Here is a 55,082-nt window from a genome sequence, read left to right as displayed (position 1 = left end):
ATGTTGGACACCACAACCAGTTGGTCACCATATCCTAGAGGTGGAGAGCTAGCAGTAAAATGTTGGACACCACAACCAGTTGGTCACCATATCCTAGAGGTGGAGAGCTAGCAGTAAAATGTTGGACACCACAACCAGTTGGTCACCATATCCTAGAGGTGGAGAGCTAGCAGTAAAATGTTGGACACCACAACCAGTTGGTCACCATATCCTAGAGGTGGAGAGCTAGCAGTAAAATGTTGGACACCACAACCAGTTGGTCACCATATCCTAGAGGTGGAGAGCTAGCAGTAAAATGTTGGACACCACAACCAGTTGGTCACCATATCCTAGAGGTGGAGAGCTAGCAGTAAAATGTTGGACACCACAACCAGTTGGTCACCATATCCTAGAGGTGGAGAGCTAGCAGTAAAATGTTGGACACCACAACCAGTTGGTCACCATATCCTAGAGGTGGAGAGCTAGCAGTAAAATGTTGGACACCACAACCAGTTGGTCACCATATCCTAGAGGTGGAGAGCTAGCAGTAAAATGTTGGACACCACAACCAGTTGGTCACATATCCTAGAGTGGAGAGCTAGCAGTAAAATGTTGGACACCACAACCAGTTGGTCACCATATCCTAGAGGTGGAGAGCTAGCAGTAAAATGTTGGACACCACAACCAGTTGGTCACCATATCCTAGAGGTGGAGAGCTAGCAGTAAAATGTTGGACACCACAACCAGTTGGTCACCATATCCTAGAGGTGGAGAGCTAGCAGTAAAATGTTGGACACCACAACCAGTTGGTCACCATATCCTAGAGGTGGAGAGCTAGCAGTAAAATGTTGGACACCACAACCAGTTGGTCACCATATCCTAGAGGTGGAGAGCTAGCAGTAAAATGTTGGACACCACAACCAGTTGGTCACCATATCCTAGAGGTGGAGAGCTAGCAGTAAAATGTTGGACACCACAACCAGTTGGTCACCATATCCTAGAGGTGGAGAGCTAGCAGTAAAATGTTGGACACCACAACCAGTTGGTCACCATATCCTAGAGGTGGAGAGCTAGCAGTAAAATGTTGGACACCACAACCAGTTGGTCACCAATCCTAGAGGTGGAGAGCTAGCAGTAAAATGTTGGACACCACAACCAGTTGGTCACCATATCCTAGAGGTGGAGAGCTAGCAGTAAAATGTTGGACACCACAACCAGTTGGTCACCATATCCTAGAGGTGGAGAGCTAGCAGTAAAATGTTGGACACCACAACCAGTTGGTCACCATATCCTAGAGGTGGAGAGCTAGCAGTAAAATGTTGGACACCACAACCAGTTGGTCACCATATCCTAGAGGTGGAGAGCTAGCAGTAAAATGTTGGACACCACAACCAGTTGGTCACCATATCCTAGAGGTGGAGAGCTAGCAGTAAAATGTTGGACACCACAACCAGTTGGTCACCATATCCTAGAGGTGGAGAGCTAGCAGTAAAATGTTGGACACCACAACCAGTTGGTCACCATATCCTAGAGTGGAGAGCTAGCAGTAAAATGTTGGACACCACAACCAGTTGGTCACCATATCCTAGAGGTGGAGAGGCCATAGCAGTAAATGTTGACACCACAACCAGTTGGTCACCATATCCTAGAGGTGGAGAGCTAGCAGTAAAATGTTGCACACACAACCAGTTGGTCACCATATCCTAGAGGTGGAGAGCTAGCAGTAAAATGTTGGACACCACAACCAGTTGGTCACCATATATCCTAGAGGTGGAGAGCTAGCAGTAAAATGTTGGACACCACAACCAGTTGGTCACCATATCCTAGAGGTGGAGAGCTAGCAGTAAAATGTTGGACACCACAACCAGTTGGTCACCATATCCTAGAGGTGGAGAGCAGTAGTGCAGTAAAGAAATGTTGTTGGACACCACAACCAGTTGGTCACCATATCCTAGAGATGGAGAGCTAGCAGTAAAATGTTGGACACCACAACCAGTTGGTCACCATATCCTAGAGGTGGAGAGCTAGCAGTAAAATGTTGGACACCACAACCAGTTGGTCACCATATCCTAGAGGTGGAGAGCTAGCAGTAAAATGTTGGACACCACAACCAGTTGGTCACCATATCCTAGAGGTGGAGAGCTAGCAGTAAAATGTTGGACACCACAACCAGTTGGTCACCATATCCTAGAGGTGGGTAGCTAGCAGTAAAATGTTTGACACCTAAGAACATCTCATCATCACAAAAAAAAACACTCGAGCTATACGCTGTGTGTTAGAATCCCTTCGAGAGACCTTTTGTATGTAAAAATCGCTTCGAGATACATGCACGAAAAAAAATTCGAGATACAGGTTGTATATAAGAGTCGCTTCGGGATACACGTTGTATGCTGGAAACCCTTCGAGATACGCGTATCACGTATGAAAAAACGCTTCGAGATAAACATTGTATACTATGTTAGAATCGTTTCGAAATGCACGTTTTATCATAAGCATTAGGTGTCAAACATGAAGACAAAAACAAGCAGAGAATGGTAAAAATCCTGGTTTATATTATGTTGACTACAAGAGGAGACATTGGGCCGATAACGATCTACAAGATTACCCTGTCAGGCTGCAAGTTGATGCCGATGTATTAGATAAGATTTTCAGTCAAGGTTGCAATACCCGGAGCTTAGCGAGAATTGCATTTTAGACCATAGAGGCCAGTGGTTTGAGATTGATGTTCTTGCAACATTGTTAACCTGTTGACGACAATACTTTGGCATTTTAGAAATGCATCTTAAATTTCCAAACGGTTTGTTTCCATGATTAGGTCCTAGAGTTGAATATGTGTGTTTCCGTGTTGAGGCTTGTATTGGGCTTACATAGAACCACAGGCGTCTGCTTCTGGTTTCGGAAAATATAATAACTACCCCTAATATATAGGGATAGGTTGTTATATTGTATTGTTCAAAAACCAGAAGCGAACACCTGTGAAAGAACATTGGTACCGCGCTGTCCCATACATCATTTATGTGTCCGTGTCTGAATACATGTATACATGTTAAACCTGAAATGAGCTAAAATACTAGTCGAAGAGAACGGATTATGTCCGTACGTATCCTCCTCTCTATATACTACCTTGGAAATTCATTAACTTTCTGTTTAGTTATGTTTTAACACGTGGTTCTATTATAAAGATACATGTCCTATTTTGGTGGACTGTTGGGGAAAAAAGTAAGAGTTTCAGGAGAAAAAATATCCTGCCTCCGTGTTTACCTGACGTCGACTGCCACACAAATAGATTCGAAAACCAATGATGTAGGGCTGCAATTGGTAGAATATCGGTCATCGCCGGAATTCTAGATTTAACATATTTACATGTACTCTATCGTATCAGTAAACTGCTGTAGTTTATTACATCGCTGTAATATAGAATTATACAAAATGACTCCTTCTCTGTATAATATTCACATAAAATCCCGCTCATGTTGCAAAGAATCAGCATATGGTGCTCAGTTCTCAATTAAATCATACCATGTCTGAGAGTTTTACGGTCTAAGTTTATGAATGGACTTATTTTGTGTATTAATGTAATGATATTCACAAGCGCGAGTTCTACATGGCCAGTTTTACGTTCAAAATGTATCGCCGTTTTCCTCAACAATGGAATTCTATATGGTACTTTTTGCTGAGTTATAACCGTCAGGAGTCGACCACTACAGGACAAAATTGATACTTCCTCTAGATTTTTGCAGAACGCTTCGACATTGAAATTATTCGAAATATTGGTTGTAATATTTTAGTTAGTTTTAATGTGGTAAAATGTGTCTTAAATTTTTATTTGTGTTCATTTCATGAGAAATTCGTCTCCAAATCTTAACATTTGCTCGCCATAAATATTCGTTTCACATGATCTCTTTGTTTGTTTGTGTGACTAATTAACGTCCTATTAACCGCTAGGGTCATCGCATGATCTCCTATGAAATGAACGCTGTATACATCGTATCAACAGCTAATATCATGAAATAGTGGTATCCCCTGAGTGTAAGTATGTTTGTGTTGAGGAATACCTCTGTACTGTGTCCTTTTGCGATAGCGGAAACTCTTGTCCAATTATATCGCTGAAGTGTACTGTCGAAGATACCAAGCAGCACACCCCACTCGGTCACCTTACATCTGATCTATCTCATGTATACTGGAACGAAACCAATTTATTATCACAACAAATAAAGTGGACATTAAATTATCAAACAGATGAACTAACTGATAGATGACGAAGTGGCATTATGTTCAGACGTTTTTTCCCCTTTTGAACTGTCTCAGTTGCTACTTATTTTCAAATACGTCCATAGACGTTTCATTAGATGCCTAAAGAGAACTTATTTTTTGATTTTCCAAAAGAGACACGTGTACTGGTCAAATTCCTTTTAAATCAAGATTTAAATTAAATGAGCAATGCAAAATGCTATTAATTCCTAGACGTCTCTTGGTATGTTTCATAACATAATCGATTCCATAATAAACATTTCTGAGACTGGAGTTATTCTTTACTACGGTTGCTATGCAGCCATACATAGCTTTTTCTTCAATTAAATTATTACGTTTTCTTTCTTGTGGGTTCCGAAGAAAGAAATGTATTTGTGCTGTCTATATTAATAACAGACATGTCAGATACTACCCTTCCAAAACATGTGTAAAATTATCACGTTATATGACCTCATGTTTTGATTCCATTTCACAATGTGAAATAGAATCAAAACATGAGGTGCACGTGTGGCGTTCAACCTTAGAAATAATGAAAACGGAATGATTTAGTTATGTGACGACTTTGATATTATGCGCTTTTCTTGTAGGTTATGTGTAAACTCGAGAAAAAAAAAACTCTTTAAGAAGAAATGCAACGATGATAATTATGTTTTAATACTAAATTGCAAATATGCGCAAAGACAATTGCATGAATAAGAATTTGCTTGAAAATCGATTTTTGATTAATTTTACACATTAACAATTACAATATTAATTGAAAAGCGGAATTGGGAAAGAAACCGAATGACATCACAACGGAAAAGGAATTTCCCGAACAACAATTATGAGCAACGATTATTGCGAAACCGACATGTATATAGTAAACTTTTCAACACGAATGTAGTCAAACCCAACAATTCGAATATATTTGAGTCAACAATAAATTAGAATATGAGTTAAGTAAGGGTGTGAATATGAGTTCATCGTTTGCGTCAATTTTACTGTGCAAATAAAATAAACGAATGCCTACATCGGTTCTCTTTACTGCACGCGCATGAAAGAACCTTAAAATGCGAACATACATAAAACTCTCATTGTAAAAAATGGAAAACTATTCAAACAAAATACATTTTATTTCATGAATCCAGTGATCTCATTGTGAATTGGACAATACATGGTCACAAAGAGGTCGATATTTAGCATATTATGGAGATCATGACCTGAGATAGTCTAGGCCTGATTTCCAATCCTATTAACATCTTTTTGTCAATGGAATATTTTGAATATAAATATCAACTAGATGTTTCCATCGCGTTTATGACGTCATATTTTTTAAATATCGAGTTCCTCAGGGTGGTGTCCTAAGGCCTTCACTATTCTCGAATTATGATAATATTGATATTTTGTTAATCAAATTCATATCTAATATAAAAAGTTTGAACCTTTGCTACGGTCAGTATGGTGTGTACAGCGCTGTAGAATTTAAGAAAAGATTTTACCAGGGCGGAAAAAAGCATATTGATAAAAAAAGGTCCAGTGAGTAGGGCGACTGGTTCGCCCGTTGTCAGTATAATGTGACCGGGTGGGGTGTGTTGCTTCGTGTCTTTTACGGCATGTTTCAGTGATATAGCACTATAAAAAGGGCAACAGTTCCACTATACAAGAAGACACAACACGAACATACCACAGTCGCCCAAAACCATCACCTCGCACTTCGAACACGCTACACACTGCATACATGGGAGGCCGTCCTTACATGACCCTTACTGTTAATAGGACGTTAATTGATCAGTCAAACAAACAAACAAACCATAATTGATAAATAAAATATCTTTTAAAATGCTTTAAATGCTATAGCAACGACTACGGTTTCATACAAAAGTCAAGAACATTCAAATACTCAATATAACTAGAATTGAATTCAGCATATAGGCCGCACCTAAACACCTTAATTGTACAGTTAGGCGATTGTAATTGATTTTATCCGGTTTAATCAAGGAAGTGTATTGGCAGGATGAGGAGAGAAAATCAGCTGTGTTTTACAAGTAACCCTTCGTCAGATGTCGTTCAGTAGAATTGCCTTTTATACGACCTGTTTTTCAATTAGAGGATTTCTTTAAATTAATTTCTAAAATACGTGTTGGTGCATATTGTAAAACGATTCCCGGTGTTTCGTGTGCTTCGCTCCTTCCTAATTCGTCATCAGTGTGGAATATCGCCAAATCCACCATAATACCTTAATTACGATTGTCGAGCTCCTTCAAGTAGAAACGTGTGATTATTCATCTGGTAAAATCCGTTTGGTATTGAATGCGAAGTTGGCGTAGAAAAATGTGTTCATGTATCTAGTATAACTAGTGAAATGTTTACTAAATCAGTTATACTTTTACTTCATAAATCCATGTCTTCCTTTTTACAAATTCTTTTTCGTATATCAGGACAATACAATATTTGTTGATGTTTGTATATGTTAATAATTGAAGAATTCGTGGACGTATATATATTTAAGATATATTTGTAAACGTAAATCACATTATGACATAACATTAGTGAAAACTAATCTTTCCTTACACGACATGAATGATTGCGCCCCGCCCACGGACACTTCGTCTAACCCATGCAATATTAGTATCAGTGATCTGGATTGATGTCGGTAATAATATTACAGCGTCCGGAGATTCCAGCTGTTGTTGGACTTTATATTAGATTGACGAACAGAAAAAGTAACTTATGATGTTTACAGCCTAACAAACAACAGCTTGTGTCTGGTTCTGTCCCGTGTTAATATCGCCTGGTCTGTTCTATTGTTGTGTTTGGACATTCTAGACAAAGTAAAATGTATACAATATACACACTATTAGCTCTGAGAGTGTTCGGTACAAGAATCTAATCCCCCTATCGCTTCTTACAATAACAAAGGAGTGGTGGTCTTTAGGAACATCTCCAATGTCAAGATACACAAATACTTAAATGCCATTGCTAGCAACGTCTTTTTATGTGTCGGCGTATACAAGTCAAAAACGAATCCGGGATAAGCTAGTTCCGGATATTTTTAATTGTATGTTTTTAAAAGTCATGGCTAGTAACATATGGTGACACGGATCAATTACTTTTGTGTATTGATAAAGCCGCGGGATCTAGAGATAAGCCGGCAGGATTTATAGAAGATTCCAGTCGGCCCCAGCTGTCAGAGAGGCGATAGAACATTGGGTAGCAACTCTATAACGAAAATAAAAAAAAAGTTTTAGATGTGTATACTAGGTCCGTCATGTCACTGTAAAACATCCGTGTGGGTTATCTAAAAGAAATGTTCAGAAGCGAATCCGTATCTTTAAAGGACATTATCAGCTTCATTGAGCCAGACATTGATGCAAAATCACTAATATCAGAAAAAAATAAACGAAAAGAAGACTATGATCACGTCAAGGTTAATACTTTTGTGTATTAACTTGGCGTTTCTACTTCTTAAAACGTTGAGTAACGTGACGACCAGGTTAACAATACATTTGTGCACATCTTATTTTTCCAGTGTTGAGTTCCACAAAGGGGTTATCTAAGACTATCGTTCTTCTTGTAATAATATTCAACCGATGATGATGTTAATATTTTAAAACCATCTCTAAGAGACATGGCATTAATAACATGTTTAAAAGCGTAACAATCACTTTAAGGTTATCCGAGATTACATTTAAATTACATAGTATTCATATTGTTTATTTCACTTACATACTATTTAGACTTAAGCTATGTGTTTTTATCCTAAAATTGCAGGGCATTTTCTCTATGATCGTATTAGCACTTCAATAACATCTGCAACGCACTTACAGTAAGGTAACAATTACATTTACAGCGCACTTACGTTAAGGTTACAATTACATTTACAGCGCACTTACATTAAGGTTACAATTACATTTACAGCGCACTTACAGTAAGGTTACAATTACATTTACAGCGCACTTACGTTAAGGTTACAATTACATTTACAGCGCACTTACGTTAAGGTTACAATTACATTTACAGCGCACTTACAGTAAGGTTACAATTACATTTACAGCGCACTTACGTTAAGGTTACAATTACATTTACAGCGCACTTACAGTAAGGTTACAATTACATTTACAGCGCACTTACGTTAAGGTTACAATTACATTTACAGCGCACTTACGTTAAGGTTACAATTACATTTACAGCGCACTTACGTTAAGGTTACAACTACATTTACAGCGCACTTACAGTAAGGTTACAATTACATTTACAGCGCACTTACGTTAAGGTTACAACTACATTTACAGAGCACTTACAGTAAGTTTATAATTACATTTACAGCGCACTTACAGTAAGGTTACAATTACATTTACAGCGCACTTACGTTAAGGTTACAATTACATTTACAGCGCACTTACGTTAAGGTTACAATTACATTTACAGCGCACTTACGTTAAGGTTACAATTACATTTACAGCGCACTTACGTTAAGGTTACAATTACATTTACAGCGCACTTACGTTAAGGTTACAATTACATTTACAGCGCACTTACAGTAAGGTTACAATTACATTTACAGCGCACTTACAGTAAGGTTATAACGCAGGTTAATAACGTAACTCACACTACAGTTATACGGTATTCACACACTTTTTAAAAGTCATATTATATTTACATTTCACTACCCATACTTCATTAAATGTCACTCAAACTCTAATTATATCGAATATAAAGTTGAGTTACGCTATATTTACACGTAATTATAACTTTTCTAAACCCTGGTTGCTCGATGTTTTACAATATAGTTACACGGCATTTACACGTGTTGTACATGAGTGATCATTTCATATGAGATTTTATGAAACGAGTCTAAGAAATTTTAATTTTTGTGAGCCTTGACGAGTGAAAATTAAAACTTCGAGACGAGTTCCATAAAACCTCATATGAAATTAACACAAATTTAAGATAAATTTTATCACATAACTACAAACACTTACATAACAAAAATTTTACGTCAAAATATATTCCGAAAATTCAGCAGAGGCCGCCATTTTGTTCCGCCGTCCTCGTAATCCTTACGTCACGTCTTTTTTCCTGACTTAATTTTATTGTTTCTGTCTGACGTCATAATGGATTTCAAGCCAATGAAAACCGCCCCAGGTCATATTACACTAGTGATATATGCAAAAATATTACACGGGCAAAATTACTTCATGCATTAGGCGGATTATGTGATAAACGGTAATTACATATAACTCATCACATCTTAAATACTTGGTATGTGCACAACAGTATTGAATTAAACTGTAGTTATATCGTAATTACACTTAAGCTCGCGATATTCACAAATTAGTTACACGGTTTACTAGTATTTATTTTATATATTAGTTACAATTTATCTAAGTTAGTTATACAATAAAATATTAACCCTTTAAAGATACTCCACCGCTGACAAATGGTATTTTTTCAAAATCAAAAACAGGAGCAGACGATTTTAGTATTTTTCTTCAGTTACAAAAGTTACTTACTTTACACAATTACCTCCATTGAAAATTTTGAGCTTCTAATTTTACTTAAAGTTGTAAATATGAAAAATAATTAATTGCATCCCGAAAAAAAATCAGAGGCACTATATCCTATACTGAATGAAATAATGATTGCGCATATACCAAAGACGAAATAAATTATTTCATGTTCTTTTTTTGTGTTAATTAGGGATATATATACACGATTAAACACCAATTAATGTTCAAATGATGAATACCATTTATGCTCTGTCGGCGGTGGAGCATCTTTAAATTAGTTATATGGTAATATTTAGTTATACGGCATTTACACACATTAGTTACACGATATTCACCCTTTTAATCACTCCGTATTTACACTTTAGTTACAACATATTTACACGCCATCGCAAGTATCTATGATTAACAGGTGCAATTAACAAACAGGTCCCTTGTGGATCTCCAGTAAGTAAAACAGGCCGAATCAATCTAATTTGTAGAATTTAATTAGTGCTGTGTATTTATTGCGTACCATTAAGATTCATTGGCGGTCTCTTGGGCTAACAAGGTTTGTGACGCTCCTGGCCAACGCGGGACATGAAACAGGCCATGTAGCTAATGAAGAGATACGGAACAGACCTGGTACCTTTGGTCTCCGGACCCTAACGTTATTGTGAGACTCCAAACGGCTGTACAACAATCAAGTCGCATTGATTTACACGTTAAGCATCGCTTGTTCCACAGAATGTAAAGCACGTGCTTTGTAAAGATAAAATATAACGTTAGTGTAATGTCATCGCGGCTAATGTGTGGAACGAGATATACTGTAAACAATAAATTAATGTACTGACACGGTTTTCTTTATAGCACTGTCGTAACCTTTAGGTTCAGAACTGCGAAAACTCATTACAAAGGGTTACTCAAATCATGTAGGTCATCAAACCCGAGTTACTCTTGACCCTATCACCAGACTTTGACATTTTGCCAGTTACTCTGACCATAACAACATACTAGAACATTTTAACAGGTATTTATGCAAGATGTCCATCTATATGTTTTAGAAGACAATATCGAAATTGTCAAAATGTCTAAGTCTATTTTTAGTAACTCGACCTATTAAAGAAAAAAAACGTCTTGGATGGAAACACTACAGAAGTTTATATTTATAAATTACCCCTTGACGGAAAGCGAAACAAAAATCAACGATCAAAATCTGAAATGCATATAATCTGTTTTCTAGGCATGAAAATTACTATGTATTCAGTTATATAACTTTTAATTAAAGGTAAACCTTGTTATGCCCGTAAAACAAGACAGCAATTTATTGGTAAACAGGAAAAAGCCTTTAAGTTTCCTTAAAGTAATCCTGATAAATTGGTTTCTGTCAATCCACGATTTGATTAACATATGTAGGTCTAATTGCTATAAAGTACACGTTGTTTTAATGTGCAAATAAAGCAATCAAAAACACGAATGTCGGAACAGCTTGTCAATTAAGCATGGAGCCATAGCTGACAAACTTTCACTAAGACTGCAGGTTTCCGTTCCAATGTTTTTTGCAATAGTCTCTCGAGCAAGTGTGTGCTATCTAAATTTAATTACTAAAATGACATTCCAATGGCGCGATGTTACAAATTAATAGTCAGTTTTGATTTCTCCAATCCCCATACTGGCAATTTTACGTGATGGCACTGCCGTGGTTTCTGTCGGAACGGAGATATATACCGTAGTTTGGATGGCAGCCGATTGTCCCACAGGAATAAAACTTAGTCACTGTAAATTAGTACCGATAGCATCACGTAATTTAAAATTCCAAACTAATAAAACTCAGAGAAGAAATGTTTCTAAGGTTTGAAATCACGGCGAAGAGATAAGTGTAGTGTGCCTAAGGAGGAGTCTGGCGTGGTTGCCGACTCAACTACTAGAAACATTCCAATAGCTAATCACCTGCGTTTTTTGTCGGCTTGCATGTCAGAAATGTCGTATATAGATCGCGTTCTTAGTTACAAATAATCACATTGTTATAGAGCACGCGACTATTTTACTGACAACAAATTATCACGTATAACTACAACAGCTATGTTCACTTAATATATCTTTATAGGTTTTGAGGTTTTTCTCCCTAATTTCTTGACACTAAAGCTTTACGCATTAACAGAGGAACCAGAAACATTTGTAATTGGATGAATCACGCACACAAAGAATATTTTTATTGTGTATAAGATAAAGATTATTATCTGGTTGTATCCCCTGGTCTCAGTATATTGCCAGTGGTGGCCGAACCTCGGCATTTCCCGTTCGCCTTATACAAATTAAGCTATTTACATGCAAACGGATGCAGAAATTCTTATGCATAAAGGAGAAGATGTCACAATAAATCTTGGGACAATCCAATCGTAAGTCGGCGGTCCTTCCTTTTAGATTTTCAGACTCTCATATCTATAAAAAAATAGGAGACATTCCACAAAACACCGTCTTATTAGATGCCCATCCGATGTTTCAAATGCTTTCTTCAAATGTCATCATCGTATGGAAACTGAACCGGAATATGCTTGCTTGAAATACTCTCTAAAGCTACGACTTGCTCGGGGATAAGGTTTATTTAATTTCTCATTACCTCGAACATTGTCTTGTAATCTATGAAAATAAATCCTTAGCAATTGATTGGAATTATAAATGTACAAAAATGTAGCGAACTCAAGGTTTAGGATATATTTTGTATGCTGAATGATCTTACTGTAGTGTTGAAGAGTCATATTGTCGTATAATAAACAATACTAAATTAAACTGTTTGCCATTTTTGAATAAAACAATTCAGGATGGGAAATCGTGAGAATGAATAATCAAGCTACATTTTACAAAACCAAAATTTATTTCTTCTTTTTATTTTACATTGAGATCACAAGGGTTGGATCAGTGGCATCCATTGACGAATGCTTATCACGTGGTCACAATTTGAGTAAATAGCGCGCACGCAAAGCGTTTCTGTGACCTAGATTGTACAATTGTCAGTAGCGTCATTGAGTGCCAGTGGAGGACGTTTGTCGTAAAGGGAAGGAGCGTACAGGAATATACTCAATGTACCACACACACAGGCTGTCGTGAAAATGTACAGGAATAAGCGGTCCATCACCATAGCAACGTACTTCCAGTCCCTGACCTCCTGGAAAACGGAATAAAATTAAGGGTAAGGGTATGTTAAAAGTGAAAACAGGTATATCAAATTAATTGTTCAATATATTAATTAATGAATAAAGCCCAAATTATTAACTTACCGATACATTGAATAAATGATTGATTTTACGGTACACCACACAGTTTGTTGACTTGTCAATTTATTGCTCATTTTGCAGACTTTCCGATTTATCGCCAAAACCATTGACTAAGATTCATCACCAAAACAGATCTGAACTCCAATTTATCGCCCAATATATCATCGTCTGTACTCGCTCCTCATTGAAAGCGAAGCAATATTATGCGTGGTTCTCCGACGATGGCAGTATGTCATCTTACCCAATCATCGTCTCTACTTCCTCAATTATCGCCCCTACTGGCTGAATTATCGCCCATGCTTACTGAGTTATTACCCCTGATTCCGGAATTATCACCCCTTTTCACTGATGTATCTTCTTTTTCTCGAATTATCGCCTAATTTCGAGTTACCAATTAATCGCCCATAATGTTGACTTACCGAGTTGTCGTCGTCCTCTGATCGTAGATGGTTGGCGATGTAAGTAACTCCCTGGAGAGCATCACGTACTTCCGTTGGATATTTGTTCATTTCCGCCCTCTCCTCGGACAGGTTTCTGTGATGAAGGTTATCGTAAGGGTGGTTGTCGCTCCACTTGGAAGTACTAGGGGAAGAAGACCCGCTATAGATATTTCTAACCTCTCTCATCTCTATTCCATTGACTGTCCGTATTGGCACTTTCTGTTTCCTCTCTAGATCGGGCTTTTTCATTAATAATATCCGTGGTAAAATTTCTGTAAATACTCGTTTCACCCACGGCTTCATTTTATGGGTAGTTGGAGTTCTAAAGTTGATTCCCAGCGTGTAAACTGCCAGGAATATAGACATAGTCACCACGATCATTGTGAACAAAAGATACTTTCCTATGAGCGGTATGACTAGAGAGGTGGGCGGATTGATATCGGATAGAAGGAGGAAGAACACCGTCAGAGCCAGAAGAATGGATATGCTGAGTGTAATCTTCTCCCCGCTGTCAGAGGGCAGGTAAAACACCAGTACAGTCAGACACGAAATAGACAGACAAGGCATGATCAAGTTTAGAGAGTAGAAAAGAGTCCTACGCCTCAATGTGATGTTAAACATAATGTCGTAATAAGGCTGATCACAACACGGATAATTTTTCTCCTTCCGCCGTGCTGTCACGTTTATAATGTCCCACTCGACATTCTGGTAAAAGTCCCGGATGTCAATCCCCCTGTCGATCACCTGCTCGTTCTCGCCTACCATCACTGCTTTAGAATCACACAAATGGCGAAGATCCACCTGATGTCCGTCATAGGTCCATGTCCCGAATTTCATAAAACACTCTTGCATGTCGAACGGGAAATACTCAACGTTGATTGGACAGTAGCTCTTGTAGATGACTGGTGGCTCCCAGACCACGAGACCGGTGAAGTGAACAGCAGCTTTGGTTAGCAGGGTCACCACAAAGTCACCGTCGGCACTGAAATAAACAAATTCATAGTTAGATCATGGACACCACAAAGTAACCGTCGTCATTGAAATAAACAAATTCATAGTTAGATCATGGACACCACAAAGTCACCGTCGTCATTGAAATAAACAAATTCATAGTTAGATCATGGACACCACAAAGTCACCGTCGGCACTGAAATAAACAAATCTATAATTAGATCATGGACACCACAAAGTCACCGTCGGCACTGAAATAAACAAATTCATAGTTAGAGCATGGACACCACAAAGTCACCGTCGTCATTGAAATAAACAAATTCATAGTTAGATCATGGACACCACAAAGTCACCGTCGTCATTGAAATAAACAAATTCATAGTTAGAGCAGGTTCACCACAAAGTCACCGTCGTCATTGAAATAAACAAATTCATAGTTAGATCATGGACACCACAAAGTCACCGTCGTCACTGAAATAAACAAATTCATAGTTAGATCATGGACACCACAAAATAACCGTCGTAATCGAAATAAACAAATTCATAGTAAGATCGTGGACACCACAAAGTCACCGTCGTCATTGAAATTAACAAATTCATAGTTAGATCATGGACACCACAAAATAACCGTCGTCATTGAAATAAACAAATTCATAGTAAGATCGGGGTCACCACAAAGTCACCGTCGTCATTGAAATAAACAAATTCATAGTTAGAGCAGGTTCACCACAAAGTCACCGTCGTCATTGAAATAAACAAATTCATAGTTAGATCATGGACACCACAAAGTCACCGTCGTCACTGAAATAAACAAATTCATAGTTAGAGCAGGTTCACCACAAAGTCACCGTCGTCACTGAAATAAACAAATTCATAGTAAGATCATGGACACCACAAAGTCACCGTCGTCACTGAAATAAACAAATTCATAGTTAGAGCAGGTTCACCACAAAGTCACCGTCGGCACTGAAATAAACAAATTCATAGTTAGAGCAGGTTCACCACAAAGTCACCGTCGGCACTGAAATAAACAAATTCATAGTTAGAGCAGGTTCAACACGAAGTCACCGTCGGCACTGAAATAAACAAGTTCATAGCCTTTGAAATCGTCATCCTTTACAACGGGCTCGGATATGTAAAACCATAATTTTAATAAATTTCGCGATATATAATTTTTTACTTATTTGGATGAATCCGCGAATCTTGCGAAATTAAAACCCCCGCGAATATTAGCGATTATACAGTAAATAGCGAAAGGTGTGGCGCTCAACTAGACACGTAATCACTCTAATTAACAGGAAACTCGTAATCAGAGGGTAAGGTCGAGGGCGTACAATTGTTCTCATTAAGCTAACCTTTATATATCAGAATAAATTGCACATGAATTTAACCCAAATATGTAATGCGCAACATCGGAAATATTGTGGTGTTAAAAGGGCCCTACATGTAATCAAATAAACAATAGCAGAACACAATTTGATATTAAAACGCAGTTCTGTGACATCACCACTTTTGATGTTTGGGAATGGGTAAGTGCTGCATGCGCAAGAATCAAACACACAGCGGTTAATTTCAAATTGAATGGTTTGCTATCATTGATATATAATGAAATGCACATAGTCTGGGTTTAATCTTGCCATTTACGATGTTAAATGACCTTCGATATCCAGTTCAATCTCACTCTTTGTGATATTTGGTGTTTTATCAGCATAATATTGAAATACATTTGTATATTAACTTGAATTTGCTTAGTCAAATATATCTTGGATGTTGACCGATATAACCCTGTACAGTGTTAGGTGACCTTTGGCGCTATGTGAAATATTATCATTTACGGTGTTAGGGGACATTGGTTACCAAGTTAAATATGATCCTATCTTGTTACCATGACTAACAACCATTTGAAGCATCATTTGGAATTAGTGGAAGTTCTCAACCATCTAAATCTTTTTATCTGCCATGTCCAGCCAGTATAGGCTAGTTTACAACTGTCTGTATAGGTCTCCATGGTACCACAGACGAAACAAAGTGAATTAGCTTCTGTTGTGTATTTATTGTGCTAGCATCGTCTTTGGATAGTTGTCCAACGTCATTGCCGGTTATAGTTGAAATGAGATTCGGATTTCCCCCCAACACTACACGGTATACTCAAACCGTGTCTTTAACGTTGGTACAGTCCCACTGCCTGATCATGCAGTATCTTTTAAGAAACAATCAAGATGGCGTTGATAATAATGGATTTAAAACGGCTCTCTGTAAACATAGATGGCGCTGTTGAATGTTTGTGTATGACCAATAGCGACAGGCTAGGATTGTTTGTCATGAAAAGGGCACGAGCTCTTTATGTCGCGCGTACATAACACGTCCATTGGTTGCACGAGTAAAGGGAAGTAGATGCTTTTTATGCTCCCCAGGCGGGCCAGACCAAACGAATGTAATTACACTCAAATCTCAATCAAACGCGCCTATTACTATATCACACAAATACGACCTAACCCTGACGTGGTATCATGGAGCCCATTGACGTTTCAACGACACTTTTTCATTACAGTGAATTTTAGGAAAAAATACAAGCAAACGTAGCATAATGCACAGAGGAATCAGACTGAATAGAAACGCCAGAGTGGACTGGTCACACTAAAGAAAGATATATATATAGAAAGGAGGAAGTATAACTGAGCCTTACATCTTAATATTACTTATCGCGATCAAAAACGTAAGCGTCTCGGGCGGTAACCACTAAAGATTTATTGAAAGGTGAATGGCAGGATACCTGGAACTAGGGTAATATCGTGAGGACATAGACTGGCTAGTTCAATATGCTTTGCGTCCCATAAACATTTAACGTTTGTTGATGACGACCTTTCCTGTGTAGGATTTGCTTTATGTTTTAGTGTATTTTTAGGAAGCTGTGGTATAGGTGCGTAGTGGAACCCTTGTCCATTTTACAGTGCAATCCCACTGTAGCATATTACCAAAGACACCAAACAACCCACATGGTGCCATTATGTAGGGACAACGAGTAATCAGCTAGTCTCCTTATTCTCTTTATACTGAAAATTGGGCAACTAGACCTTTATTTAGCTAACGTATGTTTATACATTGGGCAGGGTAACTGGAACTTTGTCTAGCTAAGGCATGTTTATATATTGGACAGGTTAATTAGACCTTTGTCTAGCTATGGGAAATTTATGCAATGGGCAGGGTAACTAGACCTTTGTCTAGCTATACCTTATTGGACATACAAGTTCCAGTTACCTTGCCCAATGTTCCTTAACCATACCTCAGCTAGGCAAAGGTATGGTTAAGGAATATTGGGCAGGGTAACTGGAACTTGTGTGGTTGGGGACTGATCGCAAAGCGGACAGGATAATTGGCATTTGGGATTACTATTTCATGGTCACAGGTAATGGACAGAATAATTGGAGTACACTACAAGGTTGGGCTACTGGTGTGGAGTAAATAATTAAATGTTTCTAATGACAGGGTATTTTAGACAGTTAAAAGGTAAAATGTCGAAGCTCTGAGTTTGTATAAGAAGTGATGTTGTGGATAACTTTGAAACTTTTATGACTTTTACGTTCACTCAATAGGAATAGCAGGTATATTTCTAACGCTCTTCCTGTAGGGCAGTCGAAACACGAACAAATGGAACCATGGCATTTTGCTAAAAAGACTACCGTGAGGCCTTATTGCGGGTAGGGCGTTAGCATTGTACCTTCTGCCCATATTGCATGGTCGTAAAAGGCGACTAAATTTAGAATCTTATCTTTTTTTTATTCTTCATAGCCTCTCCCTTGACACCAACTTTTGTTTTGGCCTTCTGTTCAGCGCACGCCCAGGGGACACAAGGCTCTCCTGGCCGAGACATATTGAAGTCTACAATAGTGGTATTTTGTATACTGTCAGTTGTCAGTATAATGTGATCGAAGAGTATGTGTTGCTTGGTGTCTTTGGTGGCATGCTTCAGTAATATAGCACTATAAAGGGACAATATTTCTATACTATACTAGCGGACACAACACGAATATATCGCAGTCTCCGAAAACACAGACTTCATACACGCTACACACCACATACATGGGAAGTCGTCCTTATATGACCCAGACTGTTAATATGACGTATATTTAATCAATAAATCAAACGAACAAAATCATTAAGAAATTATTAAGCCTAAAATTGGAAACCGAGGGGATAGGGTGGATACAAATATCTTGTTTTGTGGGAACTGTGCAGGTTGATACTAACTTGTTATACAAGACAATATCTGGCCGCCAGAGGTCGTTGGAGGGAATGTGTGTGACTTGTAGGCCACCGTACGCCCGGGGGTCCCACTTCAGGCGGCCATCTATCCATTCCTGAAAAATAGAGAAGTAAGTAATTATTATGAAAAATATAAAAAGAAAAACAACGAATAAGTAAAAGTTGTTGGTGCACATGATGCTGATAAGGCATTTGACTTCTAAGAGCTAACAACTATAACCTGTAAACAATATACATGTACACTTTAATTAGATATGAATTAGATTTTAACGATATATCAGTTGCCGATTACATCAAGTAATTAAGCATGTCTATGTTAGTATATATCAAATTTATTTAGACGAGGAAAAGTGTTTAACGAAATACCTGACAGATTTCTATTGAAATCAAAAGTGATACAATTCCTATAGTTAATTAAAACATGTGTTTACATGTAAACACATCTACTCTATACACTACTACTTATATCACGGAACAACCATTTGCTAAGCTGTGAATTGTCTGCAGAACAATGTGAACCTGACAGTACATCTTGATTAAGACCGAAAATGAACTATTTCAAAGCGTAACCATCAACTGAAACACATTCAGACAGACAAATACCGTTTTGTAAGCGATACCACTGACATTAAAATTAGTGTTACAGGCAGCCTACATAGAGTTACAAGTAGACTACCCAGCAATAAACCAGAATTCCAATGGATAGAGACAGGCGTAACAACCGGAAGCTTGCATAACACATGCGCAATGTACTCGATTGGTACAGGTGCTATCTGATTTCTGGAATGAACTCCAGTGGAGATTTATTGTGACGTGAATTTGATGGATTGGAGAGAATGTTTTCTTGATAAGGTCTGCCGTTAGCTGCATCTGATCATACATGTAGTCAGACATGAGCGCACGCAGAATTCGTCCTCCGTTCGGCTAAGATTTTGTAATCATTAAGACAGAGAATTGCATGTTATGGACATTTGATCAATTTACGGCGTTATATAGCCTGACGTTAAATAGGTTTCGTCGATTGGTAAGATATCCAAAACGAGGCGAATCATTGTATACACGTCTTATAGATTTGGTCTCATTTGAGTCGGTTGTGGATTACCATGCAATATCTGTTGCATGTTAAAATGAGCCCATATAAAATATTCACGAATCTGTTTTATTTTGGGTTGTGGCATTAAGCATAAACTAAAATGGTCTATTTTCTAAAACTACTCGACCGGTACATAAGGTTTTATGACATGTAAGCACAATGCAATTTTCTTTATGATGAATGATTTTGATATAGCCAACATAGAACCTAAGAGAGTTGGTAAAGATCCAGGCTCTAGATGCTATTAAATAAAATTACAACCCAAACTGCAATGATCGCAGATATAACTAGCATACAACTACACGTAGATTTCAATGAGATATTTGGTCTATACATAGTATTGTAATTTAATGAAGTTATACATTGACAGAGAGCTCCACTAGTGTTAAGTGGGAGCGTTTGTTATTGAATATAGATCTACTCTACTGATATATCATTTTCTGAAAAATGGTCGAACATAATATAGTTTAACCCATCACAAAGTCAATAGACTAAAACCATTACGTCAATTATTGTGACAACTGTAATATATAATGGGTAAAATGTTTCCCTGACGAATGCACCTTTTTAAGCTAAGATTGTTCTCGATTCATGAATGTTTTGTAAAACGCATGACCCCCAGGAATTTGACGAACAAAGGTATAATGCGCAATACAATTTGCATGCATAGTTTTATAATGATAATAACGATTGGAACGAAAATGCCAATTTTGTTATGTTTATTGCATTTGTAGCAAACTGAAGAAATATTATGTACCGAGTTAACACTATGCATATGATGGTTATAGTTTTATCAGATTGTACTATATCCACATCAATATTTAAACCACTGTCATTGTCATTGCTTTAGCATTTGACAAACATCTTCCGTTCCGATATGCTATGTACACAATTGCAAACTATTTTGATTATAAGCTGTTGACATTAAAACAAAAATTATCAATTTCTTCAACAAATCTTGATATCTATGTTAGTGGTATTCAGATGAAGATGCAATCACATTTTAATCTAAATGTCAGAAGTCGATCCTATTATGTAATTAACATTTTGAAAATAAAGTTTAATCATAATACAATTTAACTGAAGATGTTTGCAGGGAATTTCGATAATTATTTGACGTGATGATTAATATTGAACAACAATCAATACGATTTCCCTTGAGTTGAGATAAATAACCCATCAGGGTGTTTCGTTACCGGAAGTTATCCGTCTTTGTTTACAAATAATTTGATTGGTCCAAGTAAAACACGAGAGCCCTCTGGCGGCAGTGGTAATATAAGGAGGTTTCCAGCCTTACAACATCGACTAGTGATAAAATGCATTGTTTTGTTATCTAAATATAAAACTTGAAATGCTCGGAAAAATTCCTGATGCATATTTTGATAAAAAAATGTCTGACATTCGAAGACGAAAATCTCTTTCCAAACAAACATTTCTAAGTAGGAGACAGCGTAGATAACGTGGGTTAGCCAGCAAAACTTCCTAGGCTAATCTTATTTCCGCAATCTACATATCCTATTTGACTTTCTTGACGATGGATGTTGATTCCAGGGGTGATTGGAGTAAATCTATATATAGTTTCCACAAAGAAAAGAAGCAGAAAGCATGTGTCGGAAAACATTAGGAACATTATCGCATTTGTTTAAACTATTAGTGTCTACTGCTTTCAGAAGCCATACTTCCATATTGATAGCAACATGCTGCAACTATATACACCAAACATTCATTGGTATCTATATGGGATGCATTTTTTGACAGGCCTTTCTGATTTTTTTTTTCAAATTCATTTGTTTGAGTTTTAAACTGTGTATTTATGTTTTAGCTTTTGCCTTTTATGTGTGTACTACACAGTTTATCTATAGATAGAAGTTTAGTACCCATTTGATGTAACGAGCCTCGCTTTTGATAACAATGGACCTAACCCGAGCTAGGCAGATCCTGCAACATTTTGGTCAAAAGAGGAGTGTTCACGCACATGTCACATGATCCAAGGTCGTTAGACTAGCACTAACGATCCTTAAGTACGAGTTCTAAGATTGCGTTTACAATATATCGGGGGAATGTTTCGTTCAACATGGTCCACAACAACTGGTTCGATTGATGTATTGTACTTACTTGACGTAGCCAAACACTTGTCGTCATGATCTGATTCTTTTCGTCCTGTAAGAAACAAGGAATATGTCATTAGTAAAACAACTCTCACTCCATCAAGTGACTGGCCAAACACCGACAGAAATTACATTTGGTCGGCAAATACCGAGCTAACGAACAACGCGGATGTCATTGCATTCAGAGGAGAGATCATGGAAATATGGTGGCGAGGGTTTCGGTACGGGGGACAGTCGAGTTTATTGATTACTTCAGACGCAACAAAACGCGTCAAACTCTCAATTAGTAAGTGAAACACCACACCTGCAGACGAATGATATTGAAACACTCTGACCCAGCCACAGTTCTTTTATGTGGTTTTGTCGTGTTTTGGCCCCCTATGGGAGCCCCTTGAGAGCCTCGGTATTCATACAAACCGAGTTTGGGTGAGAGATGCACGCACAAATATCAGCGGAAGTACATAATACCGGATGTGCTCCAAGGACCCTCAAGTTGACAGGTCTTTTGAAACAAGCACAACACAACCCACTTTAATATTAATTGAAGAAATTTGATCATAACGTCTGTGTACAATATTGAGAAGTTAGAGATTACCTCCGGCTTCATGCCGAGATACACAGAAATGTGATGCCATCAACAGATATCAGTCTTTCAGCATACAGATTATGATGTATCAAAACATTCTATTTACAACAACCAGATGATCTACACCCCCAAAAAACCTAACATACGACGCTACATTTTGACCTTTTGGTGCATTTATCTCCATTCATTCTAAAACTGATTCCAGAAATTACCGCTGCACATGGAACGACATTGATAAGAACGAACCGGTGTTTCTATAGACAGAAAACTCAAGAGATATTCAGCAGCTAACCAGTCGGTGATTAATGCAATTTATCAATTTATGTTAAGTTGTTAACTGACTTTATTTTTCAATTAGATGTACCTGTTTGAGGAAACTCGATCGGGCTCAGGGGCGTTTGTAAAGTGCAATTGTGGGCAGTTGGAGATTTAAACACTTGCACAATCTACGGGGAGCGGATTTCACCTTGTGCATTTCAAAACGCCAACAAATACAATATATTATGGTAATTTGAAAAAATATGATTACTGGGTGATTTATCATATGCATATCATTGTAAAGTTGGTGCTCTCTGCTTTCATATGCATAGATATGGCAATTATATTTCCGTATATACCATACTGTTGTCGTTGGGTGACATTGGAGTGAGGTATATATTAGTCCATTAGTCATGAACATTTCTAAATGAATGCTATGGACAGATGGGCTTGTATGGAAGGCAGCGTTCAGACTTTTTATTGTGCATTCAATACATTGCATCGTTATGTATTTTATAGATACATGTCGATATGCTATGTATTTAATGAAGAAATATCACCTCATCTTTATTTTTAATAGTGAGGGATATATCAACGAGACCAACAGGATTGCCGCAAAATTGACAGAAATATGAAATAAACGCGACACATCTGTAACATTCTGTAGATGTATTCGATAAATGTAATGGCGGCTTTAATCACCGCAAGGCATTTCGGGAAGTCAAGAGCATCTCTCGCTTCTCCTGAATTATGCTTTTTTAATGGATAACAAATCCATGCTGTTATTAATTGCATGGTGCTGTGTTACTTTCGAAATCCCATATCAATCGACATCCACATACAGATCCCCCAGGCAAACGTCTGTTTAAAGCGACCAGGTTAAACTACTTACGCTATTTTCCGTATATCCTCGCGATTTTGCGTCAATTTTGATACAATTAAATAAAATTTGAGATCATTTATATTAATTTTGCCCTACCGCGTAATATGTTTCTGGAGATTACATGGCATTTGCTCAAGGTCGATTGTTACATCCAGCGGTCCCCTGATGGCACTATGTCATCGTTCTGCCTATCTTCCTCCAACGGCTCTCGAGCTTCCCGCCAACTAGATTGACGTCTGCCAATTAATCCTATCGTCTGCTACGCCCTAAAACGTCTTTGATGGCGTCTAAGCAATTGTTCGCACTGTATTTCTGCAATAAGTAGGACTGAATCTGTCTTGCAGCATAGGGAGGGGTAATACCAATTATTAGGAAAGCAACGGCGATGTCAGTTTCTGACGTCGTACTAGTATTAAAATCCTAGTCTAACTTAATTAAGTCAGAACCTTATGTTTTTAGTAAGTTGGATTAAATTCGGTCGTGAATAATCGCATTTACCTCCAGCAGACCGTAAATCTCTTCAGTCGTTATATTACACATGTCTGTTGGCGTCCTGTTTTATACTGAAAGACAAACTGATGCTTAGAGGAGAAAAGAGTTTTTCTGTGGCGGTTATTGTGTAAAATGGATTTGATGGAATAGCACTAGTGACATAACGTAACCTCTTACGCCAAGACCGGTTATCAATTAATTCCGGAAGTGTACGGTTCGCTAAGAAAAATGAAGTCTGCGATGCTAAACAGCAGACAGACGGAGTAAAATCCATCGCTCATGTTCTAGATTCTGTATGTTGGACGACCCAGCGGCCACTATTAATGCTCTGTGGAGTCCGCAGAATCTCCCTAGAGACAATTTAATATCGAATATTTTATCATTGTCCAAATTGATAGCTTAAACCCTTGGCCGGTCTTTTCTGAATTAGCGAGGACTGGTGACAAGCAGGAGTCGCGAAATGCTTCATTATTGTTCTAGGGTGTTCATGAAAGGACTTAGCGTCCCGTGCTATAGACATACTGGAGACGGCCGAGTGTTTACAACAATGGCTGTCATCGTCATCATTTGACCAGCAAAACATCACATAAAGAACTCATGAATGACATAAACTGAAAAAATGTATGAATGAAAGAAAATTGATCATGAACACCAGAGAACAGTATATTCCTGTTTCAAACATTGCCATATTAGTCAACTTCCGGTGTACGATTCCTTAAACAAAGGCGTCGAGACGGGCAACTCATACATTACGCGGTGTAACGTTTGTCTTTATTACGTTGTATAACCGTGTGTTTTGTATCACCTTGTAGATGGATGCCCATTAAAACTCAGTCGGTACAATCAGAAGATATGCAGAGATTCGCCAGACAAATGGATAACAGATATCGGGTGATTTTCCGGCCGTTTTTTTTGTGACCAGCCAGTCTGATTCCTCCTGAACGGTTCAATTAGTTGGCTAAACACGACTGGCAGACAGAGCAATACAAGACGGTACCAGAAGTGGCGAGTTTATCAGATACCAAAATCTGTCGGTCTGGTCAACACGTAAAGTGAGACTATTGGGGTTAGCATCCTAGTAAACATTCAGATAAAGCTCAGAAAGCAAGTGCAAAGCTTGCAGCTGAAAGGTTCATAAAGCGTCCTCGATTGTTCTACGGAACAGAGCTCTCTGAAATCGCATCTTTTTGTTAGATGAGACAATATTATTTGAAATACATGTATTACAAACATAATTATTAAGGAATAAAACACTCATTGTGAAACAAAACATTTTTTATAAAATATAGAAATATCAATTGTTTAGACAACAAGACATCTAGATTATTGCCCAGATGCTCAAACTGTTTACGTACAAGTATTATAGTACGAAAGGTTTTTATATAAAGGACCTAGATTGTATTAAACTTTTTCATCTGTCTTATTATGCTTTGTTGTCTAAGGATCTAAATAACAACCCATTTAATTATCCTCAAAATGATTAATTTTCGAAAGGGTCGAACAATAAGGTAGTTAAGTATCGGTGATATTGTAACTACTGTGAACTTAGACTGGATTACCTGCTTTAGTATCAATTCTCTCCGCTAGGCTGCGCTCATAAATACTAGTATTTACGGAGCGAAGCCTAGCGGTTAGTAGAAAAACTACGGCAGGCAATCCAGTCTACTGTAAATCTACTTATTTTTGCGTGCAATTGATTTTCTCGTTTTTCGAGACCGATAAGAAATCACGAAATATTCAACTACAAGTAAAACATCGCGATTTACCTGGAAGTCGCGAAATTCAATCATTTTAAAAAATGTCGTTGGGCATAAAAATCACGAAATTAAGTCGCCGATCTACAGTATCACGCCAAGAAATGAATCAACAACAATACACTTTTTTTTACAAACTCTCATTTTTAATGACATCTTGATATCTACACCAATCTGTTACATCTATCTACCGTCTGCATGTCTAAAATTCTTATTGTTATAAATAATGGAGATGTATAGCTTAACCTACGGATCCTACAGTGTCCTAACGCATCGGACACCACATCAATACTCGGTCGTGTGAAGGACTGTCTAGGTGTCATGCCCGGTCTGATAACGTATACATCATCCTATTGTGTCCGCTAATAACGCTCTTTGTGACAGTAATGGTTCGTCGTGTCATTTGGCGGGTTACTTTACGGGACAAATTTATCCACAACGATTACTTGTCAAATAAAATTCAGTCAAATGAATCATGCAATTAATAATGATGTATGCGTGAAAACTATGGTACTTAAAACGGTGAAAATATTTTAAATATTTTGAAAATATACTTTACCTCAAGCATTAACCGATGAAATGGGAATAGAAATCATTAATCGAAAGTCATTTAAAATATTTGAAATATTCTAAAAATATAGTATAATCCTTCAATCATTAACCCGAAGTAAAGTGACTCGAAATCAATTATCGAAAGGTGCATTAATGAATAAAGATACAAGTGCGCCAGTATGAAGTTGTGTCGATTTCCATACAGGGATGCCTTTTTATTACAATATATTACGAGTTTTGTTATCCTTTGCTCTTCTCTCTTTTTGACCATCAACGCCAGCAAAATGTATGAAATATATAAAGTAAAAAAAGAAATACTGTGAGAATAACGTTAACACGCTACGAGAAAAATTATCACAATTCAGACAATAAGTATATTACCCTTAGAACCTAGCTTACGTAGCCCCTTCTACTATAATGTATAATGTGGATGATATGGAAGTTATATAAGAAGCTGAACAGAAAAAAGATGTTTTGATGATAAAAGTAAATGAGCATGAACATTATGGCAAATGATAAAGGTTGCATTTACTCTTTGTTACTTCGTGATACTATGCAATTTTATGATCATATGCAATATAATATGTGTGAATATATCTTTTTTTCCCGTCACAATGGAATGTTGCATGTACTCAATATCTGAAGTAGTATTATTCTCTCTGCTGCAGTTAGACCTCTACATGGCGTGCTCAAGAAGACCAATCCATAGTTAGACCAGTAACGCCAGCAACATTGACCAAGTACAGTATAACTATGTAATTGTGATAAATAGTCTCCATACTTCATTCCTTACATTCGATATAGACAATATCTGTTGACCCTCAACTCTATGGATTACATTAGGAGAAATCTTGCGCCCAAGCTGCCGTCTTTGATTGGTCAGAGTTCCCGGAAATGATGCTCTACCGACCTTTGACTTTCGTAATTGTAATTGAACGGAAATCGCGGAAACGCTTGAATGCTTGATCTCGGTGGGACACAGCTCGCGGAAATGTTGTCAAATTAGTATTCATGTTAGGCAGACACATACTGAAGCACTGTAGGTACCTTGAGTAAAGCGAACTGGGCAAGTTGTTTTTATGCAATCAATATTTCTGGATATATGGATGCCAAATGATAAGCTAATGAAACTGACATTTTTTTATCTTTGTTGCAGTTACGACACGCTGGAAACCAGACTTGCGATATATTCATGAATGGGAAGTCCCGACCTAGACAACATTTCTGTTGATACAATTTATGCCCAAATTCACAATGAAACAATAAAACTGATTGACAGGAAAATAGTGAATAATACAGACAAACGGGCAGTAAACGGATAGCTCCATTACTTAATGTTTGATGCAATACGCAATTCTTTAGACTTATTAAAACTGACTTCCTAGCAATACCTTTTAAAATCAACCGAGTATTTCATTTGGCAGAAACGATATCCGATCTGATATGAACACGTTACATCGTTATCAGAACATTAACTTAATTCTTACTCGTATATTTACTTTAGAAGTTACCACAATAATCTCGGTTATTAATTTTAATAATAGTGACATATTTCGAGATGTTTTGGTGTCTTACTAACGTTGCATATCGCCGGGATCACAACGGGAGACCTTCGGTGGCCAGTCCTTCTCTGGAGCCATCGGTCCGGGTCATGTTCGCAGACGGCTGGCAGAGGCACGCAAAAGTGTCGAGAAAGAATTCTGATTTTATTTGCATACGGAATTGCAGTTTTAGTGCCGAAATAACATACTTGTTAATCAGAGGGACCATTCGTCATTGCCAGAAAGAAGATATTGCGGCGCGGACCTATCAGTAATAATAGGTGCCGGATAGATAGTCTCCTCGTATCCTATAAATTTAATTCCTTCGGGTTTTTTTTTTCAAATTTTATTTTAACTGCAATTGTATAGTATGTATGTTTGTTTTTTTTACCCAAGGTTACAACTACAACGAAGGATAATTTGAAAATCAATTTATCAAGACTTTGGACTTCAATGGCAATTCTTATGTTTTTATAAACATTGGACGATGCTTGCATTTGCTATTTGTTTAAGTGCAATTTAAGTGTTTGGAAACAGTAAACAGTAAACGACACAATAAGGTATGAAAACAGTTAACAAAAATGATAGACAATAAAGCAGAATTTATCTACGTTTATATTTGCTAACTACGGCGTCAAGTTGACAGTTATCCGGAAAAACCCCCAAATGGGCTTTTGTGATTAAATACAAAGCTCGCGTGAAAGCTTTGTAAGTAAGACAACCACATGGCAATAATAAGTGTTGTGTGAAAATGTTGTAGATTTGTTATGTCATTAATTGTTTAACAACAACATTCAAAAAATCAATCAAAATAAAGAAAAAAAATATGGTTCGAATGAAGTTTTATAGGAGTCTTAGAATGAAAGTCAGTGTAAAAATACTGTAAATAGAAATCTTTTCGTGGATGTTTACCCAGAAATGCGGTGACAATATTACATAATTTTCTGGCAAAGTAAACATCTTCGCTTAACGTTGATTGGTCGATAGTGACAAACCTTCTGTATTTACTCTGATGACACAGCCGTGTCCACTGTAAACATCCTGTATATACTAACATTTTTATCAAAGGCAACTTCATAAACCCATCGTTCACACATATTGTTTTACCGGTTTCGAATATTGCTTGTTCGAATTAATTCTGTTGACTTAAGGTAACAGTTCAAATCGATTATCTCCCCTGAATTATTCATAAGCACGCGAAACAGATGTTGATATGAATCAAGGTTGAATTATAGTTTTGTTTGCGTTGTCGATATACTACAAAACAGATTAAGTTGAGATAAACTCTTCAGAACCAAACGACTGTGCATGGGTTATATGTATGCATTCTGAAATATTTCATATTCCACCCATTCTAAGAAATTCTAACAAATTATAGCCCTACTTGTTGATATCTCTCTCGTCATATCCTCTTTTAAATGCTTATTGCAATGCATTGGGGACAGGAACGTCTAGCAGAAAAAATTGAATTGATAAGTGTTAATTAATTCTTTACTTGCAAGCAAAATAAAAATTCAGCTGAAAGAAATATTTTCAATATAATATTAGAAATACTAGGAAAATAAAAATAATAAACGAACAAGGTTTCAACGTGACCCGGAAACATCAGAATTGTAATAGTTTTATATCATACGACATCTAAATGCGAAATAAATAAATAAATAAGAATAATAATGAAAATAATAATAAAAATAATATGTGACTAAGGAAAGCATTATAGCATCTATATTTTAATTGAAGTTATATATAGCATATCTGGGCAAAGATTTTGACATGTTATTATTTATTCAGTAATTCATTGAAGATTATAAGGCTTGATTAATCAAACTGTAACAGTCATTCATATGGACAGACAGACATGTATGTAAATATTTGTTACAAAACAGAGTTTATACAAAATTATATAAAATTCTAGTTTTTGTATGTCTTATGCATATTGATTACATAAGACATATGATTTGATTGTATGATTGCATAGATGGAGACATACCTGCATAAATCACATTACAATAACTTATAATATTGCGAAAATGTCAAATATAATTGTCACAACTTTGCTTCACGGTCTGACCGAATTTTTCATATCACTGCACTGTAGATGTAAGTACTGCCAAAAATCATTTTTAGCTCTTATCACTTGTAAAATTAAAATTTATTCATTGTAAGTCTTTGATGTTGGTAAATGTTGGTGGTGAAAAAACTTTTCTTGATTCATCAGTATAACAATTATGACACATATAACTTTGATATAGTACCATATACTATATACTCTGTATATATCAATATCCCACAGGTTATAACGACAAGAAAGTTTACATCCATTCACTTACAACCCTTAACCATTTTACCAAAAAGAATATACATCTTATGTTTCACATACATTCAGAAATTGCTAAACACATCACTCAATAAAAATTTATAGCCACCAATTTAGGTTTGCAGAAGTCTCGGTAACGTCGATAAAGCTAGACTGACGCCCGTACGCCTATCTTTACCTGTCTGATATTGTCGATCTAATCGACGCTTCACATATTTAATGGACTAATTTCACCTGGTTTGTTCGCAGAAAATTGCAAAATGAAACATCAAAAGTTTCTAGGTTTATGAATGAGTCGGTATCATACCGTTAGAGCGGAGTATCGCTTGGGTGGGTCTATAACGAACAGACATACAATACTGATTAGACTAGGGAATAAATAAAATGCTTTGATTATCCAACATTTTAATAATACTGCACTGCAGTCTGATTTCAGGAAATATAATAAGGTTTTAGTTGACGTGGCAGACAGCTGCACTGGTTGTTATATTTAAACAATATGGCTATGCAGTGCCTGTTATAATTTTATATTTCAATATCGCAAATGGAGTAAGCGTCGAATTTCTACAGTCGATCTGTAATGAGAAATACACAATTTATCAAAATAAAGCTCATCGTTATCATTATCACATTTAATTTATCCCCATGATAGATTTAGGGAGGAATGTTTGCTTTAACAGCATGTGTCAATGAAGCATTATGTAACGGATTTAACTTTAATCATTATAATCCGTGGTTTATGATTACTTAAACCTTTTATTTAAAATATTATGTAACACAGATCATCAAATGAGATCAAAAACTAATATTAGTTCAATAACCGCAGGTTTTTGAATTCATAATGATAATTACAAAACGTGCATTACGTTTCTTTCACACTATATTGAAATGTCTTTTGTTTCGTAAAAGGTATGTTTATGGATCCCAACCAACTCTGTGTTGATGCCAAATGTTAGCAACTACAATATGATGTATACATCTATTTAGATTTATATGGAATATGGCTGAACCATTCGTTTACATGTGGATGAAATTGAAGTCCTATTTATACTCATTGTTGTAAAAGGACACTCTCCCGTATGTGTGGATCGCTTGTGTGTTTTTTGGGAGGCTGCGGCATATTGGTGTCGTGCCCATTGTAATTGTGTCACTTAACAGCACATCCACCCGAAACAATATATCGTAAATTTGATTTGTTTATGGATAAGAAAATAAATATGAGGTTACCAACTGTGTATTTCGCTACAAATTAATAAAACGCATAAACTGTAGTAATTAAAATTATATTCATAAGAGAGAGAAATACTTGTATAAATAGTAACAAAACTGTGGAGAATGTTGGGATAAATGTAAGAATAGTCCATTTTGATAGTTTTTATAACTGAAAATATGGAGAGAAAAAAAGATAAGAAAGGGAGTAAAATGCAAAGAAAAGGACTAACTTGATGAAGATTCGTGCGTTTTGTAATAGTATGTCTGTTAGATATATTTGTAGGTTATAATAGTGATGATAGAGGAGGATTAGAAACCGAAAAAATAAATAAATAAATAAAAGAAACTATTCGATCTACAATAAAAGCAAAGAAATAACCCTTGGAAAATAAAATACTGTACATTTCCAATGTTGAATGAAAATGAAGAGAAAATAATACCACGTTTGCCTTAGAATACATACAAACTCTCATCATAGTCGCCTTGGCTCCATTGCTAAGACAGTACGGTTCAACGCCAATAGCAATCTGATGAGTTTAACAAATGCTTCCATGCAGGGTACGGAATTAATTGGCTGAAGAGAAACCCGGCGATCACCCTCGGTATAGAACAAACTTAAGGGGAGATTCATATACTGGGCTTGCAGTAGACTGTAGTTTAGAACGAGTAGAAGACTATCAGAATTACCTATAGAGATAATTTGTACGTAAAGTGTGTTTCTATAATCATTTGAAATCTGGGACGCAGTACCTACACCATGAAATATTTTTCATGGTCCAATATATGGATACCAAATACAATTTTCCTTATAATTATTAGCTGCAATTATGAATATAAGAAAGATAATGATGATTTCAGCCAACATTAAAGTTGTTTATAACATCATCATAGAAATCAGTGCAGAATATGTTATTGCGAATGTGTCAAAACCGATAATTGTATATATTTGGAACGAAATTATAAGACATCAAAGCAGTTTTGTCAGCAACGGTGGAAAATATATACCAAGATTAAAAATACATTACTTTTTATTATTTGATTTGTCGTGTGTATTTAGTACAAATCACAAACTCGTTAACACACGAATTCGTACTTAATGTTTGAAGATACCTAAATGGGTGTCAATTATGGTATTTTTATGTTCACAGAGACACCTTCAATGTTATTTTGCTGACAAGATAAAAATATGTGTTAGTTTATTCGCTTATGAACGAACCACCTGATTAGTATAATCATTTCAGGATTTATTTCTTACGCGTTCGTAGATATGAGCCCTAAATTAATTCATTTATGTTTGATTTAATGTCGTTCTTTAAAAGCAATATCAACACATATAATTCGTCATGATAGATTACGCCAGAACTCTATTCAGTTCAATCTATCACACATTTTGATTGGTCAAGATGAATCATGTATCATGCATCTTGATTGGTCAAAGTATAGACTTAAGCCATGGCCATGGATTTGGATAGGGAGGTTCAGAGATGAACTCTATGATTACTGTTCACTATAGAGACCAGTCTATATATCTGATTTCCAAAAGGAAAAGCTTTCAAACAAGACATTTACGGGAGACTTATCTACATCGTCAGTCCTAGAGACAGAAGGAGATAAACAATTGTGTTGATTACCATTTAGGGAATCCCATAAACAGACGGGAGGCAGCTTCGTGATGGGCTCGATACGTCAGTGTAAATGTTTTTCTCTATATTCCTATCTCTGGTGCATCGCTGGCAGAAGAATGGCATAGCTTGGAATCGACCCGTCATTATTTCGGTGATACAAAAGAAGGCAGGCTTCGCATGCAGTAGATAATATGTTTTAAAAGAGACATTAGCAGTTGTAAGGTTTTCAAGTACAGAGGGTACCTGTTCCAAACAGATACTTTAAATTCAATAAAAATATTTGTATGAAAAAAAAAAAAAAAAAAAAAAACATCGGCGAAGGTAGAATATCACCGAAGCTGTACTGTAGATTTTACTGTGATATTACTATTCATAGAATTGTAGCGGACCATCGAACCAAACTTATTACGAGCGGGCATTTTTACGAAAGAAAAAGCATTGCCTGACAGTAAGAAAAGAGCACTTAGCAAACATACATTCACTTTCTGCTCAGTATGACGTCGAACTTTTGAAGATACTGACGAGTTCAAGCTGACAATAACCTACCAAAATAAATTTTTCATCTTGAGGTCTTACTTTCGAACGTTTATCAAAATGTACATGTATGTTTGTAAAAATTAAACTGGAGAAGTTAACTTCGCATTTAGAACTATAACGCGCCGCCATTTAAGGACGAGTTACAAGGACAGAGATATTAATTTTATGTCCAATCTGATGAAAAGCGAGCAATAACTACATCAATTTTCTGATAACAAAGCTAATAAAAACTGATATGACAGGAAGTTTAAATCATAACTGTTTCCCCATATACGTGTGTGTAAGCTGATCAAAGTTACGACCATCACATAATTACAACGGCCTCACTCATAAAGTCTGAAATATTTGATTCTGTTCGATTCCAAGATCTTATCAATACAGGCAATAAATGATGTCTCTCTCGATTAAGTTGAAAATATATTTCAAAGAACTACTCCATTTAACTATAAATACATTTAAAAAATTGTGTTATGAGTTAGGTATCGTGACCTAGATAAACGATAATAAACCAATATCATCAGAGGGGCTGATTTTCAGTTAGTTGTAGTCATAAAAATATCACAACATCTATACATTATGAAAAGTTTTTCATTTAATGTAAGGCTTATCTAATCTATTGCAGTTTGAAAGAGATGTTTATGTACTTAGAATGCAAACGATGTGCACAGTGAAAATTGTAGAGCCAAAGTTATTTGGAAACCAAGCTAGTTTACCTTCTTCGACGGCATAACACCTTTGTGATGTATTGTAAGTGTTTCATGGAAGATTATATTACCAATTATTTCACAAGACTTAGAGTTCATTCAGTTTACAATAGATACAGTCACGAATACTCTAGACGGGGTTAGTGGTCCGAGTACGGCCATAAAATACCAATATAATCACCATTCAAAGGGAGGTAATGCGGCACATTGATGGTTCCTCGTTTCATAAACCGGTATATGTACTGAAAAAATATCGTCATTCTCTGAACTGTTTAATCTAATTAACGAAAACGCATACTGAAAATCAATTTTCTTTCGAGTGCGATACATTTCGGCGAATTAAGCGATCATGGTATGTTCGGGGAAGTTTATCACTACCAATGGATATCTTTCATTGTTATAATGAAAGAAATTGGAAATTTAATGTTAAAACCGGCAATACTTCAAAATGGAAATTGCGAATTTTTTTTATCTCGAAAGAAAGATGGTTACAGTAACTATGAAAATGTCTTCGCAATTTCCAGTAATGCGACAATAAATTGGGATAAAAATAAAACATTTTACTTTTAGTGAACGGTTTGTTTATCAGTATACATATCATTAACGTAACCATTATCAACATTTTATAAGAAGAAATAAGGTTTATGCTAGACATGATGTATCATGATTTTGCACAGAGCAGAGTTCAGATGTAAACTAACAACATAATATGTCGGAACAAGAAGGCTTGTCTGCATGCACAAACAAAATTTCGTTTTCCCTAGTCGAGACATGCTGGCTTTTGTGTACATTCGCTTCCTACGCCCGTTTATTAAGTTTTCCTGACGGAATGTACGCCCCAGGAAAATCCTAAAGCTTGTCAAGTCTTTGCTCATTAAAACTAGCCCGTATACTCATATAGACAGCAGTGAGTATTGGAACTCGTGCCTAAAACTACAATAGAACATTGGATAACAATACCTATAGATAACCTTTAAGATGAGAGGCTGTTTGATACTGCATTGTGAAGGTTTGACATCCTTGTGGAAAACAGTTGTTTGCCGTCAAACCAACATAGAAAATTAATATCACTGGATATAATAATCAAACTTTTGAGTATTTCTATGCATTCGATGTTTAAGAGGAGCATTTGAAGGAGATTCTGTCATAATTTGAAACAAGAATACACGCTAAAATTACCAATACCTTAAATCATTCGATTGATATAAGCAACGTTAAAGAAGTTTGAAAAGTTGCAAATGCTTGAAAATTACAAAATACGAAAAAACATAAGTGCTATATTTAATATAACCCTATGGTTTATATCTGTATATTTCGCAAAGAAATGAATACTAGTTATATCCTTCAGCATCAGAGGACTTAGTATCTTTCATTCGAATTTCTCTTATGAAAACCTAATAAATTTGATAAAACATATTCCATTTCCGGTGCGTTCGAATGAGTCTTGACACCTGTTCAAGGTCCGAGATAAAGGAGTTTTTATTTTCTCTTCATTGTTTTCGATCAGAATTCTCACAATAAACACTTTTCTATAGCCGTATGTATATACGCTTTTATACATAATCCTGTTTTGTCGATAAATAGTCCGCGGATTAATGCGATGTTGTTATAGTTTGTTCTCCATAGCAAGAGTTTATTGTTTCAACAATACATGTGTTTGGATCAATCAGAAGAAGGCTTCAGCATGTCTAAGACAACATTAATCAAATGTTCGCGTTTTTTCTCTAACTGTTAAGAAACACCCATCCTGCCACGCGAGTCGACAGTGCTGACGGCTACGCGCACGTGTAAAGATTACCACAAATAACGACAGACATTATCTCGGCAATTTGTTTCTGGAAATGCAGGAAGAAAGGTGAGCAAAAACTAATCTGGTGGGGAAAATAAATGTGGTAGACGACAATACGTGGCCCCCTCCTGAGTCTCTCCTGTCAGTTAGCTCATGCGCGCGCGTGTATGTATGTCTACCAAACAGTTGCCTCTATAAATAGTTGGTGTTTCACGTGCACCAATAACTAATTAAGCATAAAATGAAACGTCTCCATTATAAATTCATTCTTGATACAATGGCGTAATATGAATTGTTTTAGGAAATTCAAAACATTCCTCTCATTCATGTATCAGTACCAGATGTAATGCCGGAAAACACGTGCACTGTCTATAGTGTGTTCATTGATACGTTTTAATCGGAAACATATGAACATTGGCGCACAGTTGATTGTACAGACAAAGTCTGACATATCATATATAGGCCACCGCAATGCTTTTTTTCTGGAACATATCGCATTTTTATTATTGACGCAGCGAAACGCATTTCAGATTTATCTATAAACATTGAGGCCTATTTGTTACTAAATAGACATGAAACAATAGCGGGGATATCATCAAATTGCCTGGTACTTATCCACAGAACTACTCCAATATTCCTCTGACTTTTATATTTGTGTTTTATTGTTTTGTTTATATATACCCACACACTGAGTTCGTCTGTATCGGACAGTTATATATTGTTTGTAAGGATATTTATTCCACAAAATTCTGACATACCAGTAATCTGTTGCCGTCGTTGTAGAAACTCTTCCTGTAATCGGTTCTCTAAAATAGGTCACTAGCTTCTACCAGGAAACGTGCACTGGACTGTGCACGATAGTTACAGAGATGTCAATATACATTAATGCTCATTACAGGGAACCCATGCAGTTGGAATAACGCTGATATGCATTGGAATCGTATGGCTATTTTATAGTTAAGCTTATTTAGATTGCTTCAATAGAAGAAGTTGTATGTGACTGTTTTTGCTATTCTTAAACGTACAGAAACGCAATCTCAGGTTAGACTTGTATCGGGGGGATTCAACCAATTTAACCAACTGTTGATTCCTTATATTCTACGGCAGGCTTTTCATTTTGGTTCTCTTTACTATACAGTTGTAATGTTTTATAACGCGTGTATTTCATAATTTAAAAGCGCACGCAACTACATAACATTCTATATATGACGGCATAATTGTCTGGCTAATTTCAGTGTATTTCCACAATGTCATTTTTCGCACATTTGCTACACATATATTACTTTTGCAAAAAAAATTCGGGAATCAAAAGAGATTTGTCTTTAAAGCTTTTAAAGCAAATCATGTCATTTTCAATTCGCTACAATATACGTTGACGGGAGACGTTAACTACAATAACAAACAACTATACATGTTGGTATCCTTGTGTTTAATCTAAAATAGTGATTACTACCTAAAACAATTAACATTTAGAGATTGAAATTAAATACATACGTCAGTTCCCTTTTCAAATATAAATAATGATTACTGCCAAAAACAAATTAGCATTAGGGATTGAAATTTACCAAATCCTTTCCAGTCCAGTCTTAACGTCGCACCTTTCACAAAACATCAATTGAAATCTTAAGGTGAACACATTGCCTTGACATTTGAACAAATCTGTCAAATTCGCTAAAGAAACTATACTCTACTTCTCCATACCATAGTCGTATCTTACGACTTTATCCCCGGAATCGATGTCTGGAAGGAATGGTAGAATTAAACGCCAATTTCAATTCAAAATTACGTTATAAAATGCGTCACGATTAAATTTTAATTCCGGAATTTCTTTGTTATATGGTTCCTTTTTTAGAACGACATTATAAACTTCCCCATATACGCCAATGTAATTCTGTTTAAGTTTACTTTTTGCACTCTGGTCTTACCGAACATTGTCACTATCTGATATAGGTGTATATTTAGAATTATATCAAACTTATACTTCAGTTAAACCAATCACCTTAACACATTTTTGCCAGATTTTCTGCCTCATTATGAAATGCTTCCGATGACGTAAACTAGCAGTTGTGCTTTCGGTTATGCAATTATCCATGAAAATGTTTAATTATAGATCATGGACACCAGTGTTGTATAAATATTAATTCATAGATCATACAATACTGTATAATGTTGTGCAGAATCTTTCGTTGTTATACGGCTTTTGTAAAACCACAAATATAAAATAAAGTAGTTTTGTTTTAATGTTATTGTCACTTTTGCTCCATCGGCTAACCACAAATATCTCTATTGACGAAATCAAAGCTCCAAATAGCAAAAGAAAGAACTCTAGAATACAGATTTATGTTATACAGTGCATTCCGATTAGATAATGTTATATTAAGCTGTATATTAACAAAATTTTACTTCAATAACATTGAAAAGGACTGAACAACAGGGAAGCCTTTGTATACGTTCTCTCTCGATATAGTTATTTCATAGCAACTTTACAATGTACTTCAAAGTCCACACCGTGGCGGATAACAACAGACTTTTGTTTCATTTTAAACGTCATGTTTATTTCACTGAATTATGAAGGGTAAAACTTAATAAATTGCGACTAATACAAGTCTTGTGGAGAAAACAGGTAGTCTGTCTTTTGACAAATAATGACGGAACCATGGAGAATTTTGACCTGTCAATATTGAGTCCAGATTGTGAAACTTTTAACTTCAGCTGAGGTCGAAGGTGTTCAGTGCTTCATAGTATTGTAAACCATTGAACATTCGCGTTTCTTAATTTTCAATTAATTGGTTAAAACATAATTTCGCAACCAATTGTTTTAGAGTATTAAAACACTTTGTTTATAGGTCATGCTTATCAATTCGTTATGTGTTACCACCCAATCAAAAACTGCAGGTACGTTCCGTCAACAATATCTCATGGATGACAAATGCCGATTAGGACATTTATATTAAGAATGTTGGTGTATAAGTTCTATGCTTTTCAATACATCAATTACATGAGTATGAATTTAGCTCTTTTCTCCATGTGGCATTAAGACAAGACCTTTATCATCGAAGTATCGTCACGAATTTTAATCAAAACTTTAAATAACACACATCTCTGTCATATGGGCCATTGGTAACTATTAATTGATATTTATTATTTTCATGTTATTGAATGAATATTTTCGTTTTTGTTAAATTTCATTTCATTATATATTCTATTGTTATGATAAATAACAAAATCATTTGACATTTGGTTTTTGGGTATTAATATAAATTTTCCAAACTCATTATGAGTACATTTTAAACTAACATATTTTCTCAAGACTCCTATGTCACATTTGGATGTCGCACTATTTATCATGGTGGTAATTAAATTTACATTTTGCAATTAAAACGCTGTGTATTAGTTGAAGTTGAAACGTTTTTGCGGCGATTTATTTTCGTGAATTCTATTTGAAAGTAAAATACGTCAACTAAATAAAAACCAATATGTTATTATCATACTGAATTCTTTGGTGATTTCGATTTGCGAGTACAGTCTAAGAAACCAAACGTGTCTCCAATTAGTTTACACTGATGTGCATTTATTTCATTATTTCTATACATGCAATGTTGCACTCGTGTACTCTTTCTTCCTTCGTTAACAAATGTAATTTGATGTTCGACCTTGCTCATTCGGCGATCCATTAACTTTTTGTTTTATATTTTATCAATTTTGTTTGATTATATCAATGATGACATCACAGTTTCCATATTAGGTTTTCAAATTACAATGTATTGGTATATGTTTTTAAAGAGGTATTTATTGTTTTTTCATGCTTTTTTTTGGTAATAAAAATTCTTTCATAAACATATTTTGGTGTTCCATATGAACAATTTATGTCTAAGAACACGTTTTCTGCTGCTTTATATTATCAAACATGAGATCCTTAATTGCAATTTTGCATGCTAAATGGATGTTTATGAACAATTGTGTGTTCACATAGTCGTTATTTACTACGAGTATGTAAACATCAATTATGTTTGTTAAAATTAAACAATTACAATCCGCCTTCGTTAGTAATCGAAATTTCACATCAGTCCCACAGTTATGCGATGTTGCTCAATATTGTTGACGTTGTACTTCACAGCTTGATAAACCTATGAGAATGTTTCTGTATATAGTTTGGTTTTTGTGATAACAGTAGCGAGGGAATGGTTCGTTATTATGATATAAACATTAACTATACTAACCCTATTACTTGAATAGATGTTAATTACAATAAACATGTTTATATATATACATAGTATAACAATATAAAACCTTTTTCTAAATGAAACATTTGATGTTTAGTTGGGCATTTTTTATGTTTCAGACATTTACCTGACAAGCAACTGAAAAGGTAAGTCGATTATTGCATTTTCCAGGTAAAAGTATTCATTCTTACATCTCTACAGAAACAACATTTCTGAATATTGGCGCACCATACGATCGTCATCCGGAAACATTCGGTAATTTCTGTTTTAACCAGCCTTACGTGATAATGAATTCACGATTCTAGTATAACACGTCATGGGACCCTGGAGATGTCCAATACAATTCAGAATCTATAATGTTTTTCATTTATCATTTTGTACGATCTTCTTTATATTATTGGTTTAATAGCCGTTTATTTGCTTGATCGTCTTACAAGTTTTAAAAACTATGATGAATTTAGTGTTATAACCGTTTAACCTGAGGTATGCCAACCTAACTAAAGTTAGTAACTGATACAGACCCGCATGGACATCGAATTCACCACCAAACGTAAAGCGTATCAAAAGTACGTCAAACACCTAGAAATGTTCGGCCGCTAAAAACTTTGTATATTTCCATAATTATTCAATTGGTATTCCATTTGGTATGCTTACAGGTTATATAAAACAAAATCGAATTATATTCGAAGAGGTGGCTAATTGTTTGGGCTCAACGTCCTATTAACAGTTAAGGTAAGTTATGAACGACCTCCACTGTATACAATATGTTTGGTGTAAGGATGTGAATAAGACAAGAAATTCCGGACAAAACATATGCCGTTCCTGATATTACACAGAATGTAAACGTCCACTATAAATAAAGATTATACCAAACCAACACTAGGCAACTTTACCTAAGACATAACGTCTAAAGATAGTCGACATGGTACGGAGATAAAGAATGGCACCACATCTACCAATATAACTCACGATAGTATTATTACAGGTTAAAACTTATAACACACACGTGCAGGTATACATATTTAACTTTCTAGTGTTTTTTAAACATCGTAATTGGTTCTTAAATGGCATTCTCTAAATATTTGTGTACATCAAAGTAATATAAGATGTAAATGTTACATAGGCATGTTGCTGTGTGAAGATCTGTTGAGAACGTGGTAGTCAGGTAAGGTACAGACACTTAAGTTTGATGTTTCACTATCTCGTGTGCTCTAACGCTATCAGCGCTGATGATAACAACCTTATGCAAGGAGAATGGCCTTTTAATACTACTGTTAAAACAAACTTATTTCGCTGCTGGCATAAAAAATAGCACATATGTGAAAAATAACATATCTGTACGCAAACAAAACAAGGAGCCATTGTTGTGAGTAAACCTTATTGTACGTGGTATGGTTCCTCATACGCCTGTTCCAATACACAACAAACGAATACGTGATTTGTTTAACGGCTTGGTGGGCCATACCACAGTGAATAAACTTTCCGAAGACTTGATTAGTTTTTAATCTACCATGAAGAGCAATTAAACAAACGTTCGTATTGTATATTTTTATTTTATAATATTTGAATACTTAGTTTGTTCTGTAATGAGATAAGAGGGCTATAGGTTTAGTTTAACCTTTAACCCTTCAGCATTTAATGCTACCTATTCCATAAGTAGGTACATACGCCAAAGGTTAGATCTCAGAATGTTTTATAAAAGAATAAACATCATTGGAAAAGGATTAGGTTTACATCGCAAAGAATTTGTTTAACAATCTCCCCACACACCGTCATAGAAGCCATCATCATTTTGACAGCAATGAAACGAATGTTTTACCTGGAAACTCATTCACACACACGAGCATGTAGATATTAATGTATTGACATACCGCCAAAAGACCCTAACTTTTCATTCATTCTTTGTTTAATCAGTCGATGGATATTTGACTATTAGTTCATACATATATCAGAGGTTGTACATGTCTAGATGTTATTCCAAATTGAACAAAAGTTTGTTTGTTATGCTATAAGTTACAATAAATACAGTTTAGATTATATCAGTTGAAACATTCTGCCATTTACCATTAAGTGTAAGTTTTAAAACACAATTTATCAAATTAATGAAACTTGAACATTCACTTAAACCGTATTTACTCTACAACCCATTAACAGAAAACAAAAACAAACCCGCTAAGTACTTACCATGTTGAGAAGTTGTGTAAGGCGCATGCCCAACTTGACCGTTAGCTGCTGGACGCTGCTGTTTCCATCAGTACCGGAAGGACGGATAAGTTTGCTGTATCTGCCCCGCACCAACAGGTCGCTATGGAGACGCTTCTCTGCTGGTGGTTCCTGTCCAGTAATAAATCCAGTCAGGACCACGAGAAATAATGTAAGTCCAAACAGCCGCCCAAAACACTCCATAATTCGTAATAGTGCTTCAACTAACCAATAATGTCACAGTACTATTGTTTGAAAGCCACGAAAATGTCACCGGCCTTGACCCAAGAATGGCAACCAACGAGACATATAGGTTAGGATGACCTGGGTTGAATACCATATGACCCTCTATAGAAAACTTCACCAATGTCTGTCCTGTGCGAGTCACATGTCTCGATATTGAAATCCCAAGCCTTTATAATACCGAGCTTTTAATTATCTGACATGTCCCCGCAGTGGTCTGAAGCAGGTTCGTGCTGACTTAGTCGAAGACCAATATCCGTTGGCAGTAATATGGTTTCTCCAACTTCTAGTTGTTTAAAAAGCAACCAGTTAGTATAATTTCCTAAACACTGCTGGGCCCTAGTTGCTCTCCTTGCGTATGTGAGCAGCGTTTATATTGAATTAAATCCTATAAAGTAACTCGGTGAAGTTTGATACGATTGTAAGACTGTGTAAGGAGGAGTTTGCGGAGCCTTCAGTTCCTCCGTGTATTCCACGTGTTGTCTGCTGTCGTTGTTTACTCCTGGCGATTGTTTGATATTTTGACATAAGTACAGCGTTCCTCACATGACGGCCTGCTACGCCTATACTGACCTAGGCAAGGCTGAGCGGACGGGTACCATACCACTGCTAACGAGGGACGCCAAGCACTACTCTGTCTCACTGGGCGACGCACCTAATTAAATACAAACAACATATACAACCATTATCAACTTTGCTGAGGATATGATTTTTAATTAAACAAGGTTTTCTGGTACATCGCTCTTAACTTCTGCAACTGCACACTGTTGCTCAACTTTTATCCTTACTAAACACAGCAGATAACAAAATCCCTTTGACTTTTGAAAGTTGTGAAAATCTCGTGCGCTATCGCTCATGTTATGGACGTGATGTATATTAAATCTTCAGCACGTGCTGAGTCGGTGGTTACAGTCTGATACCGGATCTATTCCACGTTAATTACAGTATACACCTAACGCGTCTATTACCACATCTTACCTCTATAACATGTCTTTTTAAAGTACTGCTCACAAATACGATGGGCGAGAACTCGGTGTTGGTGTTAATGCTCCGAATGTGGTGAATATATTTCTCGTTTGTCAGCTGCCACCTCCCCTATAGTCACACGTGTACAATAATAAACTAGACTTCTTTGTAACAACTGTAATATATATCATTGCTAGAAAGTTAAACATCTAGTTCGAATAGGTAAAAGCCACTTCAGATTAAATGTCCTAGATATAATACAGTTATGAAATAAATAAAACTCAGATCATTCGTGCGGCATTCATACAATATTTGACTGAACACTTTATTGGTCCTGATGGAATACTCTTAAGGTTCTTATTCACACAATATCGAGTTTATCTGACGAGTATTTATAATCGATGGTCATAAATTATTTAATACAATTAGCACCTTTATTAAATACTTCTCCGGAATTAATAGTAGGTACAGGGTCCCTGAGACAGCTAACACATGGCAATCAATCTAAAACACAAACACTATCAACTCACGGAATAGGCTTAGGAAATTTGTGTGCATTGATACGCTCACGATCTTTGTATTGACAAATTCAGGTTGAGTGAATTTCAATTGACTTTTTAGTCGTAATATTTACATTCTCAAAGACCTGCACGATATGGATTGTAGGAAGGGTCACAATAAGGGCGCACTGGTGTGTGACATTAAAAAGGAAAAGCAGTCGACAATCGATTCTTCCCTAAACGGACTATTTTTTGGTTTGCTATTACCAGTTCCAAGTTGTTTTCTTCACAGTGCTTGACTACAATAACTGGAATACTTCAGATAATATTTAGTTCCAGCCCTCGCTTCTTTTCCTGTCTTTTCGTGGTTGACTTATTTCCTGGCATGCGCAGCGATCAATACACCGCGTGTGCGAACCACGAGACAAACGAGAGACAAACGATTAAACAGACGAGTATATGTTAATCCCTTTACCATCTTTTTGTATCATGTTTCTAACCTGGGACGCCCCAAGTAGTTCCGTGTATATTAACAGCGAGGGAGCCTGGTCTACCCTCGACTGGATCGTGTGGGATACAACGTCACGTTAGACTTGAGACCCCAGGGGCTCCTGGCGTGGTCTGTTCGTGAGATCCCCTGGGTAACGGGTGTAGCCTGCACACGAGGATATCCTGGGTGGCGGATGGGATATGCACGTGACGGGGTCTTAGTGAAGTCTAGAAGATCCCTAGACCCACAACAAGGAATGCATAGAAAACCCAGGCCAGAGGCAGGACCGAGTGATTCGGACAAGTATGTGACCACTTGTTACGCAGGAGAGAAAACCAAATCGATCCAATGAATAAAGCACACGTGTGGTCCATACCAGATGGTGCAAACCGATACGGACTTATTTCAATAAACCTCGCCTGTCTCTTTAAGTGAAGTGACACATTCTTTGAAATGTTAACAATCTCCCTGATTCATACAAGCCGCGCGGATAATCTACGTATAGGTTTATGGAAATACAAAATGAAAAGTTGTGGATAACAATGTACCTACTGAATCATTATAATGTAAGGATAGGAGTTGGTGCTGTAAACAGTCAGTTCCTGTTTAAGTTTGATAATGCAGTCGTTACATGTTATTGCAGTCAGTTCCTGTTTAAGTTTGATAATGCAGTCGTTCCATGTTATTGCATGTTCAGCTTGTTGTAGTATTTTACGATGCCAATTTGAAATAAAAAAAAAAAAAAACCAAGAAAGATTTATATCCGATTTATGACCAGATTACTTAAATTACCAAAACGATTGAGATAGAAGTATCATTTAAAACCGGGTGTAAGGAACTCACAAATCTGGTCTATTCCCGAGGATGGCTTAGATTAGAGGTTCTCTGTCCGTCAGACCAGCAATTAGTTCCCATTAGTCCATGCGCATGTGGTGGCCAGTGTTTAATTACCTAGATCTATTTACTTACGTTGCCCCATTAGCTTTCCACGTAACAGGCACGTTCAGAATCAGAACATGCGTCCGTGCTCAATGCTATATATATATACCGTGTAGTAAGTAGTTTTTCATTCGGCTAGCATGGTGACTTTGACCATGCTATAGTCTGTTCTCTTTGCTTTCTACAACCTTGGCCTACTAAGGACTACATCAGGCGATCTCCTTTAAAATAAATCGCAAAAAAATGCAGAAATCAAACTGATCACGTAAAACGCACAAAGTTTTAAGGCTGAAGTTATAGGCCAAATTTAAAACGTGATTTAATTAATATATGCATACCACATCAATCAGATGGTAATATACAACCGCTTTAAAGATAAAATAATCAAAGCCTTATGAACAATGACGTATTTTTATTGTCGTTCAGCGATATTGATTTTCAATGACACAACAAATTTTCAAATCCAGTTAGATAATTAATTTTGCAATCCAGTTCCATATTTCTATTTTGAATATGGCAAAGTATTCTTGTAACGTGATTGGAACGGAGCTAAGAGCAAGAGACATGGTCTTAGTGACATGATATAGCTATCTTCCTGTGATAAGAGGCAACCAACATCATACTCTATCTACTTAATGCTAACTAAAGTGGAATGAACATTGAGATAGGCAGTTTACATAGAAACTACAGAATCCGGATAAAAGTATTCGGACGTTGATTATGTTTGCAATATATTTTATGAATTTTGAACATTTTCAATTATTTTCAGCGCCTGTGATTTTTATTGATTTCGTTGAAATTTTTTTTTGGTTCTATTTGCTATATTTTCGAAAGATATTAAAATATTAAAAGTAATAATTATTGAAAAATCCAGTAGCGGTTTATTAGATAAAATCAACGTCACATGTTTTTTTGTTTCAGAAAAGCCAAATTATGCTTCGTAGTTGTTATGAAATCAATGAATAAGAAAAACAACAAATAACAACCAATACTCTACCACTGTTATGATTTCTACAAAGTACGTTAAAAATAATAAAGGCGAAAAAAATCATTGAATTATAAATAATAGAAGATAATAATAGAAATAATAGAAATCAAAAGCAAAGCGGACGAATTATTTTATTCTGGTTTCTGTTCATTAAGAGATGTGCAAGCTAGTGCAGGCCACCTCGTGCCATCAGGAAACAAGAGCTTAAATTAAAACATCTAATTAACACGTGACTTAAACACATGATTGATCATCAAGGATATGACTGCACCACTGGCCACAGCTCGATGCTATGATCTTTGTTTGTAAACAGTGTTAATAGACAAACTGTGATTGATGCCTACCCTCCATTTGTACCGTGCGTGATATGATACTTAAGAGAAAACGACAATTAAATCATCTATTTGATCTGTAAACGCTGGACGTGTTCAATTGTATCACATCAACTTGCAATATCAATATAAAACCTAGCGGCGATCAATAAGGCACCAATACGTGCGTCTGCTCAAGAGAAACCGAAGGGCATTAATAAGCCCGGCTAATATTTGTCGACACCGTGCTTTTGACCATATTGGACGATCTCACAGGCAAGTAGTCTCATTGTGAATAACCATGGATTGTAGTGATCGTCTTTAAATACAGATTGTGTTCTGCCTACATCTGATGGTTTTAACTCATTACTACATTAGTTGTGACAATATGGCGTAAGGCAACAAAAACCAAAAATGATTTTAACGGGTGCCTCTTATTGGTCAGAGAAGGTTTCGAAGAGCAAATATATATGTTCTATCATATATATCAATATATTCTATGTATAGTTTGCTGCAATGGTTTGGTTAATTAGATTAACAGCTAGGGTCATGGAAGGACGACCTTGAATGTGTGTTGATATGTATTAACGTCTGTATGTTGGGAGACTGTGGTGTATTCGTGTTGTGTCTTCTTGTAATAGTGAACTCTTGTCCTTTTTATAGTGCTATCTTACCGAAGTATGCCTCCGAGGACTCTCCAGCATATCCTACTCGGTGACATTATGCTGAAAACGGGCAAACTAGTCGTCCCACTCCCTTATGCTGAGCGTTAAGCAGGAGCAGAAACTACAACTTTTATACAACCATGGTATGCCTCGGCCAGCAGACATAGCTCCGAGTCTTCAGCAAAATTTGCTGATCTCGTTTTACATGTTTATCCCTTATAAACTAGCCCGCCATTTGAAAAAGATATTGAATCATCCTTTTGAACTGCTAATGTATTTGAATTGACAAAGTATCACAAATTCACCCTGTATTGCGGTAGACTGGCAGAAAGCTGGCGTGTATCCTATCAGAGCTTACATCTCACTGTCCCATCTCGCCAGGATGCACGACCCCATAGGGATTCTTTCTTCTGATTTTACAGAACATCAGAAGAAAATTAACTTTGTTAGCCCCGGTCGAATAGACACGGTCGGTAAATCGACCCTCCGACCCTTCACTCACGTTCTGCTATAAGAACATTGTAGTGATATTATCTTATTGGATATTAAACGTTGTGATGTTTTCTGAGACGGAAGATGTGATAGACAAAAACAATAAAATAACAATAACGACGTGTGTCATGTTACATAGGGGAGGATATGTGGCACATAGGGCAGATGATATCGTATATTAGCGTGGAAATGGTCTTATATTGATGTATAGAAAATGGGAGTTTGAATCCATCGGGGATACACACAAACAGTGACTAAAGTAACGAACCCTAAAATGCCGAAGCTATATGAAGCTATCTGATGCATTATTTTTAAATTTCTAATTGCGCCTTATGTATCTTTTGTAAAGTCTTTGCAGATTGATCATGGTATTTCTGGTATATAATGTCATCCCTGAGCGTAAGCAAGCCACCAAAGACACCAAACCGTTCGGTCACATTAAGCTGATAAGTGGTCAACTAGTCGTTCCACTCCCTTTATTTTGAACTCTTGAGAAATGTGTGAAGGGTCTAGGTTAATGTTGTATTGTTTAAAGATGCTTCACCGCTGACAAATGGTATTTTTTCACTATCAAAAACAGAAGCAGACGATTTAGTATTTTTCTTCAGTTACAAAAGTTACTTACTCTACGCCATTACCACCTTAGAAAATTTTGAGCTTCTAATTTTACTTCAAGTTAAAAATATGAAAAATAATTTATTGCATCCCGAAAACATTCCGTGGCACTATATCCTATATGGAATGATGTACTGATTACGCATGCACCAAATGCAAAGTAAATTATTTATTTTTTTTGTGTTAACTAAACTTGTACATACACGATTAAACTCAAATCATTGTTCAAATGAATAATATTGTTTATGCTCTGTCGGCGGTGGAGCATTTTTAATTCTTTCATATATGATTGCACTTTCGCTATAGCTAAAATGATGCCATCAAGAAATATCCAAACGCGATATTGTATTGTATGCATAACGACGTTTTAACGAAAATCAGAAAATTAAACGTGTAAGAAATAAGTTGGTTTTACCGAAATCTGGAACAGAAAACCGTATGGAATCAGACGTGCTCGTCCACTGACTTCACCGGTCAAATTAAATTCGAGACCCTTATGCTTAATTGGCATAGCAGTATGACAGATGTAACTGAATTGTAGGACCCACAATCTACTTTGGCCCCTCGAGCCCCTCAAGATGTATATCACGGTTTAATACTTTTTCGATGCACGTGTTGCTTGTTATGTGTACTATATGTTGCTGTGGTATTAATTGGCGAAATTGAATGCAACTGTAAGAATTAAAGAAAATGTACCGAAACTTAGATATTTATATGTACGGTGTCTTCTCTACTTCCTGAAGACGCTTACCATTCTGTACTCAGACATAAGGGAAAGAGGATCCAGTATGGCTAATCAATGGCCACACGACCATTTGGTAATACATAATAGCTATATCAACTGTTCGTTGCTTTATGATATTAATAAACAGCAGATTAACACAAGCCACTGCACACACTGACGTAAACTTCGTTCAGACTCGACATACGTATATGATAGATAGACTCGCGATGATTTTGTATAATAAGCATTTTTATTTATTGGACCCACGACCCAGATATTGTTAACTGGTTGACTGATGTTATACAGTTGTCTTAAAATGGTTGCATAAAAGTCCCTGCAGCAACATTGCAGAAACAATTCAAACTATGTTTTCCTGGAAATAATTAAAAATAAGGTCTTGTTTATGTTCTTTTTTTGAAATACCAGAAAACGTGAACATTTGAGATCCCCACGAAATAAAGAAGTCAAAACATTTATTTTCCCGTTTGGTTGTTAGCATATTATGAAAAATGCCAATAAGATTTAAAACGCTGCTCATTCCGACTGACTACGACTGGTTTGACCATTCCGGAAATCGTAAATTTATTTTATGATCCACCGAACTTTCTATATAGTCCTCGGCAGACGAGATGGGGTTTGCAGTCATTCCATGACAACCGCACGGTATCTGTACATCATATTATAATACTGTTAACTGGTCATTTGCATATTCACGAAGGTTCTCGTTATAGACGTGTTCCAGACTGGAACGAAGTCACGAGACAGGGCGGACTACAGAAGGCTTGAAACGAGTTTTCATGAATAACAACGCGACAAACAATGAGACATGGTTAACTCTCGTAAGTAGATTATATTGTAACAGTCTGACAAGAAAGGGGAATACTTAACGGATGATCAGCATACACAGTGGTAACATGACGGACAGGCGGTATCAGGGACTTGTATAATGTGTCAATATACAAAAATATCAACTCGGCAACACCTGATTTGCGGGAAACATAACAGAACATACGGGATTTGTATGTGTCAATTTACAAAAATATCAACTCCGTAATACTTGATTTTCAGGAAATATAACTGGACAGGCGTTATTGGGAATTTGTATAATGTATCAATATACCAAAAGTATCAAATTTGTCGCAGTACTTGAATTATAGAATTGTACATCATTTTAACTTGATGTCACAATCTTTATAATAGGTGATGAGAAACTTATATCACCAAATCTGTGGAGACGTTCTACATTTATATTTCTCTCTCACCACCTACAATGTGCGTAACCAGTTCATAATCCGTCTAGCTTACAGATGGATTGTCAGAATATCGGTAGAACCCCCGACGAAACCTTCCCAGTTTTACAAGACAGACTGGTGGTCTGTGCAGGGTCAAATCAAAGGTGATCCATTGCGTGTCTTTTGCCCACTATGGCCCTAACGTGTCTATATCGATAAGGCAGCCCAGAACAGGTTTGTCTTTTAGTGCTGTCGCTTGGGCTCGACGAAACCTACCTATTAACAAACCATCTTAATCATAACTTTAAACGGCTAAAGTGAGCTATTTGAAGAAGATGACATCGCTTAGGCACAGACGTGATGGCCCCTCCATTTTCTGGTGACGTTTTACGGTTTAATTCAAGGTTGATCGTATCTTGATTTGGCCATGATCGCTTTCAGAACATAAAAAAACACAATGACTTCATGTTTTCTACATAAAAACGCCATGACGCATACATTTCTTAAACTTGCAGTAAAGCTTTCGTGTCATATGTTGGTGCTGTTTCGCTAAATATTTTAAAATATATACGATTTAGGTTCTGGTTGATTATCATATTGGTTGTGTTCGCGAGACAGGCAAAGTATTGCCTTCCGTCCACTCTATATTTTTAGGACGATTTAATGATGCGCAAGAAAGCAGAATGAAAGATAGGATTTAATATTCGAAAATGCTGTTAACATCTATCTCGACTACTTAATTTCGCGATTTTTGTTTAAAATCAAGTTTGCGAAGATTAACTATTGTTGATATCAAACTCGAATGCTTTTTCTTATCGACAGAGATGTGATGTAGATAATATTTTACGGATTGATTTGGATCGCGAATATAAATCGCATGCGAAAGAAAGTTGGGTCGCAGAAGTTTGTCAATGTGATTTTCTTCTTTTTAGTGCTTAGTAAGTCAATTTGTGTCAAATTTGATAGATGACTTCATATCTAATTTCATAAACACTGTCTATAGAAAAAGGGAGATTTCTACACATTGCTGCGTATCTTTTTAAAAGTAACGAAAGTCAGTGGAGTTTGCTTGGGCCACATTTTGTGTGACGAGATAGCTAGTTCTGAACAGAGGGCAAACGTTCATATGATGGACATGTAAGTGACAGCAACCCACATTTAAGATAAGAAGTCCATTGTATCTTTATCGTCATCTTATAGTCACCACAGGTCGGGCATCCTTGTATCTGAAACACTGGAGTGTGATCTATTGATAAGCAATTAGAGAGTGTATCATCATCAAGGATGGGTTTTTTGTCACGTCAATCAAACACGAATATTTCTGTTCTGTATTTCCTTTTTCTAGCACTAGAACTGATCACTTGATATCTGATACAGGTAAACCTAAAGCACATAGAGAGGTAGCGCGGGAGCGGAGTAGTTAAGATATAATTCCACACGGCCTCCGTTGGTCGTTGGCTTTCCTCCCACTCTCTGAACCTGGTACATCTTCAAAAACTAATCAAACCAATTAAGGAAACCTAAAGGTGTATCTCCTTTGCAAGTTAAAAGTTTCGAAAACAAGAGCTGTTGGAGAACAGCAAAGCTCGCCTATTCAGAAGAAGTTGATGTTCAAGTATTTACTATTTAAACATGGAAATATGACAAATTAACAGACTCAAAAACCCCCTTAAGGGCCCCAAATTGGTTGTATTATCACGTTCAGCATCCATACACATTAGAAAAATAAAATCATAAACATTTATGATGACTTAAGCTTAAACAATAGACAAAATAGAAACTTGCTCAAAAACTTTAACATGGAAATATGACAAATTAACAGACTCAAAAAAAAACCTAAAGGGCCCCAAATTGGTTGTATCACGTTCAGCATCCATACACATTAGGAAAATAAAATCTTAAACACTTATGATGACTTAAGCTTAAACAATTGACGAAACAGAAACTTGCTCAAAAACTTTAACGTGAAATGGGACGCAAACGCTGACGCCGGGGTGACAACATTAGCTCCATTCTTCGAATAGGCGAGCTAAAAATGTGTAGTATAAATCACAGCCTTTCCTTTTCCAAACCCATTTGTTTGTTCGGTATAACCTGATGTGTACATATCTAATCAGCGTAACAACAACACACATGATACTGATAGAGGTGAAACATAATTTCAGCAGATATCTCCTCTGAAAATTGTCATCATTACAAAACAAAAACAATGTAGCTACATCGGCATTGCAAACATCAAATATGTTTCTAGTTTTATTATCATGACGTGTAGAAGCTTCAAATATCCATGTACTCCTCAGTGTTATTACATTAGATCTTGACTCTGTTAATATATTTTCATTCACGTTCAGCTGATCTGATTGCAAAATCAATGTTTAAGAACAATAATGTATTTCAAACGAAACTGTGTTGACTATAGAACGAAGATAATATAGCAGTGTTTTTTTTTTCTTTTGTGAACAAAGGGACGACAAAAAATAAAAAATAAAATAAAGCATTTAGCTAATATTTCGACATAACAGCATTCTTATAATACGTTAACATTTTCATTCCATTTCCATTTAGTTAAAACAAAGCGCGAATTTTCATCAAAAGTTTGTAAATATAGCCTGCGTAAGAACATGTAAATGATTACTAGTGGAATTTCAAACCAAAATTCGAGCTAACTGGGTTAGTTGAAAATCTTTAACCTTTGAAAATAATTGGATAATTTTTATTTCTTAAAATTTGGAATCTGAGCTGAAGAAATGCATTCACATTTTATCAAAATGGATTTGACAAGTGTAAAATAAAAATTACAGCCGATATCTCTTTACCAGTTAAAATGACTTTAACATTGAGCTTTGTAAATATATATATATATATATTCTGACTAAAAAAAGGGACAATATCGAGAGAATAATAGGGCAATATACTAATTGAATACACTATGTAATTGGCAAAAACCTCTAGCTAAATACTGCAATTGCAACGCTGCTATATCCTGCAAAAAGAAACATGGCCTTTGGTCATCAATTTCCAGCCAAAAACCAAAAGTGAAGCAGTACCATGAAAGAATTAGGAAACAAAGTCATCAAGATATAGATGGTAAATATGAGATTTCAAATTAAGTAGCATTTTCCAACCAGCTATAGAACAGCCGATTCAATTATTAAGACACTTGCGGCCAGTACCTGATCATATTGTAAAGGAATATTTATATAATATCAAAACTAGGACATAAGAATAGTGTCCCTTCCTCTATTTCATGTTCACCTAATATCAATGACATAGAATTTGATATATACTTTAATAACCAATGTGTCGTTAAGTCGTTTTGGATTTTTACCATGTTATCAATCGCGATGTTATTCAGGTACAAAGATCGGGAACAAACGTGTGCTAACAAGAGAATAAATATATCTGTATGGCCCCATTTGCAGAAATATATTTGCAGAGTGAAAAGGCAGTTGGTACCAAGATTTGGAATAATGTTCTATGAACAGCAAAGGTCATTTAAGGATACATGTACATATGCTTTGCATTGGCCCTGCAGGTAGGGAGTATCGTTAAAAAGGCGACAAAAGGTTAGGATCTTATCTCTTTTCTTTTTCTGAACTTACTTTATTCTTTCTTATGTCTCCCTCCCACCGCCTTACTTTGTTTGCGCTCGCCCCTTGTGAGGTAGGCTTTGGGTTCTGTTCCCTGGTCGAGACACACCATAGTCTATTAAATTGGTATTTGTTTGTTTGTTTGATTCAATTAACGTCCTATTAACAGCTACGGTCATGTATGGACGGCCTCCCATGTATGCGGTAATTTTGCTCTTCGTTACCTTATAGCATAAAGCGAGTTGAACGACCGGGTGGAATGTGTTGCTTGGTGTCTTCTGAGATATGCCTCAGTGATATAGCATTAAAAAGTACATGAGTTCCATTATATAAGAAAACACTGGACATACCTTCTTTCTGAGCGTTAAATAGGAGCAGACAATACCACCTTCTAACACTTACCGCGCACGGTTGTAAGTACGTTAAGTTAATTTAAGATCTTCCTTATGGAGCGAACGCTTACAAAGCCGAAAGTGAGGCGACATCTTGGTAATTAATAAGAGTAGGAATGCTATAAGGCAGAAATTTTAGTCGTCTTTTAAGGTAAGGTAAGGACAATATCAAGATCTCAAAATACACTATGTAATTGGCAAAAACCTCTAGCTAAATACTGCAATTGCAACGCTGCTATATCCTGCAAAAAGAAACATGGCCTTTGGTCATCAATTTCCAGCCAAAGACCAAATGTGAGGCAGTAACATGAAAGAATTAGGAAACAAAATCATCAAGATATAGATTGTAAATATGAGATTTCAAATTAAGCAGCATTTTCCAACCAGCTATAGAACAGCCGATTCAATTATTAAGACACTTGCGGCCAGTACCTG

General features: G+C 36.2%; 1 protein-coding gene across 1 annotated transcript; it reads right to left on the bottom strand.

Moving 5' to 3' along the window:
- Positions 1 to 12,551: 12,551 nt before the first annotated feature.
- Positions 12,552 to 43,833, bottom strand: LOC138333553 (acetylcholine receptor subunit alpha-like). The gene is made up of 6 exons (XM_069282006.1): positions 43,722 to 43,833; positions 42,483 to 43,398; positions 21,833 to 21,877; positions 18,610 to 18,719; positions 13,390 to 14,392; positions 12,552 to 12,861 (listed from the first exon to the last, which is right to left on the bottom strand). Exons 2-6 carry the CDS (start codon positions 42,702 to 42,704, stop codon positions 12,691 to 12,693), a joined length of 1,551 nt encoding a protein of 516 aa, XP_069138107.1. The 5' UTR covers positions 42,705 to 43,398; positions 43,722 to 43,833; the 3' UTR covers positions 12,552 to 12,690.
- Between the last annotated feature and the right edge of the window lie 11,249 nt (positions 43,834 to 55,082).

The sequence above is a fragment of the Argopecten irradians genome, chromosome 10 (genome assembly GCF_041381155.1).
Source record: "Argopecten irradians isolate NY chromosome 10, Ai_NY, whole genome shotgun sequence".
In the NCBI taxonomy this organism is placed as follows: domain Eukaryota; kingdom Metazoa; phylum Mollusca; class Bivalvia; order Pectinida; family Pectinidae; genus Argopecten; species Argopecten irradians.
Note: the sequence above shows the minus strand (reverse complement) of the source record. Positions and strands in the feature narration are given on the sequence as shown.

Coding starts and splice junctions, on each gene's coding strand:
- LOC138333553 (XM_069282006.1), bottom strand. CDS start 42,704: ATGGAGTGTTTTGGGCGGCTGTTTGGACTTACATTATTTCTCGTGGTC. Junction 18,720..21,832: donor CAAGTGTTTGGCTACGTCAA/GTAAGTACAATA, acceptor TCTATTTTTCAG/GAATGGATAGATGGCCGCCT. Junction 12,862..13,389: donor CAGAGGACGACGACAACTCG/GTAAGTCAACAT, acceptor TCCGTTTTCCAG/GAGGTCAGGGACTGGAAGTA.